The sequence below is a fragment of the Aphelocoma coerulescens genome, chromosome 6, assembly GCF_041296385.1.
Source record: "Aphelocoma coerulescens isolate FSJ_1873_10779 chromosome 6, UR_Acoe_1.0, whole genome shotgun sequence".
Taxonomy (NCBI): Eukaryota; Metazoa; Chordata; class Aves; order Passeriformes; family Corvidae; genus Aphelocoma; species Aphelocoma coerulescens.
Window position 1 is genome coordinate 35,964,633 of NC_091020.1, and position 69,819 is coordinate 36,034,451.

General features: G+C 49.1%; 2 protein-coding genes across 3 annotated transcripts; one reads left to right on the forward strand and one right to left on the reverse strand.

Annotated features, from left to right (window-relative positions):
* Positions 1–18,118: 18,118 nt before the first annotated feature.
* C6H10orf143 (chromosome 6 C10orf143 homolog) lies at positions 18,119–24,580 on the reverse strand. Of its 2 annotated transcripts, none has more exons than XM_069020291.1 (4): positions 24,493–24,580; positions 21,445–21,585; positions 21,254–21,319; positions 18,119–19,312 (listed from the first exon to the last, which is right to left on the reverse strand). In XM_069020291.1, the coding sequence occupies exons 1-4, from the start codon at positions 24,559–24,561 to the stop codon at positions 19,283–19,285; spliced, it is 306 nt and encodes a 101-aa protein (XP_068876392.1). In that variant the 5' UTR covers positions 24,562–24,580; the 3' UTR covers positions 18,119–19,282. The 2 variants fall into 2 exon arrangements, with proteins under 2 accessions (XP_068876392.1, XP_068876393.1); XM_069020292.1 differs by lacking the exon at positions 24,493–24,580 and adding an exon at positions 22,391–22,978.
* A 5,732-nt stretch (positions 24,581–30,312) lies between these two features.
* On the forward strand, positions 30,313–45,975 carry GLRX3 (glutaredoxin 3). The gene is made up of 11 exons (XM_069020293.1): positions 30,313–30,438; positions 35,076–35,184; positions 37,318–37,392; positions 37,973–38,174; positions 41,115–41,287; positions 41,380–41,441; positions 42,594–42,651; positions 43,129–43,181; positions 43,949–43,988; positions 44,082–44,174; positions 45,723–45,975. The coding sequence occupies exons 1-11, from the start codon at positions 30,371–30,373 to the stop codon at positions 45,771–45,773; spliced, it is 984 nt and encodes a 327-aa protein (XP_068876394.1). The 5' UTR covers positions 30,313–30,370; the 3' UTR covers positions 45,774–45,975.
* Positions 45,976–69,819: the final 23,844 nt, after the last annotated feature.

Genomic DNA, 69,819 nt, shown 5'->3' on the forward strand with positions numbered 1-69,819 from the left:
AAATGAGCCACTGACCTCACAAGATGTCCAAACCCACCCCCTTTATTAATTATTCCCATCCAAAATCACTTATTTGCACAAGCCAGGCTCTGTCCTGGCTCCTTCAGAGTGCTCCTGCCGGTGGGGAGGGAGGAGGGATGGCTCTGCCGCTGGTATCCCTGCAAATATCCTTTCATTTCCTACATGAAGGTTAAAATCCTGCATTTCAACTGTCTTTCTTCTCTCTTTCCTTTTTTAGCAAAATCTGCTTAAATTTTGAAATAGGTTCTTGAACAACTCCAAAGGCTGTCCCTGGTGAATTCCTCCACCATTAAGGCTGCTCTTTACGGATGTTTCCCGTTCATTTTGGTGGAATGAAATGGCAGTTCTGTCTCTTACATGATGGGTAAAAGCTGCAGTAAACTGAAACTGAAACAGAAGTACAATCCACAAGGGAAGCACTACCACAGGTTTAATGTATTCCCCTCAGAAATCACAAAAGTCTTTCAGGGTCTTATGTGTTTATCGTTAAACTCGTGCAGCCCCTGCCTGGCTGAGGGCACCTGTGTGTTTTACATTTTGGTGCGTGGAGGTGGTTTAGAAGCAGGTGCTGAAGCTGCAGGAACCTCTTGGCTTTACAAGCTCTGAGCTGGAGCTGCTGGTGCTGCTCGGAAATCTTTTCCCAGGTTTGGTATTGATTGCTCCTGGCGGGTTTGTGACGCTGGGCAGGGAGGGTCTGTGCTTTTTGTGAGTGCAAGGGATGCTGAAACAACCCATGCCACGGTGCCAGTGGTCATTTCATGGAACCACAGAGTGTCCTGAGTGGGAAGGGATCCACAAGGATTGAGTCCAGCCCCTGGCCCTGCCCAGACCCCCCAACAACCCCACCCTGGGCATCCCTGGCAGCGCTGTCCCAACGCTCCTGGAGCTCTGGCAGCCTCAGGGCCGTGCCCATTCCCTGGGGAGCCTGGGCAGTGCCCAGCACCCTCTGGGGGAAGAACCTTTCCCTGATCTCCAACCTAAACCTCCCTGGCACAACTTCCTGCTGTTCCCTCAGGTCATGTCACCACAGCCCTCATGCACAGCTCATTACACAAAACAATTATTTATTTCAATCTACGTTTTGCTGGGAATGTTCATCCAATGACTAAACCACGAGCCGTGATTCCAGCCAGCTCTGGGTGCAGTTGGTCAGAACATCAGCAGTACACACTCCCCAGAAATGCTTTCTGCCCTGCTTCGGAGTGCAATTAGAAGTGGTTGTGTTTGTGCCTCTGCTGGGAGCACAAGTTTTCAAATTGCTGAGGAGTTCTCCCTTATTTGATATCGTTTCCCTTTCCTTCAGCCCTAGAGAATCTTTGTAAAATAGCCGAGTGCTGAACTTTGACCAGGAAGGCAGGAAATGTGGGTGTGTGAAAGCCAGGAGGTGGTAGCTTGGTTTCAGTATTAAGAGAGGATTAAGGAATGCCCAAATGGGAGGAAATAGGGACAGAATTACCAGGTGGGCTGGGGAGAATGAGCTGATTCCCCCAGCAAACCCCAGACAGGAGCTGGGCTGTGGGATCCCAAGCCTTGTCCCCTCATCCTGGTGCTGCTGCTCCAGTTTCTCTGTTGTCTTGCACTGAAAATTTGTCACTGAGTCTGCAATGGAAATACTTCCGTAATTGCCCGTATTATATGGATCATTGACCTTCAACAGGGAAGCTGCTGAAGCAACTGTCCATTTATCTGGAAAATTACCACATGGCAAGAGCACATTAGGCTGCTTCCCTCTGTCTCCTCCAGCAAGGGTTTTTAGCTGCTGGACCACAAATCCCTGCACTTGGTTCCAGCTGCAACTTTGGTGCTGGGATGCGGAAGGAAAAGGGGATGTGACGGTTCCTTTGCCACTGCAGCACCTCGGTGGGGTTTGGCACCCTCAGAGGGACAGCAAACCCTGGGTCTGGGTCCCCAGGTTAAATCTCAGGTTGAAAATAGAGATGTAAAAGTTGTAGGTCAATGAAACAATGGCAGAGATGATGGGCAGGCTGCAGGAGCAGTGCTCCCGCTGCAGCACAGTGTCTAACATAAAGGATAAATACAGTGGTAAATATTGTAATAAATGATAAATACAATATTGGGCGTTGGAGTGTGCTTGTTGCTGCTTTGCATGGAGTTGCTGGTGGGTTGGAGGGGATGAGGATTCAGCATTTTTTTAGAATCCCAGAGTGGTTTGGGTTGGGAGGGACCCTAAAGCCCACCCAGTGCCACCCCTGCCATGGCAGGGACACCTCCCACTGTCCCAGGCTGCTCCCAGCCCCAATGTCCAGCCTGGCCTTGGGCACTGCCAGGGATGGGACATTTTCCCCAAAGTCTGCCTAGTTCCATCACAGGAGGTTTGATCATATCCCAGGCTCCACGAGTGAAATTCTTGTGCAGAATTTTGTTCATTTCCAGCACTTTTGGGGCATTAAAACTCTTGTTTCAATACATTTCTTCTGGAAAACCTGTGTGTGCCCAGCCCTGCTTCCCAGGGAGGGGTGGCTGCTCAGGGGCTCTTGTGTCCAAATGAGTTTTGGGGACAAAATAAACCCCAGCAAAATGTGTTAATGGAAATTTATTTATTTAAACAATTTCAGGTGAAGTGGGGGAACAAAGCCAAACTTTTCAGCCAGAGTTTGGTATAAAATGACTAAAATAGGAATATTTACTATAAATATACCGTGTTATTTCCTTCCCAAGTGTGGCTGCAGTTTTCAGCTCTGACTTTTCGAGCTGATGTTTATCAGGCAAAACAAAGGATAAAATTAGCTGCTCGTTAAGTTCAGTTCCACTTCTCTTATCTTGTAACTCTGTCTGGGGGCTTAAAAAAAAGCCAAATGAAAAAGCAGCTCCCTGGAGCCCAAGGCCATGTGCTGTCCTTGCTGGGGTTCCAGGGCAGAGCATCCTCCTGCCACTAATCCTGGATGCTTAAAGGAAAAGATTCCTGACATCAGGTATCCAAAAAAATGCGGGTTTATTGACCCTTCCTCAAGCACTGGCAATGCCTTGAGCTTTAGTTCACTGTGTATTAATAATCCATTTTAAAAGGAGCATTTCCCATTTTCCTTGAGACTCTTGTACAGTCCTGAAGCAGTTTTTGCTGGGATTCTCCAGCTGGATAATTCCTCTGCCTTATCCCATAATTTGCAGCACTTTCCCATGAGTACAGCACCACAAAATAAACCCCCTAATTTCCTCCTATAAATATTTGTATTTTTACCGATAGCACTGGTGGGGAAGGTGCTGGAGGAATATGGAGAGGGTGGATCAGATCCCTTCCTCACTTCATTTCTTCCTCCAAGAAACTTTTACTGTTTTTTTTATTTTTCCTCCCCAGATGAAATTTTACCTAGAAACTTGAAAAATTTAAGTTCAAACACTACAGTTGAAGATTTCCTTAGAGCAGGTTAAGACATCTCTTAACCCTGGAACGGCACCCAGGGGTGGAGGGGTTGTTTTGGGAGAAGGAGCTGGAATTTGCCATGTCTGACCCAAGTCCTTCCAGAAGGAAAAGCAGTGAATCTTCTGCCTGGGTATTTTCTTCCTTAATCCCATATTAAACTTTGGGCTCAGTTTCCAGGAGAAGACCAGCAACGGAAAAAAAAAAAATCTATTTTTTAAAAGCTGAATGACTTCTAAATATAGTTTATAGTTCAAAGTTTTCAATGAGCTCGTTCAGATCTTGCATGGAAAGTTTGGAGATTTATTTTTAAAGACTGTAATTAGTTGTAATTTAATCTGGCCCCTAAGCAAATGCCTTGAAACACATCTCTTATTTCTCTTATTTCCCACAATTTATGTTATCCTGAGATGTGCCAGGCTCAGGATTGGAGCAGCCCCATCTGCATCAGGCTCACATCACACTCTGCTGTGACTTTGGATGCTGCTATGAATCAAAATACTCTTAATTTTAATATTCCCCTTAGTGCTCTCCTGTGTCTTTTCCAGCCCAGGCTGCCTCCACTCTGTTGTTCCATTTATCTCTTGAATCCCACGTTGGAGGTAGAATGTGGAAAGCCTCAGGAGAGGGGCAGCAGCATCAGGAATGACCCTGAGGGGCTCGTGGTGGCTGAAAATTGGGATCAGCACAGCCAGGGTGAGTTAGTGGAGGAAAGGGGCTTGTGACAAAGCACTTGTGTGGAATTTTGTGCAGGACTTGGAGCAAAAGGAAAATTCTTAATCACAGGATAAACTTTTAGGTGAAGATAGTGAAGATGCCTGAAGTTCCAGGCCAGGCTGGACATTGGGGCTGGGAGCAGCCTGGGACAGTGGGAGGTGTCCCTGCCCATGGCAGGGGTGGCACTGGGTGGGCTTTGGGGTCCCTTCCCACCCAAACCAGTCTGGGATTCCATGATGGAATGATGGGATGAAGTTCCCATTTCGCTGCAGAGCAGGGCAGGGCTTCTCCAAGCCATGGAAGAGGGGCCAGGCAGCAAACGGGCTGAGTTTTGTTCAGAGAAAAGCAGTGCTTGGGTAAATCTGGGATTTTCAGACTTGTAGGCAGTGAGGGTGTCCTGGCCATGAGCTGGGGTGAGGCTGGTGCAGGGAAGAGGGATGGGTTGCCCAAAACCCCAGCAGCGAGCCTGGAGGCCACCTCTCCTCCCTGTGCCCGGTGTGACAGAGCTGAGGGCACCCCTGGTGTGGCAAACACCGAGTGCTTTAAACACCCTGTACCTGAGGAGCTGCCGAGAGCTGCAACTCCTCTCTCAAAGGCAATCTCCAAATATTTGCATTTTGCTCGGCAGCTGCCCAGCAAATGCTGGGAGCAGGATGAGGCCCCAGCCAGCCTTTGTTTTGTTAGTGAGAGGAGTTTGTACCAGGCTTCATTTTCACTCCCTAAGCCTCCCTGTGATCTGCCTCGTGCATCTGTTTCCCCTTGATCTCGTTGCCTGACTGACAGCTACTTTACACCAGCGTTATCTGTCAAAATATTATTTAATGGAATCCCTTCTAGAAGGAGTTTTTGTTATTATTAGAAATCAAAATGCGGTGATAATTGAATCCCTTTGTATTCCCCGTGTAACGCAGGGAGTAAGACACATTCACACCTGAGGGGAAAACACATCTGGATTTCCTCTTTGCCCCAAGTCCGGGAGCTCTCCCTCTGCCTGGCTTTGATTCTCCTACCTCGGAGGGGGAGGAAATTTGCAGTGTGTGCATCTCATCTGAGGGAAACAATGGCATACATACACTGATTTTTTTTTTTTTCTCTACAGGAATGGCATTAAATAAATACATAGCAGGCTGCAGTGTCACAACAAGGAGATGTACAATTACGAAGACAAAATACCCCAAGGAAATCAACACAAGGCTTATTAATATCCAGGCCTGCAGAAGACAACTGTCAGACAATTGGTCAACAAGGTACATGGTATCTGTTAGATACTGACTAACCCATTATGATCTTTATGAAGTGTCCTTTTGGGGGTCTAGATCTTCAAATATGAGTTGGAAGACCCTTTTCTTTTATTAGTTGCTAAGCTCTTTATACTTTTACCATATTGCGGCAGGTTAGAAGTCTGAGCTTTATTGTCTTATGTTATTGAAAATCCAGATTCCCGCAGCCTTCTCCCTCAGGTCAAGATTTGTCTGAGAATACATTCTCATTTCTCCATGTACAAAGGCTGTCTGGAGAGAGGCAGAAAAAGATTATGACTGTAATATACTTAAATCCAATTTATTTGCCTGACTAGAAACTTCCACACTTCACAATTGCTTCCTACAGAAGATTTTGTATTTAATTCCTTCATCGCAGCGAGGAGCGGGAGCGATCTGAGTCCTCCAACAGGTCTGTGCTCCACACACACCTGAGCCAGAGGAGAGGGGATGAAAGCAGCAAATGGACACTTATTTTGCACTGCTGCAGTTTATTTCTGCTTAAGGATAATGAATTTGGAAGGGATTTTTAGATACCCTTTGCAGAGCAGGGGTTTGGGGACACTGGGAGGTTCTGAGCACCCTGTGAGTGCTCTTTGATGGAGACATCAGTTGGCTCAGTGACTTCATTCTCGTGCTCCTCTCTCACTTCTGGCCTGAGAAGAGCAGCTCAGCTGCTGTGGTCACCGACCATGGGATCACCAGGTCCTGGGGCTATTTTAAACCTTCATTTGAGAAGGCTTGAAAAGCCCTGGCTCGGGTTTCCTGCACCCTTTCCCTAAGCAGAGGTGGCACCAAAGCCTTTCTGCCTCGATCCAAAACAAACATGGCCAGGCCAGGATGCTCTGGGCCAGCCTGGGCCTCACCAACACCTTTGTTTTGGGGAAAAAATGTAAACTGGGATGAAAATACGCTTTGCAAAGTGCAGCACTTGCCTTTGGACTGTGGCCATGACACATGTAAAGGATGGATAAACCATCACAAAGGGATCAGGAAAGCCATGGAGCTGGAGCTGATGCTGCAGTGGCCTTGGTTCTTGCACCAGTGTTTGGGACTCCTTGCTTGGGCAAAAGTGTCAAAAAGGAGAATTTCTTTAGTTGTGAGAACAAAAATGCACAAAACCCGGGCACGACATGATTTAGAGTGAAGGTCAGATCCCCTGAGGTGATGAGGGTGATGGCACCATCTCCATGGTCAGCAAGGGCCCTGTAGCACCTGCAGCGCCTCTGCAGCTCCTGGCAGGGGAGGCCTTGGGGTTCCTGGGATGCTGGGGCAGGTGGGCATGGATGCCACACCTGCACAGGTGCCCCTGGGGCTGGGCACGGCTGCAGCTCAGGGGGACTCCAAAGGGGGTGGGCAGTGCTCCCTCGTGTGCTGTGCTGGATGAGGGACAGCAGGGACAGAGCCAAGGACTCGGGAGCTGGTGGCTGTGGGGGGAATGCTCAGACAGAGCCATTCAGTGGCCATTGGCACTCTCAAACAGGTGCCCTGGTGGCCACTGAGGTGCCAGAAGCCAAACCCCCTGAAGCTGCAAAGGAGCTGCCTCCATCTCCTTTCAGAGCAATTGATCTGTCCTAAGACCAAAATCCAGCCTAAAAAGATGGGAAATGCACTCTGGCACAGCTGTTTATTTGGGAAGATGCTGCAGCGGGGTTTTTTAGCCATGAAAAGAGATCGCAGCTCAGTCCTTGGTTTGAAACAGAGACAAACTTAATTCTCCCAGAAAACACCATGGCACTGATAACATCAGAGCAGCTGGCCCAGATAAAGCTCCTTTCCACAGCAAAATGCATTTAATTGCTCCCGACCTTCTGCAACTTGTAAAATTCCAGCGTGTGCCCGTGTGGCTTGTGCTTTCCAGGAGCACCATCCCTTCATTCACCCCGTGAGCTGGAACCCTGAAATTCCCTTTCCAGGTTTCCCAGCTCTGTCCCTGTGCTGGTTTTGCACGACCACGGCCCTGGGTTTTTTCATTTCCCTCCCAATCTTCGGAACAAATTCTCCTTTTCAAAGTCTGCACCCCGTGGGGCTCTAAAATCATAACAATTAATGCTGCCAAAGACTCCGGAAGCCACCTAAGCCAGCCCTCCTAGGGCAGGATTGCTGGAGCAGGCAGAGAAATTAATGGAGAGGGAAGGCACAGGAGCCAGGCAGGGACCTGCTCCCGAGCTAAAGTTGGGGTAAAAAGTTGAAATCACTTAAAAAAGCTGCTAGGGGGGAAGTGGCAGAGCTGCTCTGTCACCCAAGAGCTTGATAGATAATGTGGAAGGAGTTGTAATCACTAATTTGTCCCAGTTTTAACTCTTCTTTCAACATTTGGTTTGGGGGGTTTTTTTCCCCCTTATTTTGACTTTTTCCGGATTTTGTAGCAACAAGGGGTGATCAAACAGATTTACAGTACTCGGTGTTTATCACCCTTCCAGAGGCGTTAAGTGGCTATAAATGCATATGAAATATCTGTGGTGGATCCCTCGCCTGCTCAGCAATGTGTTCTTCCTACGTTCCTAATTGCTAGCAGGAAAAATAGGAGGAATTTGTTTACCAGCTTCCTGCATAATATTCAGACATCTGGAGCTGCGAGGTCTGGATGGCATTCCTGGGGGACAGAAAATACATCAAGGACAATTAGACAACTGGGGAGCTGCAGCCTGAAGGGAATTTCCCCAACATGGGAAACGGCTCCGTGACGGCTCTGAGCGAGCCCTGGCACCCACCCACCCTCCCTGGGCTCTCCTGCTCTTCCTCCTCTCCCTGACAAGTTTTTCCCTGCTTCTTCTGTCATCCTGGCAGTGCTGGGAAGGGTTTGACTCGATGATCTTAGAGGGTTTTTCCTGAATTAGTTCCTGACCTGCTGATCCCCATCGTCTGCAGGTGCAGTGTCCCCATCCCCGTCCCTCATTCCTGGGTGAATTTTCCCAAAGCATGGATAGCACCCTCAGGAAAATGAATTCTTGTGAAATATAATTGCTGTCTGTGCCTCTTAAGGGTGTTTTAGTCTCTTTTTGGGGAATGTAAATACCTGGTCACCATCCAGCTGTGGGAGCCCTCACTTCTGGCTCCTCTCACACACCTGAGGGGACAAACTCCTTTTTGAGGGTTCCTCTGGGCTCCTGCCATCCCTCAAAAATCCAGGGATTGCCATATGAGAACCAGGGAGCAACAGTCCCCATGGGGCTGCTCCTCATCTGTGACACAGATGGGTTATTGATGATTTTCTGTTTCTTATTTAACAGCTTGAGATCAGCAGAGAGAGACTGTGTGGTTTGATTGAAATCAGCCAAGGAACTGCTTTTAATCATGATTTAAATCAAAAAAGTGAGAAACGTTGGTTTAAGTAATTGATTTTTAAATTTGCTTTGCATTTGGGCTTTTTCAGTTGCCTAAATAAAGGTCTCTCTCCTTTGGGGGTGTTCTGGAACCAAAATTCTCTTTGTAACACATTAGGGCCGAAGACTACACGTTTTCCACTCGTGTATTTTCTGAACATAATTTAATTTAATTTAATTTAATTTTTATCCAAAATCCACTTATCTGCTGTATTTTTATTCCTTTTCTGTTGCCTGTGTTTTATAATTCCTGGTATCAGGCTATGGCAGGAGGTGACTGGAAGGCAGCCAAGGGACACTTTTTCCTGGAGATAACACTTTTTGTTCAACACAGACCTGAGAAAAGATGCTTAAATATATTTGGCAGCGGGGCATGAGGCTGGGGCAGCCTTTGGGTGTGCTCAGGGAGAGGGATTTGGGAATGGGTGGGAGCCCCTGAGCCACCTGGCAGCCTCAGGGCCTCCCCCTGACCTTCTGCTGTAGAATTAGCAGATCTCATCCTCTCACATCTTTGGGCAAAGACAGGTGTCCAAATCCAGCTTGGGCAGGGCTGGGAGCAGCCTGGGACAGTGGGAGGTGTCCCTGCCCATGACAGGGGTGGCACTGATGAGCTTTGAGGTCCCTTCCCACCCAAACCAGCCTGGAACTCTGGGATTCAGTGAAACCATGAGCAACAGGGAGGGGAAGCACAGGGAGACCCCTCGGAGCAGCCACGAATTGTTAATTTATCCCCTTCCACTCCTGAGAAGTCCTTCTGGCCAAGCTGCTGCCAGGAGGGCTTTGGGTGGGTTTTGGGGCCCCTGGCCCGCTGGGCTGGGCTCCGTGGATGATTTGCCAGTGGATATTCACACTGACGAGGGGGAAGCTGAGTTACTGCCGTGGCCAAAGGAACCCATGGAGCTGAATCCAATCCAGGTGCTGCTGCCCCAGCGGGCCCTCGGCTCCCTTTCCCGTGGATACAGGGAATTCCTCCCCCAGCTGGCGCTGTCCGCTGAGGATTCATCCACATGGCACCACCCCAGGTGTGGATGGAGCAGGTGCCAGGAGCGCTCCCTGGATTTCTGAAGGGCTGATCAATACCTGAGCCGATCTTTCGCTGCTGCCGCTGCAAAGGTTACTCTGGGAGCTCTCCCCGCGGATAAAACAGAACATTATGTCTTCTTTGGAGTCGCTCAGAACTGCAAGTCCTGGAAGTGAGATACGCTGAGACACTCGCGGGCAGCCGTGCCAGCCCCGCGTTCCCAGCAGGAGCAGGGTTTGGAGCAGCCAGGGTTCCTCCCCGAGCTGCATCCCGCCCATCCATCCCCTCGCTGCGAGGGCAGGAGGGAGCGCGGCTCCCGCGGAGCGCCGGGCTGCGGGGAGGGGACGCTCGGCAGATAGAGCTGTACGGGCAGATGGAGCCCAGGTAGCCGGAGAGCCGAGCCATGCTCCACGAGCAGTGCTGGAGCTCCTTCCTGTGGTGGCAGGCATGAGTTACTCGTCGTGGAGCACCAGCCTGGCGTCGGGAATCGGCCTGGGAATGCGCGTCCAGCGGGGATCCACCCTCCGCCTTCTCCAGCCGGCGGAGCAGGAGCCCTGTGGTGCCTCGTCGGCTCAGGACGGAGTGACCCCCTGGACACTGCTCCAGGACACTCCAGAGGCTGTCAGGAGTGGTCATCTCAACCCGCTCTGGGCCAGCTCTGCATTCCTTAAACGGTGTTAATTCCTTCCTGCCATCGCACATCTTCCCAGTCGGGAGCGCTCAGACTGGCCCTGGGGATGGAAGAACGGAGCAAGGGCACAGAGTGTGGCACACAGGGACGCGCCTGGCCCGGGTACAGGCAGCAGTGGGGAATCTGGGGGGCAGGCAGCTCCGGGGAGCCGCTGCCCAGCCCTGCCAGCCCCGGGTGATGGGCTGAGCCGCGGGTCCTGCCCGCCCCGCTGGCCAAAGGGACGGCAGCAGCGATGTGCAAGTGGTGCCTGCAGATCTTCAAAAGCACAGAATTCGGCCCTTAACGTTCTTTTGATGTGTTTTTTGTATGCAAATAAGGTTTAATTTGCGAACTTTGAGCAGTTTGCGAATGAGTTTATCAGAGTGTTGTGTTATTAAGTTTATACTCCTGGGGGTCAGGGCCAGGCATCGGGAAAGCACAGCAAACATTATTTATATTGTTAAACAAAGTCAAGGAATTCAGGCATCTGCTATTCGCCAGGAAACCAGGCAATCAAAACAAAGCCATATTTGTAATCATACTCAGTAGTCTTTTTATGAGAAGTAATTACTAAAATAATCGAAAGACATGGATGGGATTATCAACAACAGTGATAAGCTGGAATATCCATCCCTACCTTGCCCAGAGCAGCCAGGGAGCTGGGGGATGGAATGAGTACCCTGCGGTTGTGGAATGTCAGAGCTCACACTTGGAAATTGTTGTCTCAGCTGAGGAGCTCCGAGGGGAGCAGTCACAGCCCCGCTGCTGCCTGGGCCCCGGGCGGGGATTCTGAACCCGGCGCTTTCCTGTCCCATGGACCGATTTTGCTCTTTCTGCTCTGAAGAAACTCAGTATAAGTTATTAATGAATTCCTTTTAATATGAGCTTTCATATGCGTAGAGCTGGGTGAAATTCAAAGTAAGGTGGAAATCATCCAGGCTGATTTGCCTGCATTACCATAGGGATGGGACACTGAGGAGGGACACCAGTGGGAGCCTGCACAGGCTTCCCTGGGTCCAGGCTGTCACCATAGCATCAATGCCTGGATGGACAGGACTGGGAGCAGCCTGGGACAGTGGGAGGTGTCCCTGTCCGTGGCAGGGGTTGGAAGTGGATGGGCTTTGAAGTCCCTTCCATCCCAAACCATTCCGGGATTCTGTGATGTCTGTGGTGATGCTGCCCTGCTCATGCTGCTCCGCAGAGCTTACCCAGCCCCACCTGCCAAAATGATGAGGTATAAACCTGCTTTAGAGAGAAACTAGAGCTACAGAGATACACCAGGTTCAGCTGCAGCTCCCTGAACCCCGCTGGGTCTTCATTCAGGGCCAGGCTCTTCTCTGAGAGCAAAGGGAGGAGAGCAGGACTGTGAGGAGGTGGGAGCAAACCCCTTCCATGCTTCTGGAACAGGAGCAGCGGGAATAAAATGACACTTTTCTGGCACTAATGAATATGTGGCAGTGCAGGAATAGCTCTGTGCCCATAGGAAGTCTGGATTTTTAGCTACTGTTTAAGTTTCTTTTCTTCTAAAAGTGCCGGTGAGGCTCAGTCCTGTCATCCACTTCCTCTTACAACCGCCGCCGACTTCAAAGGAAATCCTGCTGGCAAAATAGCTACAGAATTGTGTCAGGAGTTTATTTGCTCCCAAGATTAGATAATTAATGAAGATAGAATATTAAAATTACATTTACATAAAGCTAAGGGTAATCTTAAAGCGTTCTATTATTTTGTAAATGACCCGAAGTTTGTAACTCATTTATAATGATGAATCAGGAGATGAGGCCTTTCAAATGAGGAAGTACAATTTATAATCTCACTTTCCTTCATTATTTATTCATCCTGCTGTTGAATCATCTGCTCCTCAAAACCTGAAAAGCCACGGAGCTCCCTTTACCTGCCAGCATTATCCTAGAAGGAAACCAAGTTTTGTGTTTGAGTCAGTCCCAATCACAGCGTGAGGGGAGCTCCACACAGATCCTTTTCTTGGGCCCAGTTAGTCTGAAATTCGTAAAGTCCCAGAATGGTTTGGGTGGGAAGGGACCTTAAGAATCATCCACTTCACCCCCCCGCCATGGGCAGGGACACCTCCCACTGTCCCAGGCTGCTCCCAGCCCCAATGTCCAGCCTGGCCTTGGGCACTGCCAGGGATCCAGGGGCAGCCCCAGCTGCTCTGGGCACCCTGTGCCAGGGCCTGCCCACCCTCCCAGGGAACAATTCCTTCCCAATATCCTGTCTATCCCTGCCCTCCTGCAGCTGAAGGCCATAAATTCCACACAACCTTTGCTGTCTGGCTTTCCCTTCAGGCTCAGACTTTGCTACACCTGAATTACTGAAGATGTAGTGATAGCAAAACCAGACATTTTCTATTTTCAGCATAAACCCATGGAAATATTGATTCCTTTCCACTCTGGTGCTGTATTTGTGGCAGTGCCCTGAACAATTGCCACCGTATGAACTCATTGTTTTGCTCCTTTCAAAACAAGCCTCTCACCCAGCAGAGCTTTATTTAAAGCCCATTGTCCATTTCTGGGTGCAGCAATTTCCCACCCCTCACACCAAGGAGGAATTTTCAGCACACAAACTTGGCTGCCCCTGGATCCCTGGCAGTGTCCAAGGCCAGGCTGGACATTGGGGCTGGGAGCAGCCTGGGACAGTGGGAGGTGTCCCTGCCATGGCAGGGGTGGATCGGGATGAGCTTTGAGGTCCCTTCCACCCAAACCATTCCAGGATTTTATTCCAAGCCTGGTGTGCAGACAAGGCCCTCAGTGGGCACCAAGGGCTCAGGAGGATCCCCCCCAAGGAAATCAAGTCCTTAATCCAAAGGCTGCTCCAGGAGCATTCCCTCATCCCAAGTAGGAACAATAAGACCCCCAAATTCCTTGCTGTAAGAGCTGGCACTAAACCCGACCCACCCCGCTGCTCTTCAGCACAGACAGCAACACTGGGGTCGAGAAATGACAGAGGAAAACTTCTCTCCCCTTCCCTAAAGTAACTGCCCCGGTCTGGGGAGGTGATTTGCTGCTCACAGGGACTGAGAAAGCAAAGCCTGGACAGGGCAGGATTTTGTGACTCAGCTTTTACCAGAACTGGAACGACTTCAACAGGGTGCTCAGCACAAGTAATGTAACCCCAGCCATAAATCCAGACAGAAAACACGGAAAGTTATTTACTAACTACCCTAAATTATCCAATCTTTAGTGCAATAGCCTCTCTTCATCAAAGAACTCAAGCCAGCTATTTCCCTTTCCTTACAGACTCTTCTAAAAATTACTTAGAATTCTTTTCCTTCTCGGCTTTGCTCAGAAATGCATATTTTAAAAGCTTCCCAGGCTCTTTCCTTGCTGAGCTACTGAGTCAGGGACTGAAGCATCTGGCACTTGCTGGGATTTTCCAGCTGGAGGTGCTGAGTTCAGAGAACTTAACTTTTATTTAAAGGCTTTTTTACGTTCAAGACTCAAACAAACCGGCGCCCTGTGTGTGTAGTGAGTGCTGAGGGATCGGAGATGGATTCCTGCCCCTCTCCTTGTGCCCGTGAAGATGAGGGTGGTGGGGGTGAAGGCTGGTGCTCAGGAAGGTGTTCATGAGCAGAGGGAGGACTTGGAAGGGGATCTGGGAGGCTCAGGGAAGATCTCAGCTGTGTGATTTTAGCTGTGCTCTGCCCTGCTGAGGGGTTGTAATGGAATATTCACATTCCACTTGTGTCTTGTTATTCCCAGGGCATGGACAAGCCTGGCTTAGGGCACCACTGACAAAGGGAGAGGTGTGTTGACATCTCTTTATTAATTAAGGGCTAATTCACAAATTAGGATTCAAGCTGTGGCTGTCCCTGGATCCCTGGCAGTGCCCAAGGCCAGGCTGGACATTGGGGCTGGGAGCAGCCTGGGACAGTGGGAGGTGTCCCTGCCATGGCAGGGGTGGCACTGGATGGGCTTTGGGGTCCCTTCCAACCCAAACCATTCTGGGATTCCATGTAATTAAGAGGAAAATATTAATGGTTTGAGGGGGAAAAGCTTCCTAATGAGCTGGATGGAGTTTTGAGCACGGCTGGATTTGGAACAACTGGAAAGGGGAGGGAAGTACAACAGGAAGTGGGTGTTCAAGTCCTGATACGATTTGATTAATCAGTGACCATGGTGCCTGCCCAGAACCATCAGTGGCCAGCACGAGGTGACAACACAGCTGGTGGAGAGAGATCCCACGTGGAATCTGCACCTGGGGAAACCTCAGGCTCATTTCACAGCGCTGGCTCCATAGATCAGGAAAAACCTTCCTGCTTCTGTAGGTCTGTGTTCCATCTGCAGCCTTCCTGAAACTTCACAGGCCTCTCACTGTGCAATTAGAGGAGGATTTTAGTCTGATTATACATTAAAAACTCCCCTCTCCAAAGAAACTCAAAGATCAGAGACATTTTCTTTCAAGTATTACACTGAAATTTGAACGCTCCTGCTGCTTATTACAAAATGCTTCTGCAAGGCACTGTGCAACTCTTAGACTTGATACTTTTATTGCTAGAATTGTTTTCTTTTCTCTATAAATCCCAGCATTTCGCTTCTATACCCTTCTTTTTTACGGAAATGTTGTTAGGGAAGTTTTAGTCACAGCTTGAGCAGGATGCACAGTCACAAGCCACTGCTGTGGGTGCATTAACAGGACTACGAGAACCACAACCAAACACAAAATAAATGACATGTTTGTCCTTCAGCTGGGTGAAAATGGGAATGCAAAGTCTAGAGTCTTATTTTTCCTGATCCCCACGATTCTCTAATCTTATCAAATATACATTCCCATATTCCAAGGCAGCCTGATAAAGCAGCTTGCTAGAAATAAGTTGCATTAGACTGTGTAGAGCACATTTTCCTAGGAAATCCAATTTCACAATCGTGTTCTGGTGACATTTAGCCATTGCTTAGTGCAGTGAGGGCTCCTTGGATATTTGAGACACTGAGTCCTGTGGCAGCAGGACCAGGGCAGGGATTGTCCCCTGTGCCACCACAGGGACCTCGAGGGCTGAGTCCAGCGCTGGATCCTCACTCCAGGAGAGCCCTGGAGGGGCTGGAGCATGTCCAGGGCAGGGAACGGAGCTGGGAAGGGGCTGGAGCCCCAGGAGCGGCTGAGGGAGCTGGAAAGGGGCTCAGCCTGGAGCAAAGGAGGCTCAGGGGGGACCTTGTGGCTCTGCACAAGTCCCTGACAGGAGGGGGCAGCCGGGGGGGTCGGGCTCTGCTCCCAGGGAACAGGGACAGGAGGAGAGGGAACGGCCTCAGGCTGGGCCAGGGGAGGCTCAGGGTGGACAGCAGCAGGAATTTCCCCATGGAAAGGGTGCTCAGGCCTTGGCAGGGGCTGCCCAGGGAGGTTTGGAGTGCCCATCCCTGGAGGTGTCCAGGGAATTCCTGGAGGTGGCACTCAGGGCTCTGGGCTGGGGACAGGGTGGGGATGGAACAGTCACAGGCTGGACTCCATGGGCTGGGAGGGCTTTTCCAACCTCAGTGATCCTGCCCATCCCATTCCTCAGACCCCACTCTTTCCTGGGGATGCAGCCTTGCCTTACAGCCCGCTCCCTGCTCACCCTTTGAAGGCAGGGAAAGGACCACTCCCCACTAAAGCCCAGACTCCCAGCAAATCCCAGATTCCCAGAAGCTGCCTGGCCACGGCACAGCTGCAGAGGGAGCCAGGGCTGTCCCTGTTTTTCTGGGAGTGGAGGTGCCTCCAGGTTCATAAATCTGTATGCAGTAGTAGGGGTTCTCTAACAGCAATTCATTTTAATTATGTGAGACATAAAAAGACCACCTACAGATGAGACAATACAGCTGTAAGATTCTCAAGGTTACTGTGGGGAATACTTCATAACTGAAGTATGTTTTCCCTGAGGAATTCGACTACCATTTGATTTAATTTTTAATTTTTACATTTTAATCAAAAATAGATCAAATGGTGGTGTTCTCCCCTGGGAACCATACTTCAGATATGAAGCAGTCCGTGTTCCTTTTAAATATGTAAAGCTGCCATTTATGTATAACTCATGAATGACACCCTGTGTTGCAAGCAAATATCACGCGGCGATTTCGGGATTGTTGCAGTAACAACACCATAATCACACACAAACATCCCCCACCTGCCTCCACAGAGCCAGCAGCACCACAGGGAGGCCGTGGGAGCTGATCCAGCCCATCCTGAGGGTAAGGAAGAGCCCCATGGATGGAAGATGTGCTGATCCCACGTCCCGTGGGATGGAGCGCCAGGAGAGGAACTGCTCTGGGAGCTGGGCTTGGAAACTCCGGGTCAGGAGCACAGATTGGAACATCAGAGCCAAGCACAACGAGCTCCAGGCGTGGGAGAAGGCTGGAGAGGGACTGGGGACAAGGGCTGGAGGGACAGGACCCAGGGAATGGCTTCCCAGTGCCAGAGGGCAGGGCTGGATGGGAGATTGGGAAGGAATTGTTCCCTGGGAGGGTGGGCAGGCCCTGGCACAGGGTGCCCAGAGCAGCTGGGGCTGCCCCTGGATCCCTGGCAGTGCCCAAGGCCAGGCTGGACATTGGGGCTGGGAGCAGCCTGGCACAGTGGGAGGTGTCCCTGCCATGGCAGGGGTGGCACTGGGTGGGCTTTGGGGTCCCTCCAACCCAAACCAGTCTGGGATCCTGTGACAAGAAACAGCCTCAAGCTGTGCCAGGGGAGGCTCAGGGTGGATATTGGGGAAATTCCTTCCTGGAAAGGGCTGCCCAGCCCTGGCAGAGCTGCCCAGGGCAGGGGTGGAGTCCCCATTCCTGGAGGGATTTAACAGCCCTGTGGATGTGGCACCTGGGGACATGGGGCAGTGGTGGCCTTGGCACTGCTGGGATGGTTGGACTCCATGGTCTGAGAGCTTTTCCAACCTCAACAATTCTGTGACTCTGCTGGGTCTTTCTGGGATTTTTTATTTTTCTGTGCTTTTAAACATTGTGGCCAATGCTTTTCTTGCTTCCTGGAGCTGGGAACAACTCAGGAAGGGAGAGCAATGGCTGAGTCCTGATGTCCCTGGGGTTGAGGAGGCCGATGGATCCCCGGCCAAGCCACTTGTCACCTCTGGGAAAGGTGGGAGAGAAGGAACAGCTGCTGCCAAAGGCTCCAAACTCTGCCTGTGCAGTTTAATTCTCAGGAAAAGTCACCCTGGTCAAAGCTCCATCCCCAGTCCTGCTCACAGCACCAAGTCCAGCTCTGTGTGGACACCAGGGATCCTGAGTGGAAGCTTGATGTGGGAGAAGATGCCCAGTGTGAGTGTTAATTTGATAATTAGAGGCAGTAATCAAGGCAAACCCAGAGTTATTTATGTGACTACGAATCTGCTAACACAGGGTATCACATCACGCTCCCAGGAGAGCTGCTGAGGTTTTAAGCAACTAATTTAGACATAAACACCACGGATTTTAAATCTACTCAATAAATTATAATATTTAAAATAAACAAAAATAAATTTAAATATATTAACTGTATTCATTTCAACATGTAAGTCTTGGCTTGTCAGATCCAGGTTGCCTTTAAACCCCACTTATCCCAATATTTTGATTTACCATCTTTTTTTGGGAGTCAAGATGCCAAATGGACCTGTAATTACCATCAAATTACGCAACTAAACCTACTACAAAGATTTTACATGACATAAATAATATCCTTCTTATCCTCTCAGAGGTTTGATTTACCTTTATTCCTCAGTGTCCTCAGAAATCACTCAAGGAATAACACAACCAGACAATTCCATGCTGCAGCCCAAGTGGTGTTTAATGCTTCTGCTTTTGTAAGGAACAATTTACAAAATACAAAGTTAAAAATAACAATTAGATCCTTTTAACCTGAATTAAAACCAGGCCAGGGGCCTTTCTGTCTATGTACAGGTAAATAAAGCATCACTCTGCTTATTCTGTGTACAAACCCCAGCAGTAGGAAGTAGAAAGATTATAACTTTTTTCAAGAAAACAAAATTTCAGAGTGCTGCAAGGCATACAAAAATAATTCTGTGGTTCCACTGCAGATTTGACACAAATCTGCTTTAAAGGAATATTCACTGTCCCAGCCTGTGCCAGCTTTATGATCCTGGAAAATCCCAAAATAAAGTACAAACATATCTATTTAAAAAAATATCACTATTAAAAGCCTTCCTTGGAGCAGACAATTGAACTCGAATTTGTTTCCAGCCTGGCTGATTTATAAAAGCTCAACTCAGTGCTAACTGCAACTCCACACACAGCACGGGAAGGATTCTAGGACTGCAAAAATCCTTTGCCTGAGGATTTCGCAGCCTGATAACCCTCAAAATTAACCTTTAAGAGGTTAATTAACCTGTCATTAGATTTGTGCCAATAAAAGCCTGCTGGATGATGAGGTCAAGCCTTTTTAAACAGATTTTTTTGGGATTTAAATGTAAGCTTCAATGGGATTTTTCCTGGCCTTCACAGCTGCAAAGCCACTTAAAAAACTAAAATTTGTGTCCTCCCATTCCTGCCTGTGGCCCTGTACAAGGAGCATTTTCCAAAGGAGCACATTCCAAGGGAATCAGGACTGTTGGGAAAACCTTTGGAATCAACACAACCTCTGGCCCAGTCCCAGGTGAAGCCTGGGCCCAAGGCCAGCTCAACTGAGCCAGTCTAAAACAATAAATCAGCCTTTTCTTGTCCTTTTTAAACAAATCCTGAGCTACCTAAAAATTAAACCAACCATTTCTTGTCCCTTTTAGACAAATCCTGAGCTACCCGAGGAGCAGGAGCCTTTTGAGCAGATGTAAAATTGCAGATAATTGTGCCCTGAGTGGCACCAGGGCAGTGGGGCTGTGCTGAGCCAGGCAGGGCAGTGCAGGATCCAGGACCCAGCTGCATCCTCAGGATTGCAGCAGGAAAGCAGAGCTGCTCCTCGGCCTCCTCTCCAGCTCTAGAAGCCCAGGATGTGGCTGAAGTGGCCCTGCAATGACAAAATTCCAGGTCACTACAAAGGAGCTCAGTCTTCATTTTCAAATTTTATTTTAAATTGCTAAGTATCACCACAAATATTCCTTTTTTTTTTTTTCTCCAGGGATTAGTGGACACCTAAAAAACCTGGATATAAAGAGACTGATTTGACCATGACTGAATGATGAAATTAGCTTTGCACATGAAGTTAAAACAGACCCCTAGAGAACACAACTGAGACAATTTTAGCATCATTCTTGAACACCTTCTTCTCCCATTAAATGTTTAAAGGTTTTAAGGATAGAACAGGAATTTACCCTTTGGGTGGCACTTTTATTTTAAACTCGAGTCTGCATTTGTTTATATCTATTTTCTCTATTTATATTGTTTATTTATATTTTTGTCTGGTTTTATATTCATTTTCTATTTGCTGTCTCTGTTTAAAGAACTCTCAGTAATACTTTTAGAACCAAAAAAATCCTTAAATTATCAGGTAACAGAAAAATCTCCCCAGTGATGGTGATGTTCTTCCTGCCCCAAATCCAACCCGGTTTCCCTCTAATTAACACCACTTGATTATTCCTTCTTCCATACTCTTATTATTTTAAGAAGATAGTTTACTATTATAACTCCTACCAAATGTATTTCTTCTTATTATCTGTTACATTCCTGGCCAAAATAATTGCTTGTCTGAAGAGACCACAATGAAAGCCAGGCAGAAACATATTTAAAATCAAAAACAAATTGAAAAACTTGATTTGAGCAAAGCATTTTCTATTTCAACTCCACAATCCGAAACTAAGGAAGAAGTTTAGTGAGAAGCTCTACAAGGCCTCCAGATTTTTGTTGTCCTACCCTGAGTTTCTGTATTAAAAGCACTGAGCACTCAAAGTACGAAAAATCTTTGAGATTCCAGTTGTTTTCCTTGTTCCTTCCAGCTGCCACTGAAAAGCATTTAAAGGTGACAAGAACAGGTCCCAAACAGTCCCAACCTTCCACAGATAAATGTTCTGGAAGAGGTGAATGGTGCCTCCTGCAGTTTTTATCTCCAGCTCATGATCAGACCCGTTAAAAACCCGTCAGGCTGAAATGGTGTTATTTTATTCCGTTATTATTTGGAGTGGTGATATTTGTACTCAGTCTTGATAACTCCACATGAAGTGGTCACTGACACAGAAGAATTTTACGAACTCTGCTGTCCCTGTAATTTTGGAATGCTACAGAACTTCCTCCTGTGCCAGTTTGGGATTTAATCCCCCAATATTCCTTTCTTTTTTGGGTTTTAATCCCTGAGATGTTCCGCAGAAGAGATGTGTGGGAAATTCCAACTGGTGACCCACACAGAGTGGTTTCCATATTCCCACAGTCAGCCCTGGGTCTGGTTCCCACTTTAAAGATGACCAAAATTAATTAACACAATCAATGTCTGTTCAGCCACAGCTCCTGATGGAAACTTTGCCTTTAGTTCCATAAATCAGAGATTTTGCTATGAACATCCAGCATTTCCTCACACCTCTTCTCACTGTGGCTCTGGAAGGAGCAATATTTTCGGGCTGTAGTTACTCCTTTAAAAGGAAATATCCAATTACAGAAAAAAAAATAGGAGATAGAAGGCAATTCCTGAGTATTTTGTTATGATCCAGTGTATCAAGGACAACTAAAATTGGAGTATAGGAAGTGTTGTGTTATTGTTTGCTTCAGTTACTTCCCAAATTCTGCTTTTTAGAGGGAAATTGTGAAAAATGTGTTGAGAGTCTCCAGATTTTCCAGCTGCTGCTGGAAACATTAATTTGTGCTCTGCTGAAATGCTACATCCATCTCCTTTTTTACAAATTTCCATGCTTTATTCCTGAGCAATGCAATTGTGGGGGGTGTTAATTTTATGGTTTATGATCTAATTCTGAAGAACAAGTCCCAGTCTTTTTTGTCCCAAAAAGCAAATTGCCACACTTACAGATTCTCCAGCAACACATCTTGGACATGGCTGGGAAGTGCCTTTGCTCCCATGATTTTCCAAAATCTGAGGAACAAAGCCAGACACAAATCCATCAAAAAATAAAAAAAGAGGGCAATTATCTGCAGCTATATTATAAAATGTATTTCAAAAGTGATCTTGTAACAAACACGTGGACAGTGGGAACTTACCATGGAATTCTGCTTTGTCTTTGCAGCCCAGGGAGCAGAGTCAGGGAGGAATTTCTGCCTGGAATCCAGATCCATGGCACAATCCATGAGCTGGGTACCAGCCTCCCGTGGGATGGTGTCCATCAGTCTGCACACCCGCTTCTGGAAGCACCAAAAGCAATATTTACATTGATGCACAGGGCCCAAATTTTCAGCATTTTCCTCCCAAGGATCTCACATCCATTGGGAAGAACACCAAGTGAACAATGAGGCATTAGGGCAGGACCCCAAGATTTTGGATTTCCCACTGCACCTCACGCTGGGAGAGCAGGGAATTCTTTATCTCACACCTCTCTGTGCCTCAGTTCCATAAATTCCCACTGGGAAAAGGCATCCTTCAGCCTCCATTAGAGCAGGAGTTGGGATGGTGCTTAGCAAAGGAGCAGAGCAGGGGAGTTGTGTGGAACGAGTCATTACAGCCAGGAAACAGAAGGGGAAGCCTGCAGCCAAGTCAGGCAGGATGGGAACATCCTTTGAGAAGGGTTTTGTACCTTTCCCTGGACACTGGCAGCTCTTCCCAGCTTTCCAGTGCTACATAATCCACTCACATCCCACCGCTGAAGCTCTGCCCTGAGCTCTGCCCAGGACCGAGTGATGTTTGGATATCCTGGGAACCAAAGGGCTGAGCTGAGTCCTCACAGTGCTGGGTGATCCCTCACAAGACCAGGGATTCCCAGAAATACTGCTCTGAGCACCACGTTGGGAACTGGGAAGGTTAAGCTGCAAATCCATGGAAAACAATGACTGGAAACCTCCAGAAAAAGATCCCTGGCTTGTGACTGCCCATGGAAGGGAGGATGACCCAAATCCCAGGGCTCCTTGGAATTGCAGCAGCAAATTAACACAATAATGGGAATTACAAAACTGACACAGATTTAGGGTCTGAATCCCAAAGAGACACACACACCTGGGACATTTTTTCCCAAACAAACTTTGTTTAAGGAATCCCAATATTCCATCTCTTTCTCTAGCACGTGATTTCCCAGGAAAAATATGTGCTGGCACAGGACTAACAGAGTACTGAAGCACAGAAACTAAATTTAAAGTTGGAGTAAGTTATGAAGAACCAAAAATGGATCAATACACCAGGAATCTTGGTGGGAAACAGCTGAGATGGGATCACCAGGAAGGAAGGCAGGATATCAGGATGGGAAGGGAATCCAAAAGTGAAATAGGTATTGTAGTAAGGAAGGGAATAATGGGATAAAGGTCTGAGGAGGCCCTCCAAGGAGAGACTGCCTCCCCTGGGAAAACATCCTCCTGCCTTTGCTGCTGGAGAACTCCTCCTTCATTCCAGGGAACGGCAAAGTGGGGCCGCAGAAAACCAGGAAGATGCATGAGATGAGGGGGAACAGGGAAAAATGACTGGATGCCACACATCAGAAGGAATTTGGCTGATTAAAAAGAAACTCCAGGTATTGTTTTGGGGAATTTAAGGTGCTTGGCATCCTTGGCATCAGTGTCAGGAACTCAGCACATAGAGGACACAAACTCATCACACCAATGCCAAGGCAACCTGGGAGAGCTCCTTGCTCCAGGAAGAGTTCAGTCTCTGGAATTGTCTCTTAGGGAAGAAGCAATCAGTGCATCAACCCTGCCTGTGCAGGGAACATCGTGCGGGATCCCGGGAGCCTGTGGCTGATAAGGATCACTGAGCTCCCTGTTCCAAAGGCAAGCAGGGATTGCTTTCCTTAGGGAATGATCTGCTCCATCTAGCCGGGAAATGAGCTGGAGACCAGCAACAGGCAGGAAACAGATCCCTCTGCAGGGAAGTCACTCTCACTTTCTTGTCCAGCTGCGAAATCCTGGAAAATCCCACTTATTTTCACCAATGCTGACAGGATAAAGACCTCACAGATGAAATCACACTGCTGCAAAACCCAGCTCCACTCACCAACCAACCCGAATGCCAGAGGAAGGAGCTGGAGGAAAAGTTCTGGTTTTTTGTTGGGGTATTTCTGGTAAAATTTTAAAGATTTCCCTCGAGTTTAATATGTTCTTGTCATGCAGTTTCTGCTTTTTTACCCCGTTTTTAAAGCCAGGCTGCCTCCTGTTTGGGGCTCCATCAGCCCTGTCCCACAGGTCTAACACAGGTCTCCATACAGCCCAGCTTTCCTTGGATTCCCCATGGAATGATGGCCCTGTGGAGTTGCTCCTTGCTTTTAGGGCCCTGCTCCCTCTGGAAAGATGGCTCTGTTTGGGAAAGCAGAGGGAGCGTGAGATCCATGCAGATCCACATGGAAACTCTGCCTGAAGATCAATCCAAACCAAGACACACTGGGAGCTCTGGCCTTGAAAATCTGATTCTCCTCAAAATCCAAATGCCTTAAAATCCAACTTTCCAACCCAAACCAGTCCGGGATTCTGATTCCTCTCCGTCATCTTGGAGCCAGGAGAGCAGAAATAGATGGAATTAGAGAGGCTGCCTGGTAAAATGGGTTTCAGCCAGAAAAAAAGAAAAAAAAATAAAAAAAGAAAAAAGGAATTAATAGGGGAAAAAAGGAAAGAAGAAAGGGAAAAGAAAAATAAGGGGAGGAAAGGAAAGGAAAGGAAAGGAAAGGAAAGGAAAGGAAAGGAAAGGAAAGGAAAGGAAAGGAAAGGAAAGGAAAGGAAAGGAAAGGAAAGGAAAGGAAAGGAAATTAAAAAGGAATGAAGGAAAAAGAAAAAGAAAAATGGGGGAAACGAAAAATGCAAAAGGAAAAGGAATAAAGAAATAAAAAAATAAAAAGGAAAACAGGGAAAAAGAAAACGAGGGAGAGAACATGCGGAAAAAGAAACGATGGAAAAAATGGGGGGAAAAAAAGAAAAACCCCAAAGCCTGTTGAGCTCAATCCCCGCCCCGGCCGTGCCCGCTCCCGGCGCTCCCGAGCCGGCACCACCCGCGACAGTCGCGACACGGCCCGGGGGGCGAGGGGACCCAGCCCTGCCCGGTTCCGGTTCCCGTTCCCGTTCCCACTCCCGTTCCCACTCCCGTTCCCGTTCCCGTTCCCGTTCCCGTTCCCGACTCACACATTCCGGCTCCCCGGCTCCCCCCGGCCCGAGCGCCCCGCGCCGGCCCCGCACGGGCACCGCGGCCATGGCGGCACCGGCACCGCCCCGGCACCGCCCCAGGACCGCCCCTGGAACGGGACCCGCCCCGGATCCGCCCTGGGACCGCCCCGGGACCTCCCCCAGAACCGGGATCTGCCTCCGGCACCGCCCCAGGACCGCCCCTAGAACGGGATCCACCCCGGATCCGCCCCCGGCACCGCCCCAGGACCGCCCCTAGAACCGGGACCCGCCCCCTGGATCCGCCTGGGAATCCGGCCCCGGTTCGGACGCGGACCCACGGGGGCATCGCAGCCTCTCCGCATCCATCGCGCAGCGCTGAGCCCGGCCCCGCCTGGATCGTGGAATACCCACACTTGGAAAGGACCTCAAAGCCCACCCAGTGCCACCCCTGCCATGGGCAGGGACACCTCCCACTGTCCCAGGCTGCTCCCAGCCCCAATGTCCAGCCTGGCCTTGGGCACTGCCAGGGATCCAGGGGCAGCCCCAGCTGCTCTGGGCACCCTGTGCCAGGGCCTGCCCACCCTCCCAGGGAACAATTCCTTCCCAATATCCCATCCATCCCTGCCCTCTGGCACTGGGAAGCCATTCCCTGTGTCCTGTCCCTCCATGCCTTGTCCCCAGTCCCTCTCCAGCTCTTCTCATCTCCTTCACACACTAGAAGGTCACAATGAGGTCACCCCAGATCCTTCTCCAGGCTGAACAATCCCAACTATCCCAGCCTTTCTTCACAGGGGAGAAGCTCCATCCCTCTCTAATAAAACACTGCTGGTCTTCCCAGCTTTGCTGCACCAAGCACTTTCGCAGGGGAGAACACGGATTGTTCCTGGCATTCGTTCCTTCTGGAGCTTACTCTTCGTTTGGGATCCAGTTGTACTTCCAAGAGATGCTCTGTCACATTCCCTGGGCCCGAGGGTGTATCACAAAAGATAATCCACAGATTCTTCTGGTTTTGATTTTTCCATTTAGCACTTGCCATGCCTGATAGCAGAATAACCAAAATCCGGGTAATCCAGTTTGCAGAACATCCCAAGTCACTGCAGAGCTGGAACCAAACCCAAACCCAGTCACATCAAATCAGATTTATTTAATTATTTCCAAGCCACCTTCCAATTCCACCCCAGAGCCTGCTTATGTGTCCTGCCAGAACAGCTCTGTGGAACGCTTCCCAGCACATATTCCCGGTTAGAGCGGCGGGATGCACTACAAACCCCAGGCATTTTGTGCCACATCCATGTCAGTGTGCCAGCCCACGGCAGGGGATCCCGTCCTGCAGGTGCCAGCTGTGCGCCTGGCTGATGTTGACGTGGATACACCTCCAGATTCCCAGTTCAAGGGATGCACTTTGTCTTCTCCAGGTGAGCCCTGACCCTCGCCAGGATGGGAACAGGGATGTGCTCTGGCTGGCAGAGGGAGCTTGTTGCCCTCCAGGCCATCAACTGGACTTTCCTAATTTTTATCTGACATATTTTGCCCTGGATTTGCAGAGAAATTCCTTTGTACCACCCCAAAATCCCATTTTTAGCTTTGGTTTTGTATCCCGAGAAAGTGAGGACTCCCAAGTCTCATTCTCCTCTCAGCTTTTTCCCCCTTTTTCTGCATCCTTTCTCTGCTGTTAACTCCCTCATTTCACAGAGTTGCAGGTGATTTAAAAGGAGCATAACTTCCCAGAATTATTTGGGTTGGAAGGAACCTCTTGAGACGCTCAAGCCCAAGCCCTTGCTGAAGCAGGATTGTGTCCCAAGGGGAAACTCCTCTTCCAAGGATGGAGATCCCACACCCTCCTCCAGAGTTTGGCCACCCCCACAGAATAAAACTTGTCTGCCTGTGTTCTGTTTACCCTGAATAAACAGATTTAGGAGCCACAAACTCCTCACAGCTTCCCCACATTCCCTGGCACTCCTTGCTGAGTGCTGGGAGTCAGCCTTGGGATTTACAACATTAATTACAATTACAAACCTGTTTGTTCCCTTTTTTGGGACCAAAGCTGAATGAGGTCTTTAGAATTTCACCCAGGCCGTCCATTTTACTGTTTTTGCAGAGGAAAATATCCATATTTCCATGTTTTCCCAGTAAAACTCACCAATATTTTGTTCTATTCCATGTGTACAGCTCAGGAAAACTGGTGACCTGCCAGAACCCTTTCCCACTGCTCTTCACTAATTTTTTTAAAAAATTAATTAATTAATTTTCTTCATTTTGTTTTTAAATTTAATTAATATTTATATTATTTAATTAATATTTATATTATTTAATTTCATATCAATTCTACTTTGATACCAGAATAATAATATCAGAATAAAAAAGGACATAGCCACATAAGAAAAAGCTTGCTTGGTGTATTCTGAAGTTATTATTTTTTTATTTTACACTGCAATACATACTGTTTCTGGGTCAAAACAGAGCTTGGATATATCCTGAATACTCAGCAACTTCCAGCTACTTCCAACTGCAATTCCAGTCTCTTTCCTGTTCTGTCTTTGTCTATAATATTAACAGCACTAAGCACAAGTAACTTTTCTGCCACGCATGAAATTGTGGGATCAGGGACTGGCTAGAACAGGAATTAGGTTAAAACATTGATATTTCAGGGAATTCCCAGCTGGCATGTAACAAACTAACCCTGTGTCCATAGGGAGTGTGCTTTCAGTCCTCCAGCTGGGCACTAAAAGGTGGGAATTAGCACATGTAAAGGCACCACAGGATTCTTTGGCAAACCCACTGGAAAATGGCTGTGGGATTTGGGAGCAGTCAGCAGCACCCACCCAGCCTCTTCCCTCAGGGGTTTTTCACCCCGATCTGGGCTCCACATCCACCTCCTTGGAGCTCCAGGTGAGCAGGGGATCACCTGGCACGTGCCAGGTTAATTTGTCCCACTGCCTGTTCAATCCCGAGTCCTTGAAGCTTCCCTGGGACGCTCCTGCCAAGGCTCCATATGGGATCCCAGAAATACGGCCGGATGGGAGGCAGATTTAGCTCTCGCACGTCTCCGTGGGCCTATCCATTTGGAACAGCAATCCTCGTCTCTCCCTTCCCAAGGAACCTGGAAAAGGTCTCCTGAACCTCTTTCAAGGCTGAGGGTTTGATTTATGGGGCAGAGCTGGAGTTGACATCGGCCACGGAAGGCAGAGATTTATTTCCAGGGATTCCATCTGTCCCACGCCTCATTCCCAGCACAGAGCCATGGCACTGAGCCTTGGCCGACAGCATGGAGGGGCTCAGCCCTCCATCCCATAATACCTGGAGCCAGACCCTTGGGATTCCCTCTGCTGAATTCCTCCACAGCCAAAATCCAGCTCCATTTGTTGGGAACTCATCAGGAATGGCACCGAAACACAGCAAGAAAACCCCGAACCCAAGAGTGAATCCGTCTGCAGCAGCAGGAATTCCAGCCTTTTCCATGGAAGCCTGGCTTTAATACAGTGGGGATGTCCACAGCAAGGATGCATCTGGTGGGGAACTCCAAAGGCAAAAGGATTTCCCACTGGAAAATAGATTTTTTTGTGGAATTCCCTCACTAAAGGCACAGCTCAGTGTCCGCTCCTCCCAGCCAGGTGTTTCCCATGTTGTTCCGTGTGGGATTTCATTTGATAACGAGCTGGAATATAAAATAAAACTGGGCAGTTGGTAATAATAATTGGCAATTGGTAATTGGCAATAAGCTGTGGGGCTCATTGGTAACACAAGAATTCAGGATTGAAACAAAATTATTTTCTTCAAAACAAATATCTTATGGGGGGAAAAACCCACGGTTTTTCCTCGCTTTGTGAGAGAGGAACAATAATTTTTAAAAGCTCCAAAATTCAGCTAAACAGGGGATAAAACCCCAAATATGCTTTTCCTAAAGGCTGGAATTTCTGATTATTCCACTGGGTTTCTGTCAGGTTAAAATGTCAGAGAAAAAACCAGAATTAGACTTTATTTTCTCCACTCACACAATTTATATCAACTAGAATGTTTATGGAAAATGGATAGTTTTATATCTTTTTCTTTGTTTTCTTCAGAAGTGTTTTAGTCTATAGGAAAAGACAATAAATGGAGATGTTAATATCTTATTTTGCATTAATTTGCTTTTTGAGAATTCAGATAAAACATCATTGATTAATGTGTCAAAATTGTACATGAAATTTATCTGAACAGTAAAATTTCAGGCTGTTTCATGACCATCTTTTTATCAGCACAGAGATCAGAGTGTTTTGGATTAATTTTTTGTCTCTTTCTGCATCAGGAGGATTATTGGACAGACCAAAATAAAAATATTGTTTATATATATATTGTTCTTATCCACACTGCCATTCCCAGCACCGGGGTAATCCTGGTTCCAGATTTATGGGCAGCGAGCTCCAGGAGTGAGAATCTCATTTCACCTTGACAACACCTCAGGTTCTTTTTCATGGAATATCCTGGCAAACACAAAGGAAAACGGGAATTTGTCATCCTGAGCAGCAGCCTGAAGTTCCAGAGGGTCAATGGCTCCGAGAGCTGATGGACATCAGTGACCAGTGGGGTCCCCCAGGGGCTGTACTGGGACCAGTGACACTGAGGACACACGAGGGGATTGAGGCACCGCTGGCACCTCGGCAGGTGACACCAGGCTGGGGGTGCAGTGCCCACTCTGAAGGACGGGATGACATCCAAGGGGACCTGGACAAGCTCCAGAAGTGCTCTGGAGCCAGGCTGGGAGAGCTGGGAATGTTCAGCCTGGAGAGGAGAAGGCTCCAGGGAGAGCTCAGAGCCCCTTGCAGGGCCTAAAGGGGCTCCAGGAGAGCTGGAGAGGGACTGGGGACAAGGCATGGAGGGACAGGACACAGGGAATGGCTTCCCAGTGCCAGAGGGCAGGGCTGGATGGGAGATTGGGCAGGAATTGTTCCCTGGCAGGGTGGGCAGGCCCTGGCACAGGGTGCCCAGAGCAGCTGGGGCTGCCCCTGGATCCCTGGCAGTGTTACCCCAAACAGGTTCTTTTCCCAGTGTGAAGGAGCCCGATCCCCACACAGAGTTATGGGATTTATTTCCAGCTCTGCACACAGGGGGGACTGGGTGGCAGATCCCAAAGCCAGCGCAGACTCCAGAACTTGTCACTGTTTACACACTGACCAAACCAAGGCGCTAAGGTTCACTGGCTGCAAGCGACACAGCTCCCTGATTCATTAGCGTTCTGTCTTCTCCTTAATGGTTCTCTTGCTTCTCAGGCTGGCTCCCAGTGTTCCTCTGCTTTTGGGTCGCGGGTTTCTTGGTTTCGGTCGCCATCTGCTCCTTCTGGATTTCCTTCTTTCCCAGTGGGAGCTGATCCAGCACAGTCGGCCAGTTCTCTTTATCAGGTTCTTCCTTATCCTGGCAGTTGTGCCGTATGTCCTTGTGGCCTGTAAATCCTGCATTCCCCGTGCCCACCACCAGTGGGAATCAGTGGGAATCCTCCTCCCAAGCTTTGTTATCCTGCCCTTGGGCTGGGACCATTGGAACACGCCCAGCCCTGACCCTGAACAAGGCAATCCCACATGTGCCATTCCAGCAGCTGGAAATCCCTGAGAGGTCACTTCAACGACTAGATCCGGATTAAACCGCCGTTCTTGCTGGCTGGCTGGCAAGGATGGAGCAGGCCAGACGAGCCTTTGTGAGGCGGCGGAGGTCACTCACACCGGGCACGTCCCGCAGGCCCGGCCCGGCCCGGCCCGGCCCGGAGCACCGCGGCCCACGTGACACGGGCGGCACGTGCCACGGGCGGGGCCACGTGACGCGGGCGGAAAGCGCGTGACCGGGGCGGACGCACGTGACCCCGGCAGCGCCACGTGACCCCCTCCCGGTGACCCCGCGTGCGCCGCGTCCCTCCCTCAGCCGGGCCATGGCGGGCGCGGTGGCGGCCGCGGGCTCCGCGGAGCAGTTCCAGCAGCTGCTGCAGCGCCCGGACAGGTCAGGGGGGACAGCGGGGGATCCCGTTCCTTTGTCCTTCCCCGGGGGGTGCCATCCCCGGGTCTGCTCCATGGATGCGATCCCCGGCTGCCGTCACAGCGGTGCCATCCCGGGGTCCCCTCCGTGGGTGCCTTCCCCGGTTCCCATCCCTGCGGTGCCCTCCCGGTGTCCCCTCCATGGGTGCCATCCCCGGTTCCCGTCCCTGCGGTGCCATCCCCGGTTCCCATCCCTGCGGTGCCATCCCGGATTCCCTCGATGCCCTCCCCGGTTCCCGTCCCTGCGGTGCCATCCCGGGGTGCCCTCCCCGGTTCCCGTCTGTCCGTGCCCTCCCCGGTTCCCGTCTGTCCGTGCCCTCCCCGGTTCCCGTCCGTCCGTGCCCTCCCCGGTTCCCGTCTGTCCGTGCCCTCCCCGGTTCCCGTCCGTCCGTGCCCTCCCCGGTTCCCGTCTGTCCGTGCCCTCCCCGGTTCCCGTCCCTCCGTGCCCTCCCGGTTCCCATCCCTGCGGTGCCATCCCGGGGTGCCCTCCCCGGTTCCCATCCCGGGTCCCGTAGGGCGCAGCTTGGGAGGGGCCGGTGCTGCCGCCCGCTCGGTGAAAGCTGCGCGGGAAGATTACAAAAGCCCCAGCTGGGAACGAAGCGAGCCCCGAACTGCGCAAGGGCTCGGCTTCGGCTCGGGGCTTCCCAGCGCCGGATTCCCCTGGTGCAGCAGCCCGAGGTGCCGCCGGCAGCAGCTCCTGCCGCAGGGAGATTGGGGCCAAAAGGGCGAATTGGCTGGAAAATGCGATAAAGCAGAGCTGCCCTGCGAGCTGGGGCTGTTCGTCCTCCGGTCTCGGACACTTCGGTGGGAGCAGCAGCGTTCGGTTGTTCATTGACACACAAGTGGCTCTGGATGATTCATCTCCTGCCCATCTCCTCATTAGTCTGGTTTTGTGCTCTAATGATTAATGACAGGGCTCTACTTTTCTGTAATCCCAGCCTGGTTTAGGCTGGGAGGGAGCTGAAACCCATCCAGAGACTCCTTCCACCATCCCAGGGTGCTCCAAGCCCTGTCCAACCTGGCCTGGAACAATTCCAGTGTTCTTATTCCAGTGTTCTTATTCCAGTATTCCATGCACACGTTTAACTGTGGGAGCTGCAGTAACCACCTCTGTAATTAGAGATTTACAGGTGTTTTACTGATTAAAAGTGCGGCGGAACCACCAGCATCACGTTCTTAGAGACAGCAGAAGGAAATGTTGTTAAATGATGGTTCTGGGAAAAAGAAACAAAATTTCTTCCAAACTTGCTACAGGACTTCCACTTTCCCTCCTGGAATTGTCCTTCAGCTGCATTATTCTGTAGGGACATTACAGAGGAAACTCCCGTGCCCAAATGAAAATGGCTTCAGGAACAAACACAGTATTTTAAGGTGATTTTAAAAAACCCCCACCAGTAATTTTCTCATTGCCTCTGTCCACAGAACATGATTCAGTTTTCTCTCTAAAGGAACTGATTCTTTTATCCATGTTCTTGGACCCGAGATGAGTTGATAGTTCTGATAACTCTTCCTCTGCTTCCTTTGGAAACAGCATTTATAATTACACTTTAATTTCATAGGATTTCTTGTTTCAGAAAGTTAAGTTTGCTTGCATCGAGTTATCAGTAAGTTTGTGTTGTAGAATAAGGGTAAATCTTAATATTTAAAGAGGAAATTGGGAATTTGTCTTAACCTTTTTGTTCCTCTGCTGTTTAATAGTGGAGCTTTTTTTTTTTGACCTTGGTTGAATGCAGGGAACGCTTTGTTTAGAATTACTTATATGCTTCGTTTTGCTAACTCTTTATTTTTTTCCTTTCTTAATGTTTTCAATTCCTCTGGCTATTTTTAAGGTTAAATTGAAGTGCTCAGAGGGCAGTTCAGTTGCAAAATTTGGATTGTTCTGTGAATGAATTAAAAAAAAAACAAGAAACAAAACAGCTCCAAAACCCATGGTGGAAATGAATTTAAAATACGTTCTTCACGAAGATAAAAATTAAATGTACTGCAGCTGGATGTTGGTAAGGAAGGACCAGGCTCTGGTGGGATGAGGATTAAATGATGCTGTGATGATTTGTCCTCTGCTTGTCCTGAGTTCCATCCCAGTGGCCAGGTGTGTCCTGCTGTGGGCACTGAGTTAAACTGAGGACTTGGGGAAAAAAGAAAAGTTGTTCTGTTGTTTTTCTGCCAGAATTTTCTAGAATGTCATTGGAAAACCCATTTTATGAATTTGAGAGCAGTCAGGGTGTTTGGTCAGGTCACACAGGCAGTAACTGCTCCAGTTATGCTGCCCACAATTTGCAATTTACAATGAACTTCCATTATTTAGGAATAAAGGATGTTAAGTGGCTGCTGTGCCATGGGTGACTTGATTTCTCTATTTTTCTAAGTAAATTAACATTGGTATGTTGTAGCTTTAATTCCTTATTCCCATTCTCTGGTGGGTTTGACCTCTGCAAACGTGGAAAACAGAATTGAAAATTCCAATATCTTGTCTCTGTTGTCATCCTAGGCTGTTTAATCCCACAGGAGCTGGTACAGTGTGATGGGATTTCTGCTCACACCTGTGACTCCTCCCCTTTAAATGCTGTGTAGAAGCAATCCCACACATCCCAGAAAACCTGGGATAAGAAGCTGGAGCTAATGAAAGCAGAAAAGTAACATCCCAGTGTGACGTGTTTTGCGTTGCATTGCCTCAGCAGTGCTGGCTGGGTTGGGAATGTTTCCTGGGAAGGGAAGAGTCCTGGTTACACTCATCAGGTGTCTTTTATCTCAGGAAGGTGGTGGGGGTGGGTTTTTTATGGAGTCCCCGCCCCTGGAGGTGTCCAGGGAAGGCCCGGAGGTGGCACTCAGTGCTGTGGGCTGGGGACAGGGTGGGGATGGGGCACAGGCTGGACTCGGCCATCCTGGAGGCCTTTCCCAGCCTCAGGGATTCCATGATCCTGTTTATTTTTGCTTGGGGCAGTTTTCCCCCAGGGGTGCCGTTGTCTCCCCCGGAGTGCCGTTGTTCCCCCGGGGGTGCCGTTGTTCCCTCGGGGTGCCGTTGTTCCCCCGGGGGTGCCGTTGTTTCCCCCGGGGTGCCGTTGTTCACCCAGGGGTGCCGTTGTTCCCTCGGGGTGCTGTTGTCTCCCCAGGGGTGCCGTTGTTCACCCAGGGGTGCCGTTGTTCCCCCGGGGGTGCCGTTGTTCACCCAGGGGTGCCGTTGTTCACCCAGGGGTGCTGCTGTTCCCCCGGGGTGCCGTTATTTCCCCCGGGGTGCCGTTGTTTCCCCCGGGGTGCCGTTGTTCCCCCCGGGGTGCCGTTGTTCCCCCCGGGGTGCCATTGTTCCCCCAGGGGTGCCGTTGTTCCCCCGGGGGTGCCGCTGTCTCCCCAGGGGTGCCGCTGTTCCCCCAGGGGTGCCGTTGTTCCCTCGGGGTGCCATTGTTCCCCCCGGGGTGCCGTTGTTCCCCAGGGGTGCCGCTGTTCCCTCGGGGTGCCGTTGTTCACCCAGGGGTGCCGTTGTCTCCCCAGGGGTGCCGTTGTTCACCCAGGGGTGCCGTTGTCTCCCCAGGGGTGCCGTTGTTCCCTCGGGGTGCTGCTGTTCCCTCGGGGTGCCGTTGTTTCCCCCGGGGTGCCATTGTTCACCCAGGGGTGCCGTTGTTTCCCAGGGGTGCCGCTGTTCCCCAGGGGTGCCGTTGTTCCCCAGGGGTGCCGTTGTTCCCCAGGGGTGCCGTTGTCTCCCCAGGGGTGCCACTGTTCCCCCGGGGGTGCCGTTGTTCCCTCGGGGTGCCGTTGGTCCCTCGGGGTGCCGTTGTCTCCCCAGGGGTGCCGTTGTTCCCCAGGGGTGCCGTTGTTCCCCAGGGGTGCCGTTGTTTCCCTCGGGGTGCCGTTGTTCCCCCAGGGGTGCTGTTGTTCCCCAGGGGTGCCGTTGGTCCCTCGGGGTGCCGTTGTTCCCCCCGGGGTGCCGTTATTTCCCCCGGGGTGCCGTTGTTCCCTCGGGGTGCCGTTGGTCCCTCGGGGTGCCATTGTTCCCCAGGGGTGCCGTTGTTCCCCAGGGGTGCCGTTGTTCCCCAGGGGTGCCGCTGTCTCTCCAGGGGTGCCGTTGTTCCCCCGGGGTGCCATTGTTCACCCAGGGGTGCCGTTGTTCCCCCCGGGGTGCCGTTGTTCCCCCAGGGGTGCCGTTGTTCCCCAGGGGTGCCGTTGTTCCCCCAGGGGTGCCGCTGTCTCTCCAGGGGTGCCGTTGTTCCCCCGGGGTGCCGTTGTTCCCCCGGGGTGCCATTGTTCACCCAGGGGTGCCGTTGTTCCCCCCGGGGTGCCGTTGTTCACCCAGGGGTGCCGTTGTTTCCCCAGGGGTGCCGCTGTTCCCCCGGGGTGCCGTTGTTTCCCCCGGGGTGCCGTTGTCTCCCCCAGGGGTGCCGTTGTTCCCCAGGGGTGCCGTTGTTCCCCCCGGGGTGCCGTTGTTCCCCCAGGGGTGCCGTTGTTTCCCCCGGGATGCCGTTGTTTCCCCCGGGGTGCCATTGTTCCCCCGGGGGTGCCGTTGGTCCCTCGGGGTGCCGTTGGTCCCTCGGGGTGCCGTTGTTTCCCCCGGGGTGCCGTTGTTCCCCCAGGGGTGCTGTTGTTCACCCAGGGGTGCCGTTGTCTCCCCAGGTCCCTGGTGGTTGTGCACTTCTGGGCGCCGTGGGCTCCGCAGTGCGCGCAGATGAACGAGGTGATGGCAGCGCTGGCCCGGGAGCACAGCCAGGTCACCTTCGTCCAGGTGAGGGCACAGCAGCGCCCTGGGGACAGGGAACAGCCTGGGGGGAAGGAAAACATCCCAAAACAGGGGGGAGGTTCCTCTTGGAGTGCCTGTATGGCCCCACGTTTCAAATGCCCCCTCACATCTGTTATCCCAGAGGTGCCGCTGCCATCAGGGATGGGCTCACACAGGGAATCCTGGAATGCTTTGGGTGGGAAGGGACCCTAAAGCCCACCCAGTGCCACCCCTGCCATGGGCAGGGACACCTCCCACTGTCCCAGGCTGCTCAACCTTGGAGATGTCACTGGATCTCAGGATTCCAAGAGGTTTCCTGGGGCACTAAAATGACCCTTCAGGAAGGTGAATTCAGCCCCTGCAATGTTGTCATTCTGCTTTGTGAGACCCTCTGCCCATCCCACTGAGATCCAGGGGCAAGGAAAAAAGAATTCACTCACCCACATGCTGTTGGTTTTAAACCAAATTTCTCTCCTTAATGAGGCACTTGTGGGATGATGAGGGCAGAGAGTAATGGAGCAGCCAGCTGTGTGTGAGTATTTTAAATTGATTTCTTACAGCCTTTAGGTTGTGTGTGTGTGGTTTTTTTTTTAATGATTCATCTCAGCTGGTATTTGTAAAACAGGGCAGAATTATTTTAATGGTATTTTATGACTTAGAGCTTCAAAAGACTAATTTTCAACATACTGGAAATTCAAGATGCTTAAATTTATCTAGAGTTTAGTAGCTGTTAGTCAGCCCAACAAAGTCTGAGATCTCTCAGTTGCCTTTTTATTATTCATATATTATTTATTTATGACCTTTATTATTCAGCTGTAATTTATTTTTTAATAACAAGGTTCCAGAGTCATCCAGGGCTGTAAAACCAAGATAGTGGCACATCCTTCCCCCTGCTCTTCTCCCAGTATTAACTGGTGTTCTTGCTTGGAGGAAATAAGCTGCTGAAAATTCTTGTGTGAATTTTATTGATATATTTTTGGGGGGAGGAGCTCCTCAAGAGGAATATATTTGATTTTGGCAGTTCCTTGTGGGATTTTTGTATTCCAGAATATCCAGCCTGTTTTTGAATTGGCAGGAACCTGTTACCTCCTCAGATGTTTGGTTGAAATGAGTGTGTTTATATCCCACAACATATGAAAACAACGTTTTGGGAAGCTGTGCCAATAAGAGCAAGTTCCTGAAATATAAAATTAAATCTGTTCTGTGTGAACCCCACCAGGGTGGAGCATAAGTATCCAAGCAGGAAATTTTACTGGGAAAGAAAATGAGTGTTAGAGGTGGAAGTCATCACTGGCCCCTGGAAAAAGAATCAATAATAGGAGTTACCTATTCTCTTTCAATTATAAATAAGCTTTCAGTTCAATTTCAGTTGAATGTAAGCTTTCATTTTATAGCTGTAGTTTCTCAGTTGGTTCTGTTGGAAGGGTGATTTACAGGAGGAGGCTTGGGCTCAGTTTTGATGCTCCTGGTTTGCCTCTGTAATTAGTGGGTTCATTAAGAGCCCGTGTAGCTGGGGCAGCTCAAAATCGGAGCCAACGAAGATAAATTTTCATAGCAAATCCCTACACGTTGAAACTGGGAGCAATAATCCCAAGGTGGGCACTCAGCAGCCTTGCAGGAGTTAAAAATCAAGTTCAGCAGCCATCAGCTGAAGGAACACCTCCTTTTTCCTGCCTAATTTGCAGGAGGCTGCAGGTGTCAGGGGTGATGTAGGGCCCCCCAAAGAGCAGTGGAGCCAACAGCCAGGACTGCTGGGGGCACAGAGGAACCTCTGTGATGCTGACATAACTGGGGGCAGTGATTTATGGATTCCAATATAGCAGGAGCTGCACAGGATTGAGAATTTACTAGGTCAGTAGTGCACCAAAAATTTTATTCGCAGCCTCTGGGCGTCTTTTGAAATGTGCAACAAAATAAAAACCTCTGAACCTGTTTTGACACCGTGGAGGTTCAGTGGGTGCCACGCCAGCCCAGAGAGTCTCATTTAAATGCAAATGTCTCCCAAACTTCAGCAGCAGCACATCCTGTTTAAATGTATAAAATGCCGAGGAGAACATTCCAGACAGGATTGACACCCACAGTGAAACTTTAAAGAAGATTATGAAAATAATCTGGAGGGTTTTTTTGTTTGGTTTTTAGCTGGAAGCTGAGGCTGTGCCTGAAGTGTCTGAAAAATATGAAATTAGTTCTGTTCCAACGTTCTTGTTCTTTAAGGTAAGAGGCAGTGGATTTAAGAGGAAATGAATTTAAGAGAAAATGGATTTAAGAGAAAATGGAATCCATGTGGACTCTAAATATTAATACTTTTGTAATATTCTACCAGAGCCTTAAGAACTTTCTCAGTGAGGAAACACTTCTGTAACTGATTGAAGTCTATCCAGTGGAACCTAAAAATGGAGATAGAAGTGGTTTTTGCACTTTATATGAAATATTTCAGGGCTTCCTTAATTGTTTCAGGATTCATACATAGTTTTTATTTTAGTTGTACTTGGGTCAAAAAATTTACAGCAGTGTTTCTTTGTGTTGTAGTTGGGAAAAAACCCCAAGTAAATACAGTAATAATAGAAATAATGGAAATAGAAATACCAATTCTGTTTGGGTGCTATCTGCCTGTGATGATAACATTGATCATTTTTCTCTGGTAAGAACTTCCAGAGGCAAATTTGCTGCCGTTAAAAGGGTGCGAGCGTGGGAATAGGCACGCTCCCCGAAAACCTGGGCCTGCCAGGGTGGGTTTGCTGTGGCTGCAGCCCAGTGCAGGCTGTGGGCTGAGGGCTGGGCCTTTTCCCTGCAGAATTCCCAGAAGGTGGACAGGCTGGACGGGGCCCACGCGCCGGAGCTGACACAGAAGGTCCAGCGGCACGCGGCCGGCACCGCCCCCGTGCCCGGCTCCGGGGGCTCTGCCAAGGAGGAGCTGCATGCCCGCCTCAGGAAGCTCATCAACGCTGCCCCCTGCATGCTCTTCATGAAAGGCTCTCCCAAAGAACCCCGCTGTGGTGAGGATTTCCTGGAATTTCTGACCGCTTTGGCAGCGTTTTCCCCGTTGCCTCCATTTTGGGGGACACATCCTCACAGGGCCGTGCTCCCCCAGTGTCCGTGGAAGCGTTGCCACGGTGGTCAAGGCAGCTGCAGGGCTGCTGTTGCAATAGTTCAGTCGTGGGAATGAACTCATGGATTAGGGGCTTTCCAAGGAAAATGGGATGGGTGATGTTATCCCTGGACTGGGATGCTTTCCTGGTGGAGCTCAGTGTTTGTTTGTGGCATGGACAGGGCTTGGAAGCAGCCTGGGCTGGTGGGAGCTGGCCCTGCCCGTGGTGGAACGGGATTGCATTTCAAGGTCCCTTCCCACCCAAAGCATTCCACAATTCCCTGTGTTTCTGCTACAGAGGAAGTGCTTAAAGGTGAAGATAATTTTGACTTTTATCTATTTTGATGCAAGTAAGACTTGCTGGGGCCCTTAGTTCAGTCAGCAAGTGGAGGGGACCTTATCCAGGGGGGATTTGGGGATTTTAGTGCAGTTTTGGGCATTTTTCCTCGGAAAAGGCAGCTGAGCAGAGCATGGAATAAGGCCTGTGGCCCAGCTGACACTTGTGTGTAGTTCCTGCAGGTGTTGTGCTATATCAGTGCATTTATTTGGTCATGCTGGGATTTATTTGGTAGTTCTTGTTTATTTGTTTCATCAATACTCTCATTTATCGAGGGTGTTTTTGATGCTGTGGAATCTCTGATCACCAGACCTCACTTCAACCATTTTTTCAGCAATTGAATTATTGCTTGCCAGCCACTCCTGCAGAAATCCCACCCAGCTCTTTTGTTGTGGAAGTGTTGGGACACTTTATTCCAAGTGAACCCACCCAATCCACCCTCCTGCTTTGCATGGAGTTGCCTACAGCTAAAATAAAGCTGTTTTTCCCCCTCCCCAGTTCCTGGAAGCTGGAATGAGTTCAGATACTGGAATAACCAGCAGCACTGAGCCTGGAAGTGTTTGCTGATGAACTCCCAGGTGATGGGGAATTTCAGGATCCTCTTTCTCTCCAGGCTCCACATGAACTCCACACTGCAGCAGGAAAGGAAGGAAAAGCAACTTAAAAATGCTGCTGTTCCACACTTCAGTTAACTGCAGTAAAAATCTGTATTTCAAACCCTAACAGCTGATATCAGACGTGGCTCTGTGCTGCCACTTCCATTCTTTCCCCATTTAAACCTTGGGTTTTTATTCCTTTATTAAAGCCTTTAAGCATTGTCTCCCTCTCTCTGTTTTATTCAATATTTGTGTAAAGGTTTTCATTTGCACAGCATTTGGTGGAATTCTTTGAGGGAATTGGAAGGATTGCAGAGGTGTTTGAATGCAAACCAGCCCACGCTGGCAAAGATAGAAAACCTTGTTATTATATTGATTTAGGGGCAAATTCTCCTGGATCCTCTCTGCAAACGATGTGATTATGTTGTCTGGGAGGTGTAGAAAGATGACTCTAAATTCAATAATATTAAAATTTTCATAGCTACAACTCTTTACAAATAATGTGACAATTTTCCTGGGGAAAAAGATGCTTAGTTACAAAAAGAGAGAAACTTTTCTCCTCAGGTTGGCCACTTGTAAACACATAAAATCTGGTTGTAAAATCAGAATATTCAGTGCTTAATATCCTGCTGAGAGTGTTGCTATGAAAATCTGTCAGAAAGGAAAACAAAACATGGTGTGAAGGTGTCACAGGGGTAGTAAAATAGCATTAAATACTCAGGAGAACATTAAAAATTCAAAAAATAAAAAGGAATTTGCCTCTTAGGTGAAGTAGGGAAGGATGCTCCTAAAGTAAAACAGTAGAAAATACTATAAAAGTCAAGTTTTTAAGCTAAACTAGTGAGAACAGCAATAAATAAATAAACAGTAACAAATACCTGAAGAGCAATAAATGGGTTTTGCCCTTTTACATTGCATGAGGCTGTTGATAAGGGAAAGAATAACGAGCAGAGCTCTTTGGAGCTTGCTGTGGAGCAAAGTGGTGTTTGTAGGTGGGTGCTGTTTTTTAGGTGGGTGGTGGTTTTAGGGGGGTGCTGTTTGTAGGGGGGTGCTGTTTGTAGGTGGGTGCCGTTTGTGGGTGGGTGCTGTTTGTAGGGGGGTGCTGTTTGTAGGTGGCTGGTGGTTTTAGGGGGGTGCTGTTTGTAGGTGGGTGCTGGTTGTAGGTGAGCGGTGTTTGTAGGGTGAGCAGTGTTTGTGGGTGGGTGCTGTTTTTTAGGGGGGTGCTGTTTGTGGGTGGGTGCTGTTTGTGGGTGGCCCCTGTTTGTAGGTGGGTGCTGTTTGTGGGTGAGCGGTGTTTTTTAGGTGGGTGCTGTTTTTTAGGTGGCTGCTGTTTGTAGGTGGCTGCTGTTTATAGGGGGGTGCTGTTTTTTAGGGGGGTGCTGTTTGTGGGTGGGTGCTGTTTTTTAGGTGGGTGCTGTTTTTTAGGTGGGTGCTGTTTGTGGGTGGGTGCTGTTTTTTAGGGGGGGTGCTGTTTTTTAGGGGGGTGCTGTTTTTTAGGTGGGTGCTGTTTGTGGGTGGGTGCTGTTTGTGGGTGAGTGCTGTTTGTAGGTGGGTGCTGTTTTTTAGGTGGGTGTTTGTAGGTGGGTGCTGTTTTTTAGGTGGGTGCTGTTTTTTAGGTGGGTGCTGTTTTTTAGGTGGGTGTTTGTCGGTGGGTGCTGGTTGTCGGTGGGTGCTGGTTGTCGGTGGGTGCTGTTTTTTAGGTGGCTGCTGTTTGTAGGTGGCTGCTGTTTATAGGGGGGTGCTGTTTTTTAGGGGGCTGCTGTTTGTCGGTGGCTGCTGTTTGTCAGTGGCTGCTGTTTTTTAGGTGGCCCCTGTTTGTGGGTGGCCCCTGTTTGTGGGTGGCCCCTGTTTGTGGGTGAGCAGAGGCACGAGGCGCTGCTGCCCCCGTCCCGCTGAGCTCCCTTTGGCCGCGCAGGGTTCAGCCGGCAGCTGGTGCAGATCCTGAGCGCGCACGGCGTCGCCTTCAGCAGCTTCGATGTTTTCTCCGACGAGGAGGTCCGGCAGGGGCTCAAAGCCTTCTCCAAGTGGCCCACCTACCCTCAGCTCTACGTGGCTGGGGAGCTCATCGGGGGCCTGGACATCGTCAAGGTGACAGTCTGCGGTTTTCTCGCCCTTTGGGAAATGCCTTCTTCTCGCTTCTTCCATCTCACCTGTTGGTTTTTCCTCCCTAATTCCCCCAGGAACTCGAGGCATCTGGAGAGCTGGACAAGATCTGCCCAAAGGCCCAGAAGCTGGAGGACAGGTGGGTGAATTACAGCAATTTTTGAGATTTTTTCTGTGTTTGTTCATATAGGGAACCCCCCTATAAATTCCTACTTGATCAGAAGTGCCTCCAGAATTTATTTATTTACAGAACTCCTGCAGTTGTTCAATGCTTTCTGGGGTTTATACACTTAATATAAACTGTTCTGGGCCCAAGAATCTTTACCTATATTTGTGGTTTAATTTTTACTTATAGCAAGAATATATCTATTTACATATTTACATATCTCTATCTATCTATATATGTATCTATCTATATATATATAGATGGAAATACAGATATAGATTCCTTCTTGTGTTTTTTTAAGAACTTACTCTTTAAAAATAACTGGGGAAATCATCTTTTTAAGCTTTTACCAGCTTTATTTGCCACAGACGTCCCAACTCTGGTGTCACTGGAGGGATTCCCTGCCTGGTTCTTCTCCCTGCTCAGTGTAGTGGAGAAATAATTTAATAAATCCCATTAAAAATGGTGCTAGATAATAATCCCACCACTCCAAATTCTATGGATTTATTAATTCCTTCCAAATTTGTCCTCTGGCTTGGGTTACTTTACATTTAAATTGTTTCACTGAAGGCATAAACCCAATTAATGCCTTTTGCAGAGATTAAATTGGAGATAAAGATGAGACTGGCTCAGTGTGGCCTTTAAAAACTTCTTTTTTTAAAGCCTTTTAGCCCATTTCTGTGCTTTTTAAGGACTTTCTCAAGGAATTAAACATTTTTTGGGCAGTTCTTGATGGAAGTTTGCAAACTTGCCCAAGCAGCAACTCCATTTAGACAGGGTTTCTTGCTTGGCACAATCTTTTTAGGGAGAGAAGGCAACAGGAAACGCCCTTTGCTTGCTGAAGGGTTTTAAGAGGTTAAAATTGTTCATGAAATGTGTTTTTAAGGAGCAGCAGCACCTCTGGCCCAGCTTGGTGAAGCTTTAATGACATTTTTAACCAGCCTGGTCCATGGGAGATGGATTCCTGCTGGGAATGGGATTCTATATAAGGTCCCTCCCAACCCATCCCAGTCTGGAATTCTTGGTGTTTTATCACTTTTATTTTCCCTTTCCACTTCTGCATTTTGTTTTCCTCTCAGAACAAAGTTTGGGGTGATAACCAAGCTGTTTTATGTCTTTCTATAGGCTTAAATCCTTGATAAACAAAGCTCCTGTGATGCTCTTCATGAAGGGAAGCAAACAGGTAATGGGCAGTGTTCCAGAATATATTGAATTTTTGCCTTGTTTTTCCTTAATTCATACCAATGCTGCCGGAAACTTCTTATTTGGTGCTTCTATAAACTACAGAACAGTCCCTGGTTTTTATGACTGCTGAATATTCAATATCTAAAAATTGCTGGGTCTTTTTTTGTCCTTCTGTGAAGAGCTGGCAGTGGATGTTAATTATTAATTATTAAATATTAATTATTAATTAATCGGAATTGGGAGCTGCTGCACTTGTTTATTAGTTGTAGTTTATTATCGTGGTGAATACAGGGCAGTGATGCCTCAAAATAAAGCACATTTCTTCCATAAATCCATAAAGGGCAGGAGATGAAGGATGAAGAAGAGATGAAGGAGTGGCTCATGCAGCAATAAACTGGGAATTGCTGTAGTGTAGCTGGAATTCCGTGGATTAAATAAAGCAGAGACATTTTAACATCGGTGCTTTACATTTTAGGTGGCAAAATGTGGCTTCAGCAAGCAAATCATAGAAATCATGAATAACACTGGGTAGGTAACTGGGCTTGACTGAGTTTGGGCTTAAAAACTGCATTTTATAAACCAAGAGTTTAGAAAAGATGAGTGGCATTGTTCCCCAAGCATAAGTTTCTATTTTTAAAGAGGATTTAAAGCAGTTGAGGGGTTTTCTGAGAATTTTAATGGGGTTTTTTTGAGATTGTTGAGGGGTGTTTTGAGAATTTTGAGGGTTCTTTCAAGAATTTTAAGGGGGTTTTTTTGAGACTTTTGAGGAGATTTTGAGAATTCTGAGGGGTTTTATTAGAATTCTGAGATATTTTTGAGGGCTTTTTGAAAATTTTGGAGCATTTTTTGTGAGAATTTGGAGGGGTTTTTTTAAGAATTTTAAGTGATTTTTCAAGAATTTTGGGGTCTCTTTGTGGGAGTTTTGAGCATTTTTTTTGAGAATTTGGAGGGCTTTTACTCTAATTTTGAGAGATTTTTGAGGGCTTTTTGAAAACCTTTGAGCAATTTTTGTGAGAATTTTGAGAGCTTCTTTGAGGATTTTGAGGGGGTTTGACTTTTACAACCTGTGAGGTTTTTATTAGAATTTTGAGGGATTCTTGAGAGTTCTTGAGGATTTTGAGGGTTTTTTAAGAACTTTGATGGGGTTTTTTGAATTTTGAGGAGTTTTCTGACTATTTTAAAGTGGGTTTTTGTGAATTTTGAGGTGTTTCTTTGTGAATTTTGAGGGGTTTGGGGTTTTTTGAGCATTTCTTCACAACTCCAGGGTGGATAATGAATGTTTTCCCTTTCCCCAGCGTGGATTACGAGACGTTTGACATCCTGGAGGACGAGGAGGTAACAGAACCTCTCCATCCCTGTGGATTCATTTCCCTGCTGCCTTTTCCAGAGCTGAAATTCCCCATTCCCAATTCCCATGATTTTTTTTAGGTGCGACAAGGCCTCAAATCCTTTTCCAACTGGCCCACGTACCCCCAGCTGTACGTGAAGGGGGAGCTGGTTGGGGGGCTGGACATTGTCAAGGTAGGAGTTGGATTGATTTGCAATAAAATGTCCATTTATGGGAATTTTGCTGCCTGTCTCTCACAGAATTCCTGCAAATCCTGACCCTGGATGCTTTTCCAGGGAAAGGAGCTTTAAATCTGTAGTCAGTGACTGGGAAAAGCCCATTTTTACCCCTTGTTTTTGCACTTTTCTCTTCCTTAATTTCGCTCCTTACTTTGCTTTTCCCCAGCCAGGTGGGTGGGGCTTTTCCCAGCAGACATTCCTGGGAGAAAGGAAACCTCATTGGAGTTGTTGGAGCAGCCCCAGAGTTCCCAAATCCTCCAGAGCCCATTCCTGCCTCGATGGTTTGGAGCCAATTCCTCAGACTCTGGGACTCCTGGGAAGGCTCAATCAAAAAACCTCATTTCATTCTAAAAAATACTGGTGCTACTTAAATCATAGATATTCATTTGATTGATTTAGGAAGTGTAAGGATTGCTTCAATTACATAGATTAATTTTATTTCTATAGATTAATTTTATTTCTATAGATTAATTTCCTTAAATATATAGATTAATTTTATTTATTTAACAAGTGTAGGGATAGCTTTGATTAGAGGGATTAATTTTATTTATAAAGATTAATTTTACTTAAACTATGTAGATTAATTTTATTTCTATAGATTAACTTCACTTAAAGTATATAGATTAATTCTGTTTATTTAACAAGTGCAGGGATTGCTTCAATTATATAAATTAATATTGCTTAAATTATATAGATTAATTTATATTAATTTTATTTATTTAAGAAGTGTGGGGGTTAAATAAATAAATTAATCTATATAATTTAAGAAGTGTGGGGGCTTTTTCAGTGCTCAGGAAGAGGAGTCTTGGGCATTGTAAGATGCTGTAAAATCCTTTTCTCGCTGGTATTTAAATGGAATTTCTCTCTTTGCATCCTTGGGCTGTTTTAATTCACACTGACTTGTATGGGAGGGTGAATGTGGTTTAAATTTCATTTTTTAATGCAGTGTAAAAATGCAGAGAGTTGTTTCTCCTGAGATGTGGGAAAAGCAGAATATTCCATGTTGGTTTCCCAGTGTTTCCGGGTGTTCTTCACAAGTTACCAGCCCTGTAATTTGAATTTCAGTCTCCAGGATCACTGGGCAGGCACCTCCTGCTCAGAATCCCGAGGACATTTTATTGTCTTGTTGGGTTTAATGGGAGAGAGGAACAAAATCCATCCATGGGTGGCATTTTCTCCTTTGGGGGAGGCCTTTTGGGTGTTGGAAAGTTTGGTGGGTGCCTGAAATATGGAATTACACCTGGGAGGAGCTCCAGGCTGGTACCAACCAGTGCTTCCCACGTGTGTTTGTCCCTTAAACATTTTGTCCCTTTTACTGAATGCACCCAAACCAGAATTTAAATACAAACCAAACCTCAGTGTGTTGGCCAAGAGGGACCCCTAGTGAGGCATCAATGCATTCCCTGCCTGCCAGGGAGTATTCCCTTATCCACCAGCATTCCCTGATGGAATCCCGTTGGATAATCCCAAAAAGTCCATAATTGTCACGTTTCTGTCTTTCAGGAGCTGAAGGAAAGTGGGGAATTGCTGCCTGTGCTGAAGGGAGAGAATTAATGGGAAGGACATCAGTGGGAAGAGAAATCCCTGGAACAACATCCAGTTAGAGATTCTCCTGGAGCCACAGACAGCTTCAGCCCTGAGGAGCATCAGGAGTGAAAATAGACAGGAAATGATCAATATTCTGTGTATTTTACCTGTACGAAAAGAAGTTTCACTGGAGACACAAAAAGGTCAATTAAAATTCGGTGCTCCAGGATTTTGAGTGTTGGGACTTCATTATTTGCACCCCTGTCCACCCCAGAATTTTTTAAGGCTAAATTGCACCTTGGGATTTTGGGCTCATTAAGGGAATATTAATGGAGCATCGTCATTTCCTGCCCCTCTTAATTGTTTTCATGGCTAGTGAACAAGAAAAGCACTTCTGAAAGCTTCAGCCAGCGCAGCTCTCGGGAGGTTTCACTGAGCTGCAGCCCTGGCCTCGGCAGCCTCGTTAGGGGTGCAGGAGCTCTGCTTTGGGGTGCTCAGCCTGGCTGAGCAGGGCTTGGCAGTGTTTGTGTGGTGGTGCACGTGGAGCCAGCGGTGCTGGTGAATCCTCAGGGATCCTTCAGGGACATGGAAGGGTTTTCTGGCCTGATCCAGGGACCCTTCGCTCCCAGATCCAGGGGATTTTATTTGGGTTCAGTCGTGGTTTCAGCACCTGAGTCTGGGTTAATTCCAAGGCCAGAAACTCCTGGAAGGAGTTGATCCCTGTTAGGAGGGGCCAGGACTGACTTTTCCAAGTGTGCCTGGAAAAAGAGGCCTGAGTGAGGGTGCAGACCTTTAGGCAGCAGCTTAGGAGGTTTGGGGAGCAAATCTGGGGCTTTGTTCTTTAAATTCTAAATATGATCCAAGTCTTAAAGCCTGAACCAAAACTGGTGCTGAGGCTTATCCCAGCCTGGGAAAGGTTGGCTGCAGGGAAGCAGGTTCTACATGTGTCAGAGGATTCCTGGTGATGGATATTTAATTTTCTAGGATTAGTTTTAGTAATTGCTATCAAATATATATTATAACTTTAAACCCAATTTTAATTGCTCTAAAAAAAAATCCTTGTCATGAAAACAAGCCTTAATTAATCCTCTTAAGTGAATTGCAAATGCATTCAGGTAGTTGTCAGTAGGAAAAAAATAATTTATTATAGCAAAGCGTAGCATCCCTGTGGTGAAATTAGGAGTTAGAAGCTTTAATTAAATCCTAAATACCAAATGCTATTTAGTTTTCCTTCAGAATTCAGTGTAGTGGAATTTGGTTGGGGTTTATGGAGTCCTGTTAATGGATTTATAGACGTGCAGCAGAGCAGCAGGGAATAACAGTTGATTCCTGACAATTTATGTTTTTATTTATTCCAATATTGGATACTGGGAGGAAATTCCTGGCTGGGAGGGTGGGCAGGTCCTGGCACAGGGTACCCAGAGCAGCTGGGGCTGCCCCTGGATCCCTGGCAGTGCCCAAGGCCAGGCTGGACATTGGGGCTTGGAGCAGCCTGGGATAAATTTCTACAGGAAGAGGTTTTCCCACTGCCTCTGGCAGGGCTGGGAGCAGCAGGAAGATCCCTTTGGCTGGAAGAGGCAGTGGGGTGTGGTTTGCTGGCACCTCTGGTGGGGTGATGAGGAGGATTCATGGGCTGAGGGATGCTGAGGTGGGAATTTGTGCTTGGTCCCTGTTCCAGGGCAGGAGCTGCTTCTCCTCTCGCCTTTCCAGGTGTCCTTGGCTCCTGCCAATCCTCGGAGCTCTCCCAGTCCCTGCCCGTGGCCCAGCCCTGCAGGCTGAGCCCTGGGCTGCTCTGGCAAATGAACAGCTTGGGCACCACGGGCAGGGGCTGTCCCTGGGGAGCTGCGCTGGGGCACATCCCAGGGAAAGTGGTTTGCTCCAAAGGGAAAAAAGGCAATGGAGCTGGAGTTCTGCAGGAGAGGTGAGTGAGATCCTGAGCTTTCACGGTGCTGAAGATGTTCCTTTTTTGCTGGAGTGTGCTGGACATCAGGGTTTGGGTGCAGTTAAGGAATTTAGATCCTGCTTGTTTGTGTTTCCCTCCTTACTTTGCAGTATTTCCTTTGCTTGTCCCAGGATTTCAGCTGGATTGGTTTTTTCCCTGCACTTTAATGTTGGGATATAAGGACAAAAATAAAAACCCAAACTATTCCTGAGGATGATGAAGAGGGGAACAGTCAGGGATTAAGCACTGTGTGGTACTAAATAAATGAACTAACTTCACCTAACAGATAATTGTCACCTCTGTCATCTCCTCAGTGCTGGGATAAGAAATTCCTTCAAACCACCACGAAATATTCCAGGTTTTAAAGAGAAAGGACACCTGGCTGAAGGGAGTGATGAAATATCTGGGATTTAAGTTAAAAATTAACCTGTCATTGTGTGAGCGTTGATTGGGGGCTTCTGCCAGGCCAGGGAGAAATTCGGATTAGTTAATGATTTTAATTAGGAGGGTATTTAATGGGGAGTAATCGGGATCTCATTTTGGGGGCTGAGACACAAGGGGAGGAAACAGGGAGTTGTTTATCCTTCAAGGTGCAGTTCCAGGGAATAGGTTCAGATGAGATTTGGGGGATTTGAAGGACAGTGGGGATGCGGGGTTACAGGAGCTGGTTTTGGCTCATGCTGGGACTTCCCTCACGCTCAGGGGTGTCACAGACGGGCAGGGCTGTGCCTGGTGCCACTCAGGGCAGCTCACTGGCCCCCTCTCCTCCTGCCTGTATTTATCCCCTCTGTCCCGAGGGCTGTGGGCAGGGGAGCAGAATCCCCTCCCAAGCCGGGGAAACTCCTGGAAGTGAGCTAAAAAAAATCAAGGAGCGAGGAGACGGAGATGTCAGCGCAGTCCTCACCTCCTCTATGGGAATCCTGAATCCCGCTGTTAGTCCGGGGCCATGGTTACCTTCTGCCGCCGTGAGCTGCGCGGGTGCGGGGCTTGTCCTGCGCAGGAGCTGTTCGTGCCCAGCCAGACCCGCAGCCAGCATCCTCCGGAGGGAATTCTGACTGGGAAACAGGGAAGGGAGCTGGGATTCAGACATCCCGGTGTTCCCTCGGCGCTCCGGACGGGAACTGCCCGCTCCGCTCCGCTGTCAGCGGGGAGGCAGGAACGGGGGGTGAGGAGTCCGGGATTGGGGGAAAAACTCAGTCCTGGGGATTTTCCTGCCGGCCGCAGTACCGGGATGGCCACGGGGCGGCGCTGCGAACCGCGGAGCGGGATAGCGGGGCTGGGAATGCTGCTCCGGGATAGCGGGATAGAGGGGCTGGGAATGCTGCTCAGGGATAGCGGGATAACGGGGCTGGGAATGCTGCTCCGGGATAGCGGGATAACGGGATAGAGGGGCTGGGAATGCTGCTCCGGGATAGCGGGATAACGGGGCTGGGAATGCTGCTCAGGGATAGCGGGATAACGGGGCTGGGAATGCTGCTCAGGGATAACGGGATAACGGGATAGCGGGGCTGGGAATGCTGCTCAGGGATAACGGGATAACGGGATAGAGGGGCTGGGAATGCTGCTCCGGGATAGCGGGATAATGGGAGAGAGGGGCTGGGAATGCTGCTCCGGGATAGCGGGATAACGGGGCTGGGAATGCTGCTCAGGGATAGCGGGATAATGGGATAGAGGGGCTGGGAATGCTGCTCCGGAATAGCGGGATAACGGGATAGCGGGGCTGGGAATGCTGCTCCGGAATAGCGGGATAATGGGATAGCAGGGCTGGGGATGGTGCTCCGGGATAGCGGGATAACGGGATAACGGGGCTGGGAATGCTGCTCCGAGATAACGGGATAGTGGGATAATGGGGCTGGGAATGCCGCTCAGGCATAGCGGGATAATGGGATAGCGTCGAGACACGGAGGGGGAGAGTTGGGAATGCTGCAGGACAGGATGACGGGGGGATAACGGGGGCTGAGGGGTGGGATAATGAGGGATATGCAGGCTGGGAATGCTGTAGAGTGGGATAACAGGAGGATAATGGGGGGCACGGGGCAGGGAATGCTGTGGGATGGGTGGAAAAGAGGGGGACAAGAGTGGGGTCTCAGGGCTGGGGGGTCCTGGGCTCAGCACCCCCCGCTCCCACTGCGAGCTGGCCGATGTGGCTTTGTTGGGGATTCTTTTTCAACTTTCAGCTTAAATTCATTGGTTGCTGTTGAGAAGGCAAACCCAGACTTTTCAGCTGTTTCTCAGATCAAATGCTTGCGAATAATAATAATAATAGTAATAATAATAATAATAATAACGCCAATCGCAGCTCTGATTCCTGTTTGGTCTGAGTGTTCCCTGGGAGTGGCTCCGAAGCCCCGGGGGTGCCCCAGGTGCCTCTGAAGGAAGGGCAGGAGCCGAGGCTTTCCTGGCACTGGAAAGGCTTGGGTTAAATTGGGAATCCTCCCGCTGGGCAGACTGAGCTGTCAGGAAGACTCAAGCTCTCGGGGATGTTCGGGCCCCTGGCAGAAGCAGCCTGGCACTTCTGCCTGCTCAGCATCTGGGCCGATCCCTGGGCTGGGTGCTGAGCCCGGCACTGCCGCGGTGCCAGTCTGGCTGCCCAGCTCTGCACCCCGAGGCTGGCACAGAATCCTCTCCGACTTGGGGTCACTGTTGGTGACAGCGCAGACCTTGGGGTAATTAAGTGATGGCAGCAGAATTCATGGATCATGTGTGAGCCATCCCAAGATCCTGGACTGGTTTGGGTGGGAAGGGACCTCAAAGCCCATCCAGTGCCAGCCCTGCCATGGGCAGGGACACCTCCCACTGTCCCAGGCTGCTCCCAGCCCCAATGTCCAGCCTGGCCTTGGGCACTGCCAGGGATCCAGGGGCAGCCCCAGCTGCTCTGGGCACCCTGTGCCAGGGCCTGCCCACCCTCCCAGGGAACAATTCCTTCCCAATCTCCCATCCAGCCCTGCCCTCTGGCACTGGGAAGCCATTCCCTGGCTCCTGGCCCCCCAGCCCTTGTCCAAAGCCAGGATGGCAGATCTGGTCTTCACCAGCTTTGGACTTGCTGTGGACAGCAAAGCACGGCAGGAAAATACAGGGTTTTTTTCCAGGGCAGCTTAAAAACTCATAGCAATTATTAGCAACTGCCTTTTTTCTCCCCTTTGCTCCCTTTTCCCGGGAATATGCCTGTGTGACGCTAGATGGAGCCTTCTGTGCACGGGAGGAGCAGAGGAGTCCGGGAGCTTCCAGCAGCGCCGTGTAAATCGTGTTAATGCCATCACCACCGGAGACAGGGACCGTGTTCAGTGGGAGAACACGGTGGGGAAGGATTTCTTACACCTGCAGAGGGCAAAAGTCACCTGGGGTTTCCCTTCCACATCTGAACGGCGAGATTCGATTGTACACATCATTTTTAAAGTGGTTTTTTAAGGCTCCCTGCCTGTGGCAGGGGGTGGAATGCGATGAGCTGGAAGGTTCCTTCCAACCCAAGCCAGTCTGGCATTCCATGATTTTGAAGGATGCGTAGAGGAAGAGTTGTGCTCGTGGCTTTGGGAACATGCAGGGATGCACAGGATTTCCTGTCCGTCAAATGTCTGGCTGTTTGTAGCTGTCTTTCTTGGGAACACTGTTCAAAATACGATGATTATGCGATACTGTGGCTGTGCTGGCTGTGCTGTGGTGGTGCTGCTGTGGTGGTGCTGCTGTGGTGGGAAGCCCTTGCCAGTGTTATCCTTGCAGCAGCAGAGTGGTGTCACCATTCTGAGCACATCCTCAGCCTCTGAGAACACCCAAAAAAGCAGATTATGGAATACCGGTGTCACAGGAGATGGAATTGCAGCTTCGTTCTGGGATGAGCCACGGCATCTCGATTATTCTCTGCCAATTTTACACCGAGTGTAAACAACTTGGACACTGTGCTGGCATCCAGGATGATGGGAGGATAATGAGAAAATGCAATTATCAAATAACTTTGGGGAATAATATCTCTGTTTTTACTGAGGATGAGAACTGAGAGGGGAGCTCTTGTAGGAAACTCTGAGAGAGGGATGCAGGGGTCCCATGGAGGGGAGATCCTCTGCCCCAAGGGGCTGCCAGGGTTTTCAAACTGTGAAGAAAGGGATCTGCCCCATCCCTGGCAGTGTCCAAGGCCAGGCTGGAGGGGCTTGGGGCAGCCTGGGGCAGTGGAAGGTGGGAGAGGGGTGGGTTTGATAGAATCCCTTCATTCTGGTCTCTTCAGTGGGAGAACTGAAAGTGAATTCAATCCTTCACACTCCAGCGTGTCAGGACAGATTGTAAAATGATGAGATTTAAGATTCACTGTTTAGAAGAAGAAAAAAAAATTGACATTTTCGTCTTAAAAGGTTTTTCTCTATTTTCAGTGCTTTGCTTGTGTGCGGTTCAAACGCGTTATTGTGGCAAGGGATGGAGCAGGAGAAGCCGCCGATCTGTCCCTGGAATGGGCCGATGGAACAACCCAGCCCGCAGCCCCTGCTCACCAGGCAGCCCCGACCGAAGCTTTGGCTTGATGGATTCCATCGAAACGAGCTGGAAACGACAGGATCGGCCGCGCTGAAACGCTTTGTCTTCTAAATCCCTCCGGCTGCCCAGAGGGTGTTGAACTCCCGGAGAATTCCGGCACTTTAGACCAGTGACACTTCTCCCACAGCACCGGAGCTCACCTCCGCCTTTCCTTGGGATTGGGTGTTTGGGATGGGATCGGCCCTGGGCTCTGCAGCTCCTTGCCTCGAGTGGCTCTGCCTGCGTGTCCTGGCTGCTCAGGGCTTGTCAGGGGCCTCGTAAAGGATGTCCAGGCTGGCAGAGCGATCCCTCAGGGCTGGCACTGATCCCCTGTGCCCTAAACCGCTCCCGGTGCCAGCACAGGGGTGGCACAGGCAGCTCCGGGAATTGGCATTATCCTTATTCCAAAAGCCGCGCCACCCGCGGTTCTGCCGGGACACGGGGCGTGTTCCCGACGCTGGGAATGCTGTCCATGCGCGGGGAGAGCAGGGAATGGGCTGGAGCTGGAGCAGCGCTGAACCAGCCCCAGCCTCCAGCAGGGAGGGAGCTCCTTGAGCCATCTCCCTTGGGGATCTTTTTTGGGATCTTTTCCCGCTGCCGGGGCTGGGCTGTGTTTGCAGCCGCGTTTGCTGTCCCTGCTGTCCAGCTGGTGGAGTGCCCATCCCTGGAGGGGTCCAGGGAATTCCTGGAGGTGGCACTCAGGGCTCTGGGCTGGGGACAGGATGGGGATGGGGCACAGCCTGGACTCCATGGGCTGGGAGGGCTTTTCCAACCCCAGTGATCCTGGGATTCTGTGATTTAGGCACAGGGACGTGTACGGCATGGGCCGATCCCAGCAGCGAATGCCCATTCTCGGCTCCGTGGGATGGCTTTGTTCCCACTGTTTGTTCCTGGGAGGGGCTCCTTCCCTGGATCCAAGGCTCGGGGAGCAGCAGGGAATGCTCTGTCATGGAATGTTTGTACTTCCTCTGCCCATGAAGAACATTCTGCCTTTATTTACAGTGATACCACCAATGCAGATCCAGGGGATGGTGCCAGGAGCTCCAAATGCTGGAACCCTGGGACAGTGGGAGGTGTCCCTGCCATGGCAGGGCTGGAGAGTTGGGGTCTCTTCCACCCCAAACCATTCTGGGATTCTGTGAAATGGGGATGATGGCTGAAAGAATTGAACAGAGATTTGGGCAGTATTCCTGATGCTGAACAGTGCAGGAATTGTCTAAAACAGATCCGTGTCTTTAGCTGGTGTATGGGCACTGCAGAGGCTGGCAGCACGAGCATGGAATGCATTTTTGGGGTCTTTGGAATCTTTCAAAGGTGCTGCTGGAAAACACAGCAGGAGCCCATGTGCATGGGTGGCTGTTCCTGAGGGAGAGCAGCTCCCTGAGCTATTCTGGGCTCCCCGTGGCTGATGTGCTGACAGGCTGAAAATCTGGGTGAGAAACCTCCACCAGCTCCTTGACATCTTTTCTGTCCCCACCTTGCCGTGCTAAAGCAGCTGCTCAGTGGGGATGGTGCAGAGACAGAACTGGGGGCTTTGTTCAGGAGTGTTTTGGTTTGTATCAAAAATCCCTTGGTGCCAGCAGCAGGGCAGGGCCCGTCCCCTGTACTGAGGCCCCCGAGGGCTGTGTCCAGCTCTGGCCCCTCATGGCCAGAGAGCCCTGGAGGGGCTGGAGCGTGTCCAGAGCAGGGAACAGAGCTGGGAAGGGGCTGGAGCCCCAGGAGCGGCTGAGGGAGCTGGAAAGGGGCTCAGCCTGGAGCAAAGGAGGCTCCGGGGGGACCTTGTGGCTCTGCACAAGTCCCTGACAGGAGGGGGCAGCCGGGGGGGTCGGGCTCTGCTCCCAGGGAACAGGGACAGGAGGAGAGGGAACGGCCTCAGGCTGGGCCAGGGGAGGCTCAGGGTGGGCAGCAGCAGGAATTTCCTCATGGAAAGGGTGCTCAGGCCTTGGCAGGGGCTGCCCAGGGAGGTTTGGAGTGCCCATCCCTGGAGGTGTCCAGGGAATTCCTGGAGGTGGCACTCAGGGCTCTGGGCTGGGGACAAGGTGGGGATGGGGCATAGCTCGGACTCGGTGACCCTGGAATTGTTTTCCAGCCTGAATGATCCTGGGATTCCATGGCTCTGTGACAGCTGGATACCTGAGCCGACCTCATTAACTTCAGATCAAATACAACACAAATTCATGCCCTGAAATCGTAATTTTCAAAACATGTTTTGTGTTAAAAAGGGTCTTTTTTCTCCTCGTTTTACTTTCATCTGAAATTCATTTCCAGTCTCTCTGAGAACCAACTTCTGTGTTTCAGGAAATGTTTCCGAATTCCTGAGCTAAAAAACCATTTGAAAACCTCATTTGAATTTTTAAACAGCTTTGCCTGCCCCAAATGGTTTTTTGCCAAATGAAAGAGCTGCACCTGAAAAGTTTTTCCCAGCTCCAGGGAAGAACTGGGTCTGCATGTGGAAGCAGCTGGAATGCTGAGGGAGAACAGGGAAAGAGAAACATCAAGATGGGAGGGAAGGATGTGGTTTCTATTAGTGAAACCTCCACCTTCATTTTGAAAGCATAAATAAACCACAACAGGCCTTTGGGGGCAGCAAAATGTGGAATAGAAGCATGAGGCTGGAACACAGGGATTGCTGTCGTGTGACACCGGGATCCTGATTTCCTCTGGGATTAAATCAGGGTTTATGCCAGACCTCCAATGCCGTGGCCATTCCTGGGTCACCTTGGGCTTTCCAGGGCTTTTGGATGGAAAGGGGGAGAGCTTCAAACTGAGTAAGTTTAGATGGGATATTGGGAAGGAACTGTTCCCTGGGAGGGTGGGCAGGCCCTGGCACAGGGTGCCCAGAGCAGCTGGGGCTGCCCCTGGATCCCTGGCAGTGCCCAAGGCCAGGCTGGACATTGGGGCTGGGAGCAGCCTGGCACAGTGGGAGGTGTCCCTGCCATGGCAGGGGTGGCACTGGGTGGGCTTTGGGGTCCCTCCCACCCAAACCATTTGGAATTCTATGAAAGCTGCTGTTTCAGTAGCTTGACACCTCAAAAGGTGTTAGAATCATGGAGTCTTTAGGGTTGGAAAAGACCTTTAAAATGTTGCTGTGCATTGTTTGTTTTTCCCCCCTAAGGAATGTGGAGCTGTGTTTCACCAATCCAACACTTGGCTGCAATCCTGTGTGGTGACCTGCCCTTGCCCAGCCAGGAGAACTTCCAGGTGAAGCAGAGGGTTTAATTCAGATTTTAGATGACTTGAAATGCCTGAAAGAGTTTGGTGCACGTGCAGAGGAGCAGTTGGGATGTAATTCCAGCTTGGAGGTGCTGTTGGTGCAGGGAGCAGGGCCACGTCTCTGCCCAGGTGGGAGATGTCAGGGCTTTGGCCAAGCACAGCAAAAAGCAGAAAATGACAAAAATCCCCTTGTGCCCCGTGTTCAGAGAGTTCAGGAAATTACTGGCTGAAGGAAACACAATTTCAGTCCTCAGAGTTGGCTCCTGGCACTGAGCATTTCCTGTAAATAGGATATTTCTGCTGGGGGCAGAACTCTGCTGGGTTTGATGCTGAAAGCTCGTTAAGATCTGATGTTAAACAATTAATGCTCCGAGGGACAAATTGGTTCATGTAGCAGCCCTGGATGTAGCCAGAGGAAAACACAATATCCTGGGAAATGACAGGGCCTGTAATAAACGTGGGGCTTGCAGTGACACCCAGCACAGGCCTCAGTATTTCCAGGGATTCTGTCAGAATCCGGGTGCAGACCTTCAGCCTGGAAAATTTCCTCCTGGAAAGGGTCTTCCAGCCCTGGCACAGCTGCCCAGGGCAGTGCTGGGATCCCCATCCCTGGGGGATTCAAAAGCCTTTGGATGTGGCCTTGGCAGTGCTCTGGAAGGGTTGGGCTCGATGATTTTGGAGGGGTTTTCCAACCCCAGCAATTGTAGGATTCTGGAATTCATGGAAATGCCTTTAATGTCTTTAAAGTCCTTCCCTCCCTGGCTATTTGCTGGATTTAGCTCCAAGCACTACAAAGGAATTGCACCAGTGAATTTAATGAAAATCCTGGTTTGGATGGAACTCTATTTTCCCTGCTGCAGCTTCATAATAACAACAAAAACAATACAAAAATTCCTTGGGAAATAAAGGCACTTCCCGGGGCTGGAGTTTGGGGTCATTACCCTCAGTTGTGTGTAGGGATATTGCTCATGCTCAGATCCCAGCCTCTTCCTACCTCACCTTGTGGTGCTGACAACCCCCCCTGGGCTGCAGCCCCTTCACAAAATGTTCCTGTGGAGCCTGGATTTCCCCAGGGAGGCTGAAGTCCTGTTTCACCAAAAATTCCGTACTTCTGGCAACCAGCCCTGGGGACAGGAGCTGAGTGACACAGACCAGAGCCCCTGTCCCCTTCCAATTTAATCCCTGAATTTGATGAGTGACCACTGATGTATTTTTTCATCCCAAATTTTTAAGATCTACTTTTCTATTAATTCCTTGGATCAATATGAAATTATTTCCCTCCTCTTTCCTTCCTCTTTCCCTCCTCTTTTCCTTTCTTTTTCCCCCTTGACCCCCTTTTTTCCCTTCCTCCCTTTATCTCCCTTCCCCCTCCTTTATTTCCCCATTCCCCCCCCTTTTCCCCTTTTCTCTCTCATTATTTACTTCCTTTATTCCCCCACCTTTATTTCCCTATTTCCATCCCCTTTTCCCCCACTTTCTCCCAGTTCCCCACATTTTCCCTTTTCCCATTTTTCCCAGACTCCTGTCCCACAACAGTGACACACAAGTCCCACCACGGGAAGCTGAGGCTGCTCCACTCCTGGACCCTTCATCCTTCCACAGCAGCAGCTGCTGCCTGATGTTTCCAGAGGAAAACGTGAGTAACTTCCAGCCTTACCTATGCTTTTCCTCAAAATAATTCCCTGTTCCAAGCCCAGAAGCTGTTTATTCCATCCAGCTTTTTATTTCCTGGCTTCCCTCAGAAAGCCAGGCTGGGCTTAGAGCATCTCCCAGCTCCAAACTTATTTTCCCCCCTTCTTTGGGCAGCATTTTAAGTTCCAGCATCTCCCAACTTTTTCCTTCCCAAGAGCTTTGCAAAATCCCGATTTCTATCTCTGGAATAAGATTTCCAGCAGGAATGGGATCTGATAGAGTTGTCAGGCTGGGATGGGCTCAGTGCTGAGAGGAAAATCTCAGTTTTCCATGGGAAGCTTTCTTAGTGTTCTCCCAGGTCAGGACACTTGTCTTTCCCAGGGCCTTGGGAATGAATTGGTGCAGGGCTGCCAGGTCAGAGGGCAGGGCTGGATGGGATTTTGGGAAGGAATTGTACCCTGGGAGGGTGGGGAGGCCCTGGTACTGGGTGCCCACAAATAAAGAAGATTTTCCTCATGCTCAGGTGGGTTTTCCTGGGCATCCCTCTCTTCCCACTGCCCGGTTTGGCCTCCTGGCGATTCCCTGTCCCTTTCCAGGGTGTTCAGCCCAAATTAACTTTGTGTTCATCCTTGTGCCCAGCCCAAATGAAATTTGAGCGTGTTCAGTGGTTCAGCAGGGCCTGGTCCAAGCCTGCACAGCTGGGGGCAGATTTGGGCACCTCCAGCTGTAGCACAGGGATGTATTGTTGGATTTCATCCCTCATACCACAGGGTGAAGGGAGAATACATTTAAACTGCCATCCCAAGTTTTAATTTGCTTTTTATTTTTTTTTCTTTCCTGTAGACATCCCACAAAGCTCATTTCTGGGAGCAGCCTGGTTTGGGAGCATCTGCTGTAAATATTTTCGTTTCCGTTTTATTACCTGCGGGTCTAATCAGGCTTTGCACCGTGCCGAGTCTGATCACAAATAACTTTGCTACCACACATCTTTAGTCCCAAAAAAACGACTTTAAGAAAATGTGCAGTGATGCATTAAAATGCATTTTACAGAGAAATTATCTTTATATGCTTTGTCTTCTTTTTTTTTCTCTTTTTTTTTTGGTAAAAAATACAGTTGTTGTGAAGCCACGAAAATACAAAAAACAACTGCTGCACTTGGAAAAAGGATTTGCAAAATATCCCCATGAATGTCTTGGAATCATTAATGGATGTTAATAACCACCACACTGATGTGGGCACGCTGTAGATACTGATTAATTATTTACATGTTTACGACAATTTTGCAAATAATGGGCTAATCACCACAATTATGTATTTTCCAGCTGGGCATGCTCGGAGCAGGGCTGTGCTCCCAGGCAATCCTGGAAAATGCCGTGCCCAAGGCTCTGCTTCCCACGGTGCTGTTTATTTTTGTGGACTATTGATTTTCTGCCAGGATTGAGTGGATTTAATTTTAACTGATGGTCCAGTGGTTCATCCCAGCTTTAAATTATTGGTGAGCTTCACGTCCCACATTTGCAGCATTCCAGTGCCTGGAAAGTGAGGGGATTCCACACAAATACCTGGGCAGGTGAGCATGGAAAGTGAAATATATCCCTGTGGGATTCCTGCTAGACCTGGACTGCTGCAGGGTGAAGGAACCCAGGGAAGTCACTAAAATGATGGATAAATAGAGATGTAAATCCTGCTGTGAATAAGGAAAGAGCACAGGGAGAGGTGGGTTTTCCACCCTTTAAACTCCTTTTTTGTGTCCTGCAGGCCACAGTCAGCACAGAACCCCAGAAGGGTTTGGGCTGGAAGGAGCCTCCAAGACCACCTCATCCTGCAGCCCTGGGACACCTTCCATGAGAGGCTGTGGAGCCTCCCTCAATGGGAATATTCCAGAGGAGCTGGACACAACGCTGTGCCCGTGCTCTGAGGGAGGCTGGACCCACTGGGGTCCCTTCCAACCTGACCCAGTCTGGGATGTGCTGGCTGTGGCCTGGATATGGAAGTGCTCAGGGAACGGTGATTTTCTGTCCTCTGGGAATGTGCTGTATGAGGTTTGTTGGGGGTTTGGGGAATTTTTTGGGGAGGTGTTAAATCCTGAGCAGCCTTTCCCATTGGACACCCAATCCTGACCCAGACCCCTCTCCCCACCCCTGGTTTGCTGAAATCCCACAAAGCTCCGACGCCGAGGCCCCGATCCCTTAATAACAGGATTATTGCCAAGTACACAAGCAGCATAATGAGCTGTGTGTTGTAATGCCTGATTAGAGCATGGATTTAGGGCTGGAGCAGCATTAATGCACAGCTACAATGCAACTGGGTTAATAACAATCAACTGATTAATGTCGTACATCTCCCGCCAGCCTCGAGGAGAACAGGCTGGGCTGATTAGCAGGGATGCAAATGTGCAGAGGAGCACAAGGCAGGAGGGTGAGACAGGGCTGCAGGGATGAGGGGGTGCCAGAGTGAAAATGGAGAGATGTTTGGAGGAGGGAGGATGGGCAGTGACTCAGTGAGAGTGCCCTGGGAGATGCAGTGTCCTCAGGGGGTTTGTGTCACTGAGCACTCACGGCTGCTGTGAGGGAATATTCACAGGGAAGGACACAGGAGGTGTCAGAATCACAGAATCATGGAATTATTGCGGTTGGAAAAGCCCTCCAGGATCACCAGGTCCGAGATGTGCCCCATCCCCACCTTGTCCCCAGCCCAGAGCCCTGAGTGCCACCTCCAGGCCTTCCTTGGACACCTCCAGGGATGGGCACTCCAAACCTCCCCTTCCAATACCTGACCACCCTTTCCACACAGAAATTCTTCTATCAGAGCAGGTTTAGGTTGGATATTAGGGCAAATTCCTTCATGGGAAGGGTTGGATGTCCCCATCCCTGGAGGGATTTAAAAGCCATGTAAATGTGGCCCTGGGCACACGGGTTAGCGGTGGCCTTGGCAGGAGTGATTGTATCACGTCCTATATTGAGTAAGCTCTCTGAAATGCACTTTTCTAAAGCATGAGGGAAGAAAAGTTCTTAGATACAGTGGCACAATCCAAACTTTATGAAATAGAGGAATAAGAGGTGTATATGCCAAGGCTGAACCTGCAATAATAAACGGACAACAAAGCACAGTGAATGAAAGAAAGGAGAGGCTTCAAAGAAGTGCACAGGTTTTAAAACTCTGAATAGAACTGCGGAAGTTAAATTGCCACAGCAAACAGAGCTCCCATCATCCATGGGGAACATGAAAAAAGAGTCACCTTGTGCCTGGATTGGGGACTGAGGAGGGGAATAATGAGTTTGTGGTTATAGTCCAGATCTGGAGGTGTTACTGTAAGGGCAAGAGTAACTACCTGTGCACCCGAGGTGTGGCAGGAAATATTGCTGTGCTGGTGATTTGTTTGGGGCGATCTCCATGGTCCCCTCGACCTCCCAGGCTGTGGTTTGAGCACAGCCAGGCTGATATCTCATTTCTCCTGTCATTTCCTATCTTTGAAGGCATTACAAAGAAATTTGAGCAAGCTATTTTTAGTCAGGCTTTAAAGCACCTGTTTTTTTCCAGGCCTGATTCTTGAAGGGCAGCTTTGTGTTTCCTTTTGTTTCTGCTCTCAGTTCTGGCTGCCTTGAAGTGCAGCTTTCCCTTGGCCACGAGGTCCCACCGGGCCCCCATGGGCAGGGACCCTTCCCTGAGCACTGCCCCTGCTGCTGTTCCCAGTTCCAGGCTCAGCTGGGATCCAAAGGTGAGATCCAAAGGATTTTTCACCTTTGTTTTTCACCTTGCAGGAGCAGCCAAAGGCAAGAGATCGGTTTCAACTGCAGGCAAAACGCTAGAACAAAGGACAAGCTGTATCTGAAAATGAAAATATCAGGAAATAATCCCAATCTCATCAGTTCTGAACCCAACAGGAATGTTGGAATTGTCACTAAACTGAGTAGTTTTACCTCTGGCTTTCGGAGGCCTGAGTTCATCTTCTTTGCTTGGATTCACACTTACATAGGCAGGTGAGTAAATCTGGAAATGTCAGCGCCAGCCTTGCTCTGTGCCTGTAACTGGTACCACTGGTTTAACTGGTGTTCCCTATGGGGCAGGTGATCTCTTGTCCCCCGGTGCTTGACCCACCTTGTGTTTAGATTTCAACTCTTTCTCTTTTCTATTTCCTTCCCATCCTTTGTTTTTAGCTGGAGGGACCCACATAAAGGCTCTTTAGGTATTCCCAATCATTCAAAGACAGGAAAATGAAATTAAATCTCTGAACTTGATGTGTCTTTGTTTCATGGCTTAGACTTCCTCCTCCCCACACTCATAAATCCTGAAGTCTCTCTGTAATTCTTTCCAACTCTGTGAACTCCTCCATGTGTTCTTTGGTTACACATCTCTCCATCCATTTCCCATCTCCAGGGCTCTTGTAACAGGATCCAAGGCACCATTAGGAGTGATCCATCTCCTTCCCTCAGCCCTGGGAGCAGCAGATCTGATTTTGGAGCTCGGCTGATGAGCAGTTTCTCATTTAGAAGGAAGATGTATGGTGGGCACAAAATAGATTATCCATGGGAGCTCTGATTCAGAGAGCTGATAAAGGTGGAATTTCTCAGTTTGGGGGGCAAACATGTGACCAGGCCTCATGGAGGAGTGTAGAAATCCCGGGAATACTGCACACTAGACCTCTCCATGGTTTGCTTGGAGCAGGAGGCATTTGCCTCAGGCATGCAGGGAACGCTGCTGGCATTGCCAGGCCAGGGAAGCTGGAGCAGGGAGAGAAAGCTCACTTGTCTAAAAGCCTCAGAGATTTAATTCCAGCTGTATTTATTTTTCATTCCTGCTCAGAAGGACGAAGCCCTCTCCCTTCCAGAGCAGAGGGAATTCCTGATGCAGGAGCTGTTCCAGAGTCTCTCTGAAGGGGAGGCTGATCAGAGGTGCAGAGAGTCTGGCTGATCCTTTTTCTTTTCCCTCCTGAAACTGCCACTGCTGAGTCACTTCTTCCTGATTCTCTCTGTGTGGCCTTCACTCTTCCCTCACCTCTTTTACCTTTCTAACCTATTTTTCATTGTTTTTTCCTGTCGATGGGGGCTTTCGTGGCTTTTTGTAATACTACACACTAAGCAGAGATCGAAGCAGCAAAGGAGAAAGGGAATAGAAAAGTAGCAAAAGAATATTTTACCATGTTCTTATTTTTTTCTCATTATCCACAAGTTTTCAAGTGTCTCCCAGAACCCAAATCTTGCCCCCCAAGCAGAGGAATTGCTTTTGCTGTATTTGTGTCTTGCTCCTCTTGCTGTGCCCCAGCTGAGAGTGAACTTCCCCTCAACAAAGAGCTTGGCAAGGAATTTCCTGATTTGGCACATGGATCCAAGATCCAACATCCTGCTTGTTAAATCCACGGTAATTCTGGAAAATGCCCCAAAGCTTTGCCCAGATCCTGTATTAACACAAAGCTTTGCCCACGTTGCTAAGTGCCCTCAAACATCCACTTTTTAATCACTGATTATTGAGTTGCCTGAACAAAACTCCCCTCCTTTGGCACTGTGGTGTCCCAGGAACGCTCTGCTGCACATTAGGAAGGATTTAAGGGAGCTGTGAGGATGACAAATGAGCTCTTTCTATCAGGAATTTACCTCTCCTGGCTGTGTTGCACCAGGCAGATGCTGGAGGGGCTGCCTGGGGATGTGGGCTCCAACAGGATCACTCCACACTGGGAGTTCTTGCAGGGCAATAATTCCTGAGCGTGGAATAAATCCAACTGCTCCTGCTCAGAGTCCATCGTGTGGGAGGCCAGGAAGGGATAAACTGGGAAGCATCTGTTTCATTTTGGAATAAAGCTGATTAGATTTGATTCATGGCTTTAGTACCCAGATGTGCGCAGCGAAAACCTCTGGTGAGTGATGCTGGTGGAAAGCACAGGAGCTGTGGGACCTCTTGCTTCGGAAGTTCATCTTTTTGGGTTTTTTCTTTGTTTCTGTGGCTGCCCCATCCCTGGCAGCGTCCAAGGCCAGGCTGGACGGGGCTTGGAGCACCCTGAGATAGTGGAAGGTGTCCCTGCCCATGGCACTGGATGGGTTTAAGGCCCCTCCCAACCCAACCCAGATTTTATGACAGCAGGAGGACAATCAGTGGTTCCCACGGAGAACATCTCGAAATGATCGAAGGCAAATGATAATTTCTGTGTCCCAATGAAATGTGCTCAAGAGAAAGAAAATCTTTTGCCCTTCTGAATTTCAAACAGAAATATTTATAAACCCTCTAACTGGATAATCAAGAAAAGGTAATCACAGAATGGTTTAGGTTGGGAAAGACCTCTGAGATCATTGAGTTCAAGAGGTGAAAAATAATGTCTTGACGTGTCTAGTTGTGAAAAGGGGTGAAATGAGGTGGCATGAAGCTGAAAAGTTGACAAAAAAAGCCTTTGTGGCCTGGTGTGGTGCTTACCTCTAAAATGCCGTGGAACAGCTGCGGGCAAAGCGAGGTTGATCAAAGAGCCAGCACAGCTCTGGCTTCTCCCCCTCTTTTGAAATCCTGGATCTTGTTGGATCCCCTCAGATCCAGCCCACAGGGATCCCTGCTGAGGCTCCGTGGGCACCGGGCCCCTCTCCCAGCCCAGCCCCTCTCCGCTGGCTGCGAGCTGCAATTGCTGCCATTGATTTTTGTGGCGCTGGTTAACACATTAAAGCACAATTCCTCTGTACCCGTTTCTCTGCTTTATCCCTGGGTGCCCTTTCCTGCGGAATACTGAGAGGCTTTCCTTCTGGTCAAGCAGTGTGGTTTAGATTCGTTCTCTGTTATTTTTCCCAGCTGGGCTGCCAGGGCTGCTGGAGAATGAAAACATTAATTTCCAGAGTAGCAGGGGTTTGCTCCTTATCGACGTCAGAGCCGAATCGCAGCGCTAAAAATCTCATTTCTTTCCCTCTGTTTTGGAAGGTTTGGATGCAAATGAAGAAGAATTGAGACTGGAATTTTTTACTGGGATGGCAGCAATAATGTCACACCTCCTGCCCTGTGCTGGAAGGTGTTGCTGGGACATCTGGGGCTCACCAGGGCAATTCAGGATCGATCCCACCATTCCCACCTGGAATGACTGTGGCGATTATTTGATCAGTTGATTAGAAAAGTACATGAGGAACAATTATTACTTGGGAAAACCAAGGGAAACTGTAGAAATACATCAATATTCCAAGCCACAGATTCTTTAAATGCACAAAACCCAAATTCCCAGATGCAGCATTTAAATCCATTTCCCACCATGGAATTGTAGCCTGGAAAAATACTGGCACCAATTCTGATTTCCATACTTGAGGATGGAATAGAAAATTCAGAGAATGCTTTGCCACCAAGAAGAAATTTGGATTTTCCTGTGTTTAACTCCTGCTGCTCAGTGCCTGGAAAAGCAATGGAGGAGGGAATAGGTAGATGGTACCAAACTCTGGGATGTAACCTAAATTAATAATAATTGGGCATTCTTTCCTTTTAAAGTGGATAAAAGCTGCAGGAAGAACTTGGAGGACATTTCTGTGGTACAACCAACTGCTCAAGTGTCTGAGCTATTCCAAATTTCCCTTTTAGAGAGAGCTGGGAGTTTTCCTCCTTCCTTCAGTCTGGGTGCTGGGACGGAGGGAGGAAAAAGGGCTGAACTTGCTGTCAACTCTCTTAAAAGCTTTTTATTGTAGCTGGAATGTGTGATAATGGCCCCCAGAACCATCATTACAGTTAATTAAAGGTCTGTTTCTTTTTTCTAATGTGAGGGGTTTATTTTCCGCAGTTGATAACACAGCAGTAAAACCTTGCTTTAGGCAAAAGCTTGGTAGGCAAGGTCACAATTTAGAAGTAATTTGAAAATTGAAGGGAAAACCAGAAAGCAGCATCTGGTTCCTGTCATTTCTGAGTTGTAGAAGTACAGAGGGAATGATTTAGAGTGAAAAGGGAAGGAAAAGAGGAACATCAGAGTCTGTGCACGGAGGGGATGCTCAGTGGTGGTCATGGGGAAGAGGTGAAGGGAGGACAGGAAATTTGGGGTAAACATCTACTTAAACAAGAAAACTTGTCAGATCTTGGTTTAATTTGGGTTGGAAAGGCAGAGCCTGCTTCCAGGGATGGGAAAAAGTCGGGATGGAGGCACAGAAATGTCAGGATTTCACTTCTTTGGGGTATTTCATGCAACACTGGAGATTAGCATCTGTTGGGAATGGAGCTGTTGTGGGGCTGGGATGTTGTGGGGAGCTGCCACATCCCAGAATTTGCTGTTGAGGGTGAATCCATTTAGTGCTTGGAGCCACCTGGGATTTCTCTAAGGACCTTTGGCTCACAAATCCAGGGATGGACACTGAGAGCTTGTGGGGTCTCCATCCTTGCAGTTGCTCCAACCCCCTGGAATATCCCTGAGCTGTGGGGATCTGGGGAACTCAATCTCTCACGAAATACTCAACCCAGATCATGGTTTCTAACTTTATGACTCAAACAGCATTTCTGCACTTTCATTCCAGGGCCAGCAGAGAAGCAGCAGGTGCTCGATTGGTCAAAAAAGCCATTTCCTGAGATAAGAAATGTAAAATAAGTGCCAGTGGTGGAGATTTAATTGCTGCAAATCTGTTGAGTGGAAGCTGAACTCTCTGTTCTCCAAACTAATCACATCCAGCTTCCAACCAGCGCAGCTGTGCTTTAGATGCCTTCAAGTTTGCAGCAGATTTGTTGTGGATATGTTAATTAAAAGGTTAATTATGGCTGAGATGTTCTGTTACTCAGCTTTTCTGCTGCTGATGTGGGGTCTAAATGCTCCTCACCCCAAACCCAGAGGCACTTAAGGAAAGTGGGCAGGCCCTGGCACAGGGTGCCCAGAGCAGCTGTGGCTGCCCCTGGATCCCTGGCAGTGCCCAAGGCCAGGCTGGACATTGGGGCTGGGAGCAGCCTGGGACAGTGGGAGGTGTCCCTGCCATGGCAGGGGTGGCACTGGATGGGCTTTGGGGTCCCTCCAACCCAAACCAGTCTGGGATTCTGGGATTTGGGGCTGAACAAGGATGAGGTGGGAAAGCTTTGCTCTGTGTGTGGCCAGCACTGGTGCCAGAGGCACCCATGGTGCTCCCAAAAATGTGTGGTGTGACACTGCCTCTGTAAACTCCATGAGAAACTACTCCTGGAAACACACCAGAAAAGCAGGGAAAGGTGTCATCTGGTGATAAGAAATTTCCCACCTGGTGGCAGAAAAACTTAAACAGGGATTAATAGTGAACCATGTTAAGATTTCAAATGACTTGTGGAATTTATAAAGTAACAGTAAACAAAGCAGAGTCAAATCTTCAGAATTTAATCCTTAGAACTGCAGCTCAGCATCTCTGAGATGGTGCCAGTGATCCTGGATCCTGGGAAGGACTGGAAAATAAATTCCCCACCCTCCTTCAGCAGCACTGGGTGCTGGAAGAGCCTCCTCGGTGCCACTAATGAATGTCTGGGGACCCTGCCTGTGTGGCTTGGGATGAAAATCAAAATTAAGCTCTGCAGCTCTTTGAAGAAAAGCAGTGTCTGTAAACAAGAGGCACTTCTGGGATCCTGGCTGATAAAAGCCGAAAATTTGGGTTCCTGCAGAATCCAAGGAGCTCTGACGGTAACAGCAGAGTTTTTGTGGTGTCACTGCCCATCCCTGGTTGGGCTGTCCCATTTATCTTCTCTGGGATGCTGATGGGGCATCGAGTCCAGGGCAGCTGTCCAGGACTGCAGGGAAGTGTCCAAGTGTCCCTGGAGTGTCCCAGGCCAGGCTGGACGGGGCTTGGAGCACCCTGGGATGGTGGGAGCTGTCCCAGCCCACGGCAGGGGTGGCACTGGATGAGCTTTAAGGTCCCTTCCCACCCAAACCAGTCTGGGATCCTGTCATTTTAGGATAAACATGAAACTACAGCAGGATTCACATTAAAAAATCCAATGTTCCCTTTCTGCCGCAAACCCCCACCCCCACCCCTCAGAATTTCCTTTGCAGGGCCCTTTCTGCCAAAATTTGGAGCCTGTGTTGAAGCCACAGCAACCCTGACTAGAAAGACTCTTTCATTTTGAGACAGAGCTTCAGAAGAGAGCAGGAGTTGCAGAGAGAACTGTGCAAGTTCTGGCCTTCAGGGTGCTTTTAAAATGCAGGAGCTCTGGGATGCAGGGCTGATTTAATGGGATATTTATCTCCACTGGAGAAGTTTCTGCTGGAGACCTGCAAGTTGTAACATGCTGCAGTAATAAGGCTTCCCTCTTCATTAAAAGATAACTTTTTTTTTTGCTTCTTTTTTCTATAAGAGATTTATTTCCTGGGACAGAGTCTTTTTTTACCCTAATTTCCTAAATTTTCTAATTTCAGGAAAATCGATGGAAATAAATTTCCAACAGCAGCAGTTCAAGCCCATTTGGCTGTTCAAACTCTGGCTGGTGTCCCCCTGTAACACCCACACCTGGGATGAGCCTGTGGTGCTCCGGGAGCATCAGGAATTTTTGTGGGATTAGAGATCCTCAAACCTCATGCAGGTGTGTCCCTGGAAGTTGCAGGAGAGCTGAAGGATGCCCAGAGCTGGAATTCCCTCACCAGAGGAGCCTCATCCTTGGATGTGCTGAAGAGCAGTTCAAAGGCACCGTGGGCTGTGAGTGATCCAATATCATCAAAACCACTGCACTGACCGGTTTAATTCTATTTTTATCCCTCTCCTGTAACTACTGATTAACTTTTAACCCAGTTTTCAGGCGTGAGGTTTTATTTCCATTCACCTGTCCCACCCCAGTGGCTGTTGCTGCTGAGCAGGCAGCACCAGGAGGCTCAGGGATTTCAGAGCTGCTTTACCCAGCCTGGATTTGTGGCAAAATCCATCATAAATCTACATAATTCTGAGTGTTTGCTGCTCCTTAAGCCATTAAACAGAGAATATCCAGGGACATCCATCAGTGTCTCCCCACCCAAGTGTCGCGGCCGCTGGAGCGTCGATGCTGACGGACTTCTCCATGGTTTTGCCTGAGAGGAGTAATTAATCCTGACTTTCCGACAGCAGCAGAGCTGGCTGAGCACCCACATTCATCTCCCTCAGAAAAGAACCACGGAAGGAATCGGTGTTGGGATCACAACAGAATTTCTCCTTTTTTAGAACTGGAAAAAAAAGGTGGGAGCTGGAGTATTGACACCAAAGAAGTTCCAGCAGCAGTTTTGTCTCTGTCTTCAGCCCCTCTGGTCTGGAGCTGCTATGGAAATGGCTGCTCCCAGGAGTTTCCTCTCTAGATTGAGTTGGAGAAGGGATTATTTAAAATCAGAGGCCGTGGAATGAAGCACAACTGGACTTCAAGGGGATACAGAGGAAAATCAGGAGGCGCAAGTGAAAAATAAAACTGCTGTCTGGAAAAGATGGAGCAGGAGCTTAGGGAAAAGGTTCCCTGGTCCAGGATAAGCTGTTGGGGCAGCAATAGGAATGGAAAAGCACAGAAGAGCTCTTGGAAGTCAGTGTGGAAAAGAGGGAAGAGGGGAAGAGCTCACTGCAGGCAGAGGTTTAAATGGGAGAAACTCTTTTCAGGGCCCTGGAGGTGCCACATGGCCCAAAATCTCTTGAAATCTGCAACATCTGAGCACATTAGCAAAGATTTCATCTCCTTTCCAGCAGGGAGCTGAGCAGAAGCCAGGATCCAGTGAAGCCATGGAGCAGCTGGACTGCCTGAGATCCTGGTTATTCCCATTTCTCTGGCACCAGTGAGTAAAGGAACCCCCAGGAGAAGGGGTGCGAGAGCCACGGATCCCTCTGTGCCAGGCAGGAGCATTCCCAGGGCTAGGGATAGTCCTAAAATTGTACTGCCACTAAAGAAGGGATAAAAGGGCTCTGTGTTGTCTGCAGTGTATGGATAATCAGTGAAATGCAGGATAATTTAATATTTTCAGGAGTGCAGGGCTTGATGGGTTTGGGAATTTATTCAATGAAACTTTCAGTTCTCAGTGTTAGAGAACTGGATCAGTGACCCCTAAAATAGTCCTGCCACAAACCCAAACACACTGTGCCCTCCTCTGGAATATCTGCCTCTGGAAGTCACTCATTTTGAGAGGAGATTATTTATCTTGGCAGCTCTCAGAGCTGGCACAGCTCCTGTGGACACCACTGGTGCCTCTTGTATGTCTGATCCAGCAGGATCTGATGTGAGGCTGGGCACGTGTCCGACCCTCCTGCTGGGTTCTCACTGCCTTCCTCCCAAGTTCTCCAGGTCTGTGCACCACCAGCAGCCCCTGCCCCTTTGTTGGGTGCACGGGGGGAAATCAATTCTGATTATGGGATCATGGAATCCCAGAGTCCTTCAGGGTAGAAAAGCCCTCTGTGATCATCAAGTCCAGCCATCAACCAGCACCACCACCATGGTCACCACTGTGTCCTCAGCTGCCTTTGGCTGCTTTGATCCAACCCCTAAAGTTTCTCCTCTGGAATTTAGACTTTTCCATGATTAGTAATAATTTCATTTTGGTTCATATTTTGGTTCTCCTGAAATGGGCAGGAGACACATTTGTATGTAAAACATGACTGCGTGTCCTTGATCCTGGGGCTCCACTGGGTAAGGAAAGCTTGTTTTCCCAGAGGAATTAATTTCTTATTAATTAATTCAGGAAGGATTTCTTTCTGGAAAGGCCTTGGCAGGGCTGCCGAGGGAGGTTTGGAGTCCCCATCCCTGGAGGTGTCCAAGGAAGGCCTGGACAGGGCACTCAGAGCTCTGGGCTGGGGACAGAGTGGGGATCCAAGGTTGGACACTACTCCTGAAGGGCTTTTCCAACCTCAGTAATTCTGTGATCCTTAAGGAAAAGCCCATTTTTAGCAGGCAATATTCATTCATCAACCA

Coding starts and splice junctions, on each gene's coding strand:
- GLRX3 (XM_069020293.1), top strand. CDS start 30,371: ATGGCGGGCGCGGTGGCGGCCGCGGGCTCCGCGGAGCAGTTCCAGCAG. Junction 41,288..41,379: donor GGGGCCTGGACATCGTCAAG/GTGACAGTCTGC, acceptor TAATTCCCCCAG/GAACTCGAGGCATCTGGAGA. Junction 42,652..43,128: donor TCATGAAGGGAAGCAAACAG/GTAATGGGCAGT, acceptor TTTACATTTTAG/GTGGCAAAATGTGGCTTCAG.
- C6H10orf143 (XM_069020291.1), bottom strand. CDS start 24,561: ATGGCCGCGGTGCCCGTGCGGGGCCGGCGCGGGGCGCTCGGGCCGGGG. Junction 21,586..24,492: donor GAGCCGGGGAGCCGGAATGT/GTGAGTCGGGAA, acceptor TGGTGCTTCCAG/AAGCGGGTGTGCAGACTGAT. Junction 19,313..21,253: donor GATGTGTTGCTGGAGAATCT/GTAAGTGTGGCA, acceptor TTGTCATTGCAG/GGCCACTTCAGCCACATCCT.